Here is a 72,089-nt window from a genome sequence, read left to right on the forward strand (position 1 = left end):
TCCTTTCCCATTAAGCTTTGCTAGTCATGATACCCATGGTAATGGGATTGCTGAGTCCTCGTGGCTCACAGATTACTACAACAACAGTTGCAGGTACAGGTTTATGCGATGATCATGACGCGAGAGCGATGGTTACTTGTTTTGGAGTTCTTCTTCTGCTTCTTCTTCGATCAGGGGATAGGTTCCAGGTCGGCAGCCTGGGCTAGCAGGGTGGATGTCGTTTGAGTTTCTGTTTGTGTTTCATCCGTAGTCGGATGATGTTCTTATGTATGATGTATTGTTGTATTCGTGTGGCATTGTATGCCTTATGTATGCATCCCCATCTATTATGTTATGTTGATGTAATGATATCCACCTTGCAAAAGCGTTTCAATATGCGGTTCTATCCTTGGTGGGACCTTCAAGTCTCTTTAGGATAGTATCGCATATTGGGCGTGACATGTTCATAGATAATCTGATCATAAATCCACAATTCACCGGGTCTCAGCAAACACACCGCAAAAGAATATTACATCGAATAGATCTCCAATAACATCGAGGAGAACGTGGTACTAAGAATCAAAGAGAGAGAAGAAGCCATCTAGCTACTAGCTATGGACCCGTAGGTCTGTGATAAACTACTCATGCATCATCGGAGAGGCAATGGTGTTGATGAAGAAGCCCTCCATGATCGAATCCCCCTCTGGCAGGACGCGGGAAAAGGCCCCTAGATGGGATCTCACGGGTACAGAAGGTTGCGGCGGTGGAAAAGTGGTTTTGTGGCCCCCCTGGATGTTTTCAGGGTATAAGATTATATATAGGCGAAGGAGCTAGGTCAGGAAACCCACGAGGGGCCCACAAGATAGGGGGCGCGCCCTACCCTCCTAGGCGCGCCGTCCTGCCTCGTGGCCGCCTCACTGCATCTCCGACTTCATCTCCAAGTCTTCTGGTTTCCTTCTGGTCCAAGAAAGATCAACGCGAAAGTTTCTTTCCATTTGTACTCCGTTTGATATTCCTTTTCTGCGAAACTCTAAAATAGGCAAAAAAGAAGGAACTGGCAATGGGCTCTCGGTTAATAGGTTAGTCCCAAAAATAATATAAAATGGCATATAAATGCCTATTAAACATCCAAACAGATGATATAATAGCATGGAACAATTAAAAATTATAGATACAATGGAGACGTATCAAGCATCCCCAAGCTTAATTCCTGCTCGTCCTTGAGTAGGTGAATGATAAAAACGAAATTTTTGATGTGGAATGCTACCTAACATATTTATCCATGTAAATTTCTTTATTGTGGCATGAATGTTCAGATCCAAAATGTAGCGACCCGACCTCAGACGGTCAAGTCTCTATGCTTAAGTGTCATCCCTAGATCGGTATGCTGACACACACAGTACTTGAGGATTTATAACAGAGGTAAATCACATGTATAAAGTAACGTAAATACTATTACCTCAATCCAGATAGCGGAAGTAACAACAAGGGCAAAGTTGAGCGTAGAAATCGTAACCCTAACGTATCACTTACTCGTCGTAAGATTCCTGCAACATGAGACGTTGCATACATAAAGGGTCAGTACATTGAATGTACTAGCAAATTCACACCATAGAGCAATGATAAATAAAGGCTATCACTACATGCATATTTGGCTGGTGGAGGCTCTATGGTTATAATGTTTTGTGAAAAGTCAATTTTCCCTACTGCAAAGGAATATATTTTATTTAACTACAAGGTTTGTTGAAAACATTGAGAATGGTAAACCCCATCTCAATCCCAATTAAAAGTAATCATTAACAACCCAACAAATTAATTATAGAGTGATGAGATCAACATGATAATCCAAGAACCAGATACACAAGATGTCCATAACCAAGGACACGTCTAACCATGATTAGTTTGTACACTCTGCAACGGTTTGCGCACTTTTCCCACAAGACTCGATCTCCTCCGTTGGATTTCTCGCACTACATGATGTTTGAGAAACAGATGACCGAGACACGATCTTTCAGAAGCATTACCTCTTTACTCTGGGTAGACAGTACCAACCTACATCCCCTACATCTGCTAGCCTACCACTGAAAGAGGTCTTGCAACTTACTCAACTATGCTAGAGCCCATAATAGCTTGGGGCCGCACACGGAAGTTTCTAGCATGAATAATCTTATGATCCCTTTGAGCCTAGGTGGTGGTCCATAGGAGAATCACACGGTACCCTGGGATTTCCAAAAAAATAGGCAACACTGGGTTCCCCAGGTGCCTCAATCCACCCAGATGTGTATTTAAGTAGCCACCTTAAGTTAACCATTAATTAACAATACTCACATCTGTCATGGATACACTCACCCAATCCACGTCTACAAGCATAGCATAGCAATATAAGCAACATAGAAGTAACTCCCAAAGGTTTGATAATAAACAGGATAATAGTTACTACCTCATCTACTTCCCAAAACCCACATATTAATCAGATCCTAACCATGCAATTGTTTGAGGATTGGAACTAATGCATAAAAACTGGGTAATGAAAAGTATGATAAAAGTGTGAACTTGCTTGTACTTTTGATGAAGATGTTTCGCACTCAACTCATGATAGTTCTATTCCTCTCACTCCGTTCAATCTATCATAAGCAAGCAATAGTGACCACACATAAGCAATCACTCAAAAGATCGGAAAGAACGAAGAAGACAATTCAGAAAACATCAAAACCAAGCAAATAACTCTTGCAACATAAAACAATTTCTAACAGTACCAAAATTATGTGAATTTGGCCTTATCAAAAAATTTAGGTCAAGAGCTTTTATTTGCAAAAGGAATCAACTCAAACAGAGTTATAAAACTCAAGTTGCGATCAAACGAAGTTCAAATACTAAACTATTTGAATTCAAATTTTAAACTTTCAAAAATATGTTTAAGTTGTTTTACTGGATAGAGGGGATCATAACGAAGAAGTAAGCGTTGGTTTTGTCTAATTCCGACTAACGAGCAAAACGTAGTGATCGTTTTAAGATTTGGGACTAATCTGTAAAAACTTTAATCACAGACGGGTCCCTGGCAGAAATTAAAAAGAAAAAGGTAAAGACTAAATAACGAACATTCGTTACTGAACGCTAACGAATGAATTCGTTCACTACGAAGGGATAAACAACGCATGTTCACTTAATAAAGACAAAACGAAAGAAAAAAACAGAAAGATCTGGATCGTTGGATCCAGATCCAACGACGAGGGGAGGGGCGGCGATTACCACGGCGGCGGGTCGTCGGCGGCGAGGAAGAACGGCATCGGCGGTTTCATCTTAGATCAAGGCGGCGTCTCTGGTGGTCGCCTGCTCCGGGCGAAGGTACGAGGAGGTGCGGCTTGGCGAGGCGCGTCCGGAGATAGCGTCGGCGTCGGTCGAGGCGGCGGATCAGAGCGGGAGCGGTGCGGCGGATCTCGTCGGAGCTCGCAACTCTGGCGAGTGCGGCGTGACGGCTAAGGAAGAGAGAGGGGCCGGGGTCGGTGGATTTTATAGGAGAGGGGGGTGGGCGGCCTCCGGAGGCGTGGGTCGGAGGCAAGGGGAGGCCGGGGTGGGCATGAACGCCGAGGTAGGCGCAGCGACGCGCCGTGGTGGCGGCGGACTCCCAGCGGAGCTCAGGGACGAGCGGGCGAGCGACATGGGTCGGCTGGGCCGGCCCGGTCCGGTCGGTCCAAAAGAGATTTTTTTTAAAAGACAGACAAAGAAAAATAAATAAGAACAATAAAAACGAAAATATTATATAGGCATATAATATATCAAAAAATTTAGAAAAATATTTGTACGACATGAACATTTTTGTAAGATCAAATAAAATACACACAAATTTAAATAAAACAAAGAGTGCCACTAGTGCAATAAAATCCAATAAAAATCATTTTAAAATACCAAAATTAATTCAAATTTATTTCTCTCCAATTTTCTGATGTAGGGAATCATTTTAACCTAATTTCTGTATATTTTATTTTTGGAGAAAAATAATTTGAATAAAACCCAAATAACTCCAAATTTGAAAATAATTTCAAAGGGACTTTGTATTTGGTCCTTTTAAACTTCCAACTCATATTTCATATGTTTTGAAGAAGTCATTTTATCTTCTCTCATAAAAATCATTGAGTTGCTTAAAGTTTTTTGAATTTAAAAATATTTCCAAATGAAATCCAAATCTTTTCAAAACCCTTTTCATTTTTAAATGGAAGAAGTCATATCATCTTCTCTCTAGGGTTTTGTATTTGAAAATAATTTGAATTCATGGAGATCAGAAAGCAAAATGAAAGTTTTGGGAAAGTCATATTATTCCCTCTCATTTAACTTTCAAAAAGTTTCAAGTTTCACTAAATTTCACACACACAATCATACAATCAATCAAAACTATCTATTTAATATAACATTCGAAAATTTAGAATTTTGGGATGTTACATACCTACCACCCTTAAAATGAATCTTGTCCTCAAGATTCTGAGAGGCTAGCAAGAAATAGCTTAGGTTTGGGGTCTTCTCAAAATCCATCGATCATCTCCGGGGTCTGGGGTGCTACCACCCTTATAAGCATGGTTATGGTTCCATCAAAACTCTTATACTCCATCCTTATTGTAGACAGGGTCGGTCTTCTCAGATTCTCGGGAAAATTCCTTCTGTGGGCTCTTCCGGGAGTGGCATAACCTTTTTCCTCAATCCATGTATCCTTTTCATATTGGTACGGTTTTTCCGAGACTGGTTCTTCTTAGCTGACGGGTCTAGCGCCAATACTAAACAACTATGGATATCTCGTGGTTGTCAACAATTCATGGTTTATCCTGCAAGAAAAGGGTCTGGGCTTCATTTTCAATGTATGACCTTCGATTGGCAACAACTACCTTGTACCAGGGAAGATTGTCATACCATTCTAAGGTGTAAACAAGGTTTTGATCATCGTCTCTATACTATAGGTAAGTCACTCAGATTTTCCATCCCATATAGAAAGGAGAATAATAAGAGTAAGTCGGTATGGTGATCAATCCATCCTGCACCCAAATCATTACCTTGTATATGGTTTAGCGAATCTCGCATTCTAACACTCGGACATCCTCACAAGCATTGCAGAATTTCTCTTGTCGATGAACCAAGTTCGTATAATCCATTGATTCGCAAGCCAGACAAACAACTATCATTTTTTCACATCTCTCTGGTTTTGCGTAAAACTCCTATAAGATCGTAAGGCATATCCTCTTCCAGGGTTTTTCCTTCAGCAAGAGTGTGCTTGCTTCTTGGCAGGTCTCGGGGCATGTGGGTTATGGCCCATCTCATCACTTGTAAACCTTGGACTCATGCTTGGGGTAACTGACCATTATTCCAACCTCCACCTTCCTAGCATACTTAAATTGAAAGGATCGAGAAGAGGTGTCTAAAAGGGGGGTGATTAGACACTAAGTGCCAAAAGTTGCAATTTTTAATTTCTTTAAGTTTAAGTGGAGTTTTGGCACAAGTTTAACAATCATAATACATATCAAGCAAGCATGCAAAGAGTATATGAGCAGCGGAAAGTAAAGCATGCAACTTGCAAGAATGTAAAGGGATGGGATTGGAGAATTCAAACGCATTTGGAGACACATATGTTTTTGTCATGATTCCGATAGGTGGTGCTATCGTACATCCATGTTGATGGAGACTTCAACCCACGAAGGGTAACGGCTGCGCGAGTCCACGGGGGGCTCCACCCAAGAAGGGTCCATGAAGAAGCAACCTTGTCTATCCCACCATGGCCGTCGCCCACGAAGGACTTGCCTCACTAGGTGTAGATCTTCATGAAGTAGGCGATCTCCTTGCCCTTACAAACTACTTGGTTCAACTCCACAATCTTGTAGGAGGCTCCCAAGTGACACCTAGCCAATCTAGGAGACACCACTCTCCAAGAAGTAACAAATGGTGTGTTGATGATGAACTCCTTGCTCTTGTGCTTCAAATGATAGTCTCCCCAACACTCAACTCTCTCTCACAGGATTTGGATTTGGTGGAAAGAAGATTTGAGTGGAAAGCAACTTGGGGAAGGCTAGAGATCAAGATTCATATGGTAGGAATGGAATATCTTGGTCTCAACACATGAGTAGGTGGTTCTCTCTCAGAAAATGTAAGTTGGAAGTGTAGGTTCGTTCTGATGGCTCTCTCCACGAACGAAGAGGAGGTGGAGGGGTATATATAGCCTCCACACAAAATCTAACCGTTACACACAACTTGCCAATCTCGGTGGGACCGAATTAAGAAACTCGAGCGGACCGATTCAGCAAATCTAGTGACCATTAGGATTTTCCGTGGGACTGACATGCAACTCGGTAGGACCTATATGGTTAGGGTTAGGGCATAACGTAATCTCGGTGAGACCGATTACACAAACTCGATGGGACCGATTTTGGTAATAAGCTAACCAGAGAGTTGGTCAGGTAAACTCGGTGGGACCGGTTCGCACATTTCGGTGAGACCGAAATGTTACAAAAGGGAACTAGAGAGTTTAAATTGCAATCTCAGTAGGACCGGTTACACAAACTCGGTGATACCGATTTTGGTAATGGACATACAGAGAGATTGCAATCCCATCTCGGTGAGACCGAGATCCCAATCGGTGAGACCGATTTGCCTAGGGTTTGTGGCACTGGCTATGACATCTAAACTCGGTGGCGCCGGATAGAAAGAATCGGTGGGGCCGAGTTTGACTTTTGGTTTAGGTCATATGTGGATGTGAGAAAGTAGTTGAGGGCTTTGGAGCATATCACTAAGCACTTTGAGCAAGAGCCTCATTAAGCAACACCTCATCCCTTCTTGATAGTATTGGCTTTTCCTATAGACTCAATGTGATCTTGGATCACTAAAATATAAAATGTAGAGTCTTGTGCTTGAAGCTTGAGCCAATCCTTTGTCCTTAGCATCTTGAAGGGGTTCCACATCCTTTAGTCCATGCCACTTCATTGTTGAACTTATCTGAAACATACTAGGTAAAAGTGTTAGTCCAACAAGAGATATGTTGACATTAATTACCAAAACCACCTTGGGAGCACTTGTGCTTTCAATCTCCCCCTTTTTGGTAATTGATGACAACATACATCAAAGCTTTAGATAGAGGATATAAAGTAAATAACAAGTAAAGCTTTGGAAAGACATGTAACATGCATAGGCTCCCCCTACATGTATTCAGTCATGTGAATATGGAAAATAGAAGCATGTGAATGCATAATCATGACAGAGTAGGCAATGTGTTACAGGTATCTTGGCTATATGCATCAGAGCAAAGAATTGTGGGAAATGTACCTTCATGTTCATGAGTCCTTCTTGCAAACAGTATGTACATCAGCAAGAATTCCTCATACACATGACTGTGATGCATATACTTACCTTGTGGTCTTGAGTTGGCTTAGGATGGAATGAACCTATGAAAATAAGGTTAGATAACACAGATGCATCTACTAGCCAGAGCAAACAAGAAGAAACCACAAGAGTACCAAGACTGGGATGACATGTAGAGAGTGAGTACCAAGTACCACATTTGATGTCAACATGTGCCCAAAGGTAAAGATGTGCAATGAATTTAAAGAATTTCTTTCCCTTGAAAGTCTTGCTCCCCCCTGAATCTAGCATGGGATACTGGGAGAAGATAGGGAATAGAAAATCAGAGCTCAAGGAGACAAATGAACAGAGCTAGTGAAAATAAGCACATATGAACATGTCTTTCCCCTCTAGAAGACATGTAACATCTCTCCTCTTGAACATCAAGCATCTGGGATCCTTGAAGATTACTCTCTCCTTGAGTATTCTCTCCCCCTAGAGATATGATTAAGCTTTGATGTGATCTCTCTCTCCCCCTTTGACATCAATTTCTAAGAAGGGTCTTCTGGAATTTGTCGTGAGTGGGTTTGGTCCTTGAGTCACAGAACAAAGCAACTAGGTAAATGTGATGCTGGTAGAGGACAAGATTCATTGAGTGGAGCTGGATCAAAAGTAATGCAGGGACAAGTGGCAAAATGTTTTTCCTCTAGTAAAATCGGTGGCACCGAGTAGTATGCTTTGGTTGTACCGAAAGAATTTGGTTGGACTAAAAACAAAGGACCGGTGTGACCGAATTCATCACAGAGAAAACTCTTGTCACCTCAGCTCACTAGACAAGTAATATCTCACAAGGATTTGCAAGGAATTAACTGAAAGATTTGCAATGAATTGGATGCAGGGAATGCAGAACAAATAGAAAAGAAAAGAAATCTAGATGAAGTTTTTTTGAAAGGGGAAACAAATATGCATGAGATGAATGCAAGAGCACAGAAAAGAACACACGAGAACTTCATCTAGAATTGGTCGGTGACGAAGTCACCTATGTTAGAGTATATTGACTTAGGAGTCAAGTGAGATCACTTGATCATAGGTCATACTCATCGTTTAAGCTCAAAATGGGGTTACCATTTTTCGTTTAAGCATCTTGATGTATTCACATCTTGTTGAGTTGCTTTGACTCATGACGTGGAGTAAAGCTTCTCTAAGATGGAATAACATACCTTGGGTGGTGGTGTTGATCATGATCATGTAGTTGAACTTGTGTGGGTTGCTCAAGGTTGATGTAGCTCATCAGGAGTTGGGAGCACCACTTGGAGTTTGAGTTCATCTTCTTACATGGGTTAGTTTTTTCAAGGAAGAGCACTTGTGTATCCAAAATGACAATCATGAATTTCAACATAGAATTTTCAAAGGATATGTTTGAATGGTTTCGTGCTTCCTTGTCTTCAACCACCATTACGTAGAGACTTGGTGATGTAGAGATTGCTCAAGATGTGAGTAAGTTGCAATCTCATAGAGTTAGATTCATCCAAGTACCTACAAGGGTTAGATAACATGCAAGGTGCAAATATATCCAAGATGTAAAATCATCGTCACAAGAGAAATATCAAGGATTAGTTATAAGCTCATGTCTTGCATGTATCAAATGGAGTTCCTACTCCAAGTTTGAAGCATCAATGATGTTCAATTCACCTCTTAACCTGCAAAACTCTTTCTCATCAAGTGTTTTGGTGAAAATATCCGCTAATTGTTTTTCGGTGCAAACATGCTTAAGATTAATGTCCCCTTTGGGAACATGATCTCGAATGAAATGATGACGAACTTCAATATGCTTAGTTCGAGAGTGTTGCACGGGATTGTGAGCAATCTTGATAGCACTTTCATTGTCACAAAGTAATGGAACATGTTTCACATATATCCCATAATCTTTAAGAGTTTGGGTCATCCAAAGTAATTGAGCACAACATGAACCAGCGGCAATCTATTCCGCTTCGGCGGTGGATAAGGATACCGAGTTTTGTTTCTTGGAAGACCAAGACACAAGAGATCTACCAAGGAATTGACAAGTACCCGAAGTGGACTTTCTATCAACCTTGTCACCGGCATAGTCCGAGTCGGAGTAGCCAACAAGATCGAAAGAGGCCCTCTTAGGATACCAAATGCCAAAATTTGGTGTATGAATTAAGTATCTCACTATCCTTTTCACGGCCTTAAGATGACATTCTTTAGGTGCAGCTTGATATCATGCACACATGCACACACTTAACATAATATCGGGACATGAAGCATATAGATACAACAATGAACCAATCATAGAGCGATAAACCTTTTGATCGACCGGTTCACCATCTTTGGTGAAATCAAGATGTCCACTAGTAGGCATGGGTGTAGTCATACCTTTGCATTCTTGCATATTGAACTTCTTTAATAAGTCCTTGGTGTACTTTGTTTGAGATACAAAAGTACCTTCCTTAGTTTGCTTGATTTGCAACCCAAGAAAGAATTTGAGTTCACTCATCGTCGACATCTCAAACTTCTCCGACATTAGCTTTCCAAACTTCTCACTAAAATGAGGGTTAGTTTATCCAAATATAATATCATCGACATAAATTTGGCATACAAATAATTCGCCATTGACCCTTTTAGTGAAAAGAGTATGATCAATTTTTCCAATTTCAAAGCCTTTTTCAATAAGAAACTTGGTCAAGCATTTATACCAAGCTCTAGGAGCTTGTTTAAGTCGATAAAGAGCTTGGTGGAGTTTGTAAACATGATTAGGTTTCTTAGGATTGACAAATCCGGGAGGTTGTTTAACATAGACTTCCTCCTCTATTTCACCATTTAGAAAAGCACTTTTAATGTCCATTTGGTACAAGGTGATGTCATGGTGATTAGCATAGGCAAGTAAGATGCGAATGGACTCAAGTCTAGCAACGGGAGCATAAGTCTCACCATAGTCCATACCTTCGACTTGTGTGTAGCCTTGGGCGACGAGACGTGCTTTGTTGCGAACTACTTGTCCATCTTCATCTTGCTTGTTGCAAAACACCCATTTGGTACCGATGATGTTGTGGTTGTTGTTGGGCTTCTCAATTAATGTCCAAACTTGATTTCTCTCAAAGTTGTGTAGCTCTTCATGCATAGCATTTATCCAATCCGGATCTTCCAACGCTTCTTCAACCTTCATAGGTTCAATGCTAGAGATGAATGAATAGTTTTCACAAAAGTTAGCTAAACGAGTTTTTGAGCAAGTGATTCTACCGGTTTGAATATCATTGTAGATTTGCTCGACAGGATGGTCTTTAGCAATTCTTGCTTGAACTCGTGAAAGCTTTTGCTTGGGTCTTGGTTGAACATCTTCTTCATCTTGTTCTTCTTCTTGGCCTTCTTCATTATTGGCGTTGTCGTTCTCTTGTCGTGGTGGAGAAGGAGGTTGTTGACGTTCTTGATGTACTTCCTTGTTTTCTTCATCTTGGTGTGTCCTACTTGTGGATGCTTTCGTATCAACTCTTGGTTCACCTTGTCATGAGGTAGAAGCTTCCACTTGTACGGACGAGGTACTCTCCTTCACCTCCGTTGGATGAACCTTGCCAATAGACAAGTCTTGGATTGCTTCCGAGGGGTCTTTGTCTCCTACATCAATTGGCAATTGCTCTACTTGCGAGCCGTTAGATTCATCAAACTTCACATCTACCATTTCTTCAACCTTTCGGGTGAAATTGTTGTAGACACGGTATGTGTGAGAGTTTGAGCCATAACCAAGTAGGAAACCTTCATGAGACTTAGGAGAAAATTTAGAACGACGATGCTTATCAAGAATGTAGCACTTTGAGCCAAATACTCGAAAGTATCCAACTTGGGGTTTGTTACTGGTGAGGAGCTCGTATGTCGTCTTGCCGAGTAGCTTGTGAACATACAAGCGATTTGTTGCATGACAAGCTGTCTCAACCGCTTCTGCCCAAAAGTGCTTCAGCGTCTTGTACTCATCAAACATCGTTCTTGCCATTTTGATGAGCGTCCGGTTCTTCCTCTCAACAACTCCATTTTGTTGAGGTGTGTACGTAGCCAAGAACTCATGTGAAATCCCTTCTTTGAAAGGTGTCCACATTTGTGTTCTTGAACTCCGTTCCATTGTCGCTGCAAACCTTCTTTATCTTCACTTCAAACTGATTTTGGGCCTTCCTAGCGAAGATTTTGAAGATCTTTTGGACCTGCGATTTATCATCGAGAAAGAACACCCACGTAAATCTTGAAAAATCATCAACTATAACTAGACCAAAAGAATTTCCACCAAGACTCTTGTAAGCTTTGGGACCAAAAAGATCCATGTGAAGTAGCTCGAGTGGCCTCCTTGTGGTCATGATGTTCTTCACGGGATGCCTTCCTCCAACCTGTTTACCTGCTTGACAAGCGCTAGAAAGTCTATCCTTATCAAATATGACATCATTAACACCAAGGATATGATTTCCTTTAATAAGCTTGTCAAGATTTCGCATACCAACATGTCCTAATCGTCTATGCCATAACCAACCTTTAGAGGATTTAGCAATAAAGCAAGTTCTAGGTTGAGCCTTTTTAGTGAAATCAACAATGTAAAGATCACATGTACGTATACCGGTAAAGACCATTTTATCATTATCTCTATGAAACACTTGGCAATCCACTTGACATTGAAACCAAAATCAGCAAGTCTAGATACTGAAAGTAAGTTTTAGCCAAGAGATTCAACAAGCATAACATTTTGAATGGAGCTATCATGTGAGATGGCCACCTTACCGAGGCCAACCACCTTACCCTTTGAGTTGTCACCGAAAGTGACATACTTTCAAGGACCATCGTTTTCAGCAAGCTCACGAAACATGTCTTTGTCTCTGGTCATGTGATCGGTACACCCACTATCAAGAACCCATTCCTTTCCTCCTGCCATATATCCACGAAGATTTTCAATAATACCAAAGTGTCTCATTGCATCATCAAGATCAAAGTCACTATCATCATCCTCATCATAGTATCCATGTTCAGCATCGTCATGTGGTGGATCAATTCCTTGAGAGGGTGATTCGTTAGAATGAGTTTGACAATAATCTTCTTTATGAATTTTAATAGCTTCGGAAATAATATCACTAATGATTCCAACATTGGCACGCATAAGATTTGTAAGCTCAAATAGACAATCACCAAACATAGGATCATTGGAATTCATCTTACTCAAGGCAATAGACTTATGGATAATCCGGAAATCATTCCTCAAGAAATTTCCATATAGTGTAGGCACACTCAAGAATAGGCAAGTTTCCAATCAAGTTCCTAAGCAAGCCTCTAGTGATAAGATTAATAGTTCTAAGATTCCTGATCATGTCAATTGACACATCAAGGGTAGGATGCATAGGATCAACATGAGGTGCACAAGGGCTAGCAATGTATTTGTTCAAATGATATTGATTGAAAATCACAAGCATCTCATTTTTCCACTCATGAAAATACTCTCCATCAAGTATAGGCTCTCTATGTCTAAGACTCCCCAAAGTAGACTCATCCATCTTCCTCCAATGGTGATTAAACCAAAGCAATGGAGACCAAAGCTCTGATACCAATTGAAAGGATCGAGAAGAGGTGTCTAGAGGGGGGTGATTAGACACTAAGTGCCAAAACTTGCAGTTTTTAATTTCTTTAAGTTTAAGTGGAGTTTTGGCACAAGTTTAACAATCACAATACATATCAAGCAAGCATGCAAAGAGTATATGAGCAGCGGAAAGTAAAGCATGCAACTTGCAAGAATGTAAAGGGATGGGATTGGAGAATTCAAACGCAATTGGAGACACGGATGTTTTTCTTGTGGTTCCAATAGGTGGTGCTATCGTACATCCATGTTGATGGAGACTTCAACCCAGGAAGGGTAATGGCTGCGCGAGTCCATGGAGGGCTCCACCCAATAAGGGTCCACGAAGAAGCAACCTTGTCTATCCCACCATGCCATCGACCACGAAGGACTTGCCTCACTAGCAGTAGATCTTCACGAAGTAGGTGATCTCCTTGCCCTTACAAACTCCTTGGTTCCACTCCGCAATCTTGTAGGAGGCTCCCAAGTGACACCTAGCAAATCTAGGAGACACCACTCTCCAAGAAGTAACAAATGGTGTGTTGATGATGAACTCCTTGCTCTTGTGCTTCAAATGATAGTCTCCCCAATACTCAACTCTCTCTCACAGGATTTGGATTTGGTGGAAAGAGGATTTGAGTGGAAAGCAACTTGGGAAGGCTAGAGATCAAGATTCATATGGTAGGAATGGAATATCTTGGTCTCAACACATGAGTAGGTGGTTCTCTCTCATAAAATGTAAGTTGGAAGTGTAGGTTCATTCTGATGGCTCTCTCAACGAATGAAGAGGAGGTGGAGGGGTAAATATAGCCTCCACACAAAATCTAACCGTTACACACGACTTGCCTATCTCGGTGGGATCGAATTAAGAAACTCGGTCGGACCGATTCATCAAATCTAGTGACCGTTAGTATTTTCGGTGGGACCGACATGCAACTCAGTAGGACCGATATGGTTAGGGTTAGGGCATAACGTAATCTCGGTGAGACCGATTACACAAACTCGGTGGGACCGATTTTGGTAATAAGCTAACCAGAGAGTTGGTCAGGTAAACTCGGTGGGACCGGTTCGCACATTTCGGTGAGACCGAAATGTTACAAAAGGGAACCAGACAGTTTACATTGCAATCTCGGTAGGACCGGTTACACAAACTCGGTGAGACCGATTTTGGTAATGGACATACAGAGAGATTTCAATCCCATCTCGGTGAGACTGAGATCCCTATCGGTGAGATCGATTTGCCTAGGGTTTGTGGCAGTGGCTATGACATCTGAACTCGGTGGCGCCGGATAGAAAGAATCGGTGGGGCCGAGTTTGACTTTTGGTTTAGGTCATATGTGGATGTGAGAAAGTAGTTGAGGGCTTTGGAGCATATCACTAAGCACTTTGAGAAAGAGCCTCATTAAGCAACACCTCGTCCCTTCTTGATAGTATTGGCTTTTCCTATAGACTCACTGTGATCTTGGATCACTAAAATATAAAATGTAGAGTCTTGTGCTTGAAGCTTGAGCCAATCGTTTGTCCTTAGCATCTTGAAGGGGTTCCACATCCTTTAGTCCATGCCACTTCATTGTTGAACTTATCTGAAACATACTAGGTAAAAGTGTTAGTCCAACAAGAGATATGTTGACATTAATTACCAATACCACCTAGGGAGCACTTGTGCTTTCATAAATCCATCCAATTGTACTGTCTTCCTTCCTTCTATTGGTACCAAACTAAGACGTGATTACTCAGACTCATCCTGGAGTTACAATTGCTCCATATTACCAACATTATATCTCCTTTATATCCAATAGTACTTCATCCCTTCATACTCTTGGGGTATCCCACATATCGAGATAAAACTCGTACTTAGTTTGTCCAAGGTCCGCTCTGCGGAACATCATTATCCTTTTCAGGGGTCAAATCTCCTCATAGGGTACTACCACCCTTAAAATGCTCCACTTCATCCGTAGACCATATTTCTCATATCGTCGAAAATGGTCAAGATCTTTCTTCATAGAGTAACAACTCATAAAGATTTAGCGTATGAAATCATGACACAAGAACTTTATTGATTTCATGAATTCTTTACAATATCTCAAACTTCCATTCCATAAATCACTCCATATCCCCCCAAAAAATTCTTCCTACTACGCTTATTACCAATATTAAATTCTCAACTACTTAGCTCCAGCCTTCATCTTGTCGGGACATTTATTAGCATAGTGTCATGTTTCTCTGTAGCGTAAAAAAATAACTTCCGATAAGTCTTTAGGCTTCTTGGGGATGGTGTCCGCCCTTTGGGCCCTTGGCTTCCTCTTTCGACATTTATCGGCATATTTCTTCTTTCGACATTTATAGGCGTAATGACCTAAATCCTTGCACATGTAACAGGTGATATGACTCAGATCCTTCTCTGCAGAAATTGGGTTTTTCCTGGAATCCAATATATTTCTCTTCCTGGACTTTTACGTTCCAATCAGGGCTTCTATTTCTTGTGGGTCATACTCTACTTCCTTTGTCGGGAATTCTACTAGATCCCCATTCAGACACTTTTGGGAGATGTGTCCTTCTTCTCCACATGAATAACAAGACTTGGTACAGGGTTTAATTGATTCTTCTTTGTATGTGTCCTCCACCTCTTCCTTCATCACAGGCTTTTCTAAAATTTCCATGAGGCTCCTTTCATTGCTTCCTTCTTCTGCTGGATGGTTCTTTGTACCATGGGATAAATGTGATACTGAGCAGGGTAGTGGGTAGTTCCTTCACACAAGGAACAAGTAATCTGCCTAGTTGGGCATTCTTCAGCTGGGTGACTTCCTTCACAATTAGGGCATTCATCCTTGTGTTCTTTAAGGTTGTGTCCTATTTCTCTGCAAAGCTTGCATGCACAGAGTTTCTTCATATCCTTTCTATAAGGCTTCAAATTCGGGGAAACAAACCGAGACTTTGGCAAAGTCAACTTAAATTCTTCCCAAGTGGTTACTCCTTGCCATCCATTGATGTTTTCGTACATCCTCCACCAAGTAGCAGCACCTCTTTTGAAGCACTGAAGAGCATGTTGGGTTATATCCTTTCCAGCTATAAGGTTAGTCTTCATGTGACTCTCCATGTTCTGAATCCGTTGGTCCGTCTCCAATTGACTCATCGGTCCAGAAAATGTGAGTTCATCTCCATTCATCCTCTATTGGTTCCAAGGGTTTTGGGGTGAGATAAGAGAGATAGGGGGATACACACAATACAAACAATAGTTTTTAAAAGGTATTTTATTTTTGTGGCTGTCGGAAAAACATCAAAAAAATGACAACTCACAATCGTCGCATCTAACGTAAATATATAACAGGGGTTTGGTCTTCTAAAGGTCAATAAATCTTCAAAGTTGCCAAACTCTTCTTGTTCATGTCTTCGATGGTTTCTTCCAATCATGCTTGTCCTTCTCAAGTTCCTCTGCCAGATCTCTGTTGACGCAAAGTCTCTAGTGACATCCTTTAATATTTCTGGAGTTGCGTTCCAAACTTCTGGGTTTCAACATCCTTGGCATGAGCCATGGTCCTACTGTCCTTCAGTTCCTGACAAATCTCCGGTATCTCGAGGTTTTAGCTCCCCCAGCTTGGCTACTTTCAGCTTCTGGTTCTTGAGTTCTTCATGAATTGCCTCCTTGTCAAATATGACTTCCTAAAGGTCCACCTAAACTTCTTGATGTAATACTCCAGATCCTGGTGATACACCAACTAAGGTTAAAACTTCATCTTTTGCTAACAGGTGCTCCATCAGCCTTCTACCATCCAATCCTTCCATGCATCTACATGCTTAACTTCGCATGGTGACAATAGCACAAGCGGCAATAACATCATGGTTAGCCGTGTCTATGCCCATGTTACTTCCATGAGCTTTCATTCCATAATTGATATCCCCTGTCTTAGGGTTTTCTTGACAAAAACTTTGAGTTCTAATGCTCCATGTTCCGGTCTTTCTCCAATACACCTTGATCTCGGGTATTGACAGCTTTCCTTAGTCAGCCAAGTTCCATAAGGGGTGCCTTCCTTGGTCATACAAATCTGTAAAATTCTTCAAAGCCTTCAAATTCTCCTAGTCTTCGGAGTCTTCACCATTGTAGTTTCTGTCATTGGAATGCACGGTAAAAATCCTCTTTATTCCAAAGTGGTCTTAGTTGTCTGATATCTTGTACTCCTTGGAGTGGTCTCATCAGCCAAATCTTCGTGGTCAAAAGGGGAAAGGGGTATAGTCTAACTAAAAGGGAATATTTGAATAAGCTCAGAAGAGAATAGAGGTAAAAGATCCTTTTGAAAATGAAGTTGTAGAGAAAATCTTTCCTATGGGCTTGCCAGTTTCTAGGGGTCACGTTCTACAGTCAACATGTGCTCTAATACCATCTTGTAGCAACCCGACCTCAGACGGTCAAGTCTCTGTGCTTAAGTGTCATCCCTGGATCGATATGCTGATATACACAGTACTCGAGGATTTATAACAGAGGTAAATCACATGTATAAAGTAACGTAAATACTATTACCTCAGTCCAGATAGCGGAAGTAACAACAAGGTTGTGAATTCCCATCAACACCAACGGCAAAGTTGAGTGTAGAAATCGTAACCCTAACATATCACTTACTTGTCGTAAGATTCCTACAACATGAGATGTTGCAGCCACAAAGGGCCAGTACATTGAATGTACTGGCAAATTCACACCATAGAGCAATGATGAATAAAGGCTATCACTACATGCATATTTGGCTGGTGGAGGCTCTATGGTTCTAATGTTTTGCGACAAGCACGTTTTTCCCTACTACAAAGGAATATATTTTATTTAACTACAAGGTTTGTTGAAAACATTGAGAATGGTAAACCCCATCTCAATCCCAATTAAAAGTAATCATTAGCAACCCAACAAATTAATTATAGAGTGATGCGATCAACATGATAATCCAAGAACCAGATACTCAAGATGTCCATAAACCGGGACACGGCTAACCATGATTAGTTTGTACACTCTGCAGAGGTTTGCGCACTTTTCCCCACAAGACTCGATCTCCTCCATTGGATTTCTTGCACTACATGACATTTGAGAAATGGATGACCGAGACACGGTCTTTCAGAAGCATTAACTCTTTACTCTAGGTAGATAGTACCAACCTACATCCCCTACATCTGCTAGCCTACCACCGAAAGAGGTCTTGCAACTTACTCAACTATGCTAGAGCCCATAATAGCTTGTGGCTGCACATGGAAGTTTCTAGCATGAATAATCTTATGATCCCTTTGAGCATGGGTGGCGGTCCATAGGAGAATCACACGGTACCCCGGGATTTCCAAAAAAACAGGCAACACTGGGTTCCCCAGGTGCCTCAATCCACCCAAATGTGTATTTAAATAGCCACCTTAAGTTAACCATTAATTAACAAAACTCACATCTGTCATGGATACACTCACCCAATCCACGTCTACAAGTATAGCATAGCAATATAAGCAACATAGAAGTAACTCCCAAAGGTTTGATAATAAATAGGACAATAGGTACTACCTCATCTACTTCCCAAAACACACATATTAATCAGATCCTAACCATGCAATTGTTTGAGGATTGGAACTAATGCATAAAAACTGGGTAATGAAAAGTATGACCAAAGTATGAACTTGCCTGTACTGTTGATGAAGATGTTTCGCACTCAACTCCAGATAGTTCTATTCGTCTCACTCCGTTCAATCTACCGTAAGCAAGCAATAGTGACCACACATAAGCAATCACTCAAAAGATCGGAAAGAACGAAGAAGACAATTCAGAAAACATCAAAACCAAGAAAATAACTCTTGCAACATAAAACAATTTCTAACAGTACCAAAATCATGTGAATTTGGCCTTATCAGAAAGTTTAGGTCAAGAGCTTTGATTTGCAAAAGGAATCAACTCAAACGGAGTTATAAAACTCAAGTCGCGATCAAATGAAGTTCAAATACTAAACTGTTTGAATTCAAATTTTAAACTTTCAAAAATATGTTTAAGTTGTTTTACTGGATAGAGGATATCATAACAAAGAAGTAAGTGTTGGTTTCGTCTAATTTTGACTAACGAGCAAAAAGTAGTGACCGTTTTAAGATTAGGGACTAATCTGTAAAAACTTTAATCACAGACGGGTCCCTGGCAGAAATTAAAAAGAAAAAGGAAAATACTAAATAACGAACGTTCGTTACGGAACGCTAATGAATGAATTTGTTCGCTGGGAAGGGATAAATAGTGAACGTTCACTGAATAAAGACAAATGAAAGAAGAAAAAAATAGAAAGATCTGGATCGTTGGATCCAGATCCAACGGCGAGGGGAGGGGCGGCGGTTACCGCGGCGGTGGGTCGTTGGTGGCGAGGAAGAATGGCGGCGGCGGTTTCGGCTTAGATCAGGGCGGTGTCTCCGGTGGTCGGCTGCTCCGAGCGAAGGTACGGGGAGGTGCGACTCGGCGAGGCATGTCCGAAGATGGCGTCGTCGTCGGTCGAGGCGGCGGATCGGAGCGGGAGCGGTGCGGCGGATCTCGTCGGAGCTCGCAACTCTGGCGAGTGCGGCATGACAGCTAAGGAAGAGAGAGGGGCCAGGGTCGGCGGAATTTATAGGAGAGTGGGGTGGGTGGCCTCGGGAGGCCTGGGGAAGGGGCAAGGGGAGGCTGGGGTGGGCACGAACGCCGTGGTCGATGCGGCGGCGTGCCGTGGTGGCAGCGGACTCCGAGTGGAGCTCAGGGACGAGCAGGCGAGCGACATGGGCCGGTTGGGTCGTGGCCTGGCGAGCTGGGTCGGCCCGGTCCGGTCGGTCCAAAAGAGATTTTTTTAGAAGACAAACAAAGAAAAATAAATAAGAACAATAAAAACGAAAATATTATATAGGCATATAAAATATCAGTTTTTTTAGAAAAAGATTTTGTACGACATGAACATTTTTGCAAGATCAAATAAAATATACACAAATTTAAATAAAACAAAGAGTGCCACTGGTGCAATAAAATCCAATAAAAATCATTTCAAAAATACCAAAATTAATTCAAATTTATTTCTCTCCAATTTTCTAATGTAGGGAATCATTTTACCCTAATTTTTGTATATTTCATTTTTGGAGAAAAATAATTTGAATAAAACCCAAATAACTCCAAATTTTAAAATAATTTCAAAGGGACTTTGAATTTGATCCTTTTAAACTTCCAACTCATATTTCATATGTTTTGAAGAAGTCATTTTAGCTTCTCTCATGAAAATCATTGAGTTGCTTAAAGTTTTTTGAATTTAAAAATATTTCCAAATGAAATTCAAATCTTTTCAAAACCCTTTTCATTTTTAAATGGAAGAAGTCATGTCATCTTCTCTCTAGGGTTTTGTATTTGAAAAGAATTTGAATTCATGGAGATCAGAAAGCAAAATGAAAGTTTTGGGAAAGTCATATTATTCCCTCTCATTTAAATTTCAAAAAGTTTCAAGTTTCACTCAATTTCACACATGCAATCATACAATCAATCAAAACTATCTATTTAATATAACATTCCTAAATTTAGAATTTTGGGATGTTACACAAAAGATTCAAAACAAAAGTTTAATATTGACATAAAAACAATAATACTTCAAGCATACTAACAAGGCAATTATGTCTTCTAAAAATAACATGGCCAAAGAAAGCTTATCCCTACAAAATCATATAGTTTGGCTATGCTCCATATCCGTCACACAAAATACTCTAATCATGCACAACCTCGATGACAAGCCAAGCAACTATTTCATACTTCGATGTTCTCAAACCTTTTTAACTTTGACGTAATACATGAGCGTGAGCCATGGACATAGCACTATGGGTGGAATAGAATGGTGGTTGAGGAGAAGACAAAAAGTGGGAGATGGACTCACATTAACTACGCATATTAACGGGCTATGGATATGCCCATCAATAGATACCAATGTGAGTGAGTAGGGATAGCCATGCAACGAATGCACTAGAGCTATAATTGTATGAAAGCTCAAAAGAAACTAAGTGGGTGTGCATCCAACTTGCTTGCTCATGAAGACCTGGGAATTTGAGGAAGCCCATCGTTGGAATATACAAGCCAAGATCTATAATGAAAAATTCCCACTAGTATATGAAAGGGACAAAATAAGAGACTCTCTATCATGAAGATCATGGTGCTACTTTGAAGCACAAGTGTGGAAAAAAGGATAGTAACATTGTCCCTTCTCTCTTTTTCTCTCATTTTTTTATTTGGATTCTTTGGTCTCTTCTTTTTATTTTGGCTTCTTTGGCCTTTTTTTATTTCCTCACATGGGACAATGCTCTAATAATGATGATCATCACACTTCTATTTACTTACTACTCAAAAAAATTACAACTCAATACTTAGAACAATATATGACTCTATGTGAATGCCTACGGTGGTGTACCGGGATGTGCAATGAATGAAGAGTTACATGTATGAAATAATTATGAAAGGTGGCCTTGCCACAGATACGATGTCAACTACATGATCATGCAAAGCAATATGACCATGATGAAGCGTGTCATAATAAACGGAACGGTGGAAAGTTGCATGGAAATATATCTCGGAATGGCTATGGGAATGCCATAATATGTAGGTATGGTGGATGTTTTGAGGAAGGTATATGGTGGGTGTATGGTACCGACGAAAGTTGCACGGTACAAGAGAGGCTAGCAATGGTGGAAGGGTGAGGGTGCGTATAATCCATGGACTCAACATTAGTCAAAAAGAACTCAGATACTTATTGCAAAAATCTATTAGTCATTGAACGAAGTACTTCGCGCATGCTCCTAGGGGGATAGATTGGTATAAAAATACCATCGCTCGTCCCCGACCGCCACTCATAAGGAATACAATCAATGAATAGCTCATGCTCCAAATTTGTTACACAACGGTTCCATATGTGCATGCTACGAGACTCACAAACCTGAACACAAGTATTTCTCAAATTCACAATTACTCCATTAGCATGAATCTAATATCACCATCTTCATATCTCAAAACAATCATCAATAATCAAACTTCTCATAGTATTCAATGCACTTTATATGAAAGTTTTTATTATATCCCTCTTGGATGCCCATCATATTAGAACTAGTTATATAACCAAAGCAAATTACCATGATGTTCTAAAAGACTCTCAAAATAATATAAGTGAAGCATGAGAGATCAACAATTTCTATAAAATAAAGCCACCGTCGTGCTCTAAAAAGATATAAGTGAAGTACTAAGTGAAACACATAGAGTATTCTAATAAATCACGATTGTGGTAAAATAAAAAGCAAAGACTCAAATCATACAAGATGCTCCAAGCAAAAATATATCATGTGGTGAATAAAAATATAGCCTCAAGTAAAGTTACCGATAGACGAAGACGAAAGAGGGGATGCCTTCCGGGACATCCCCAAGTTTAGGCTTTTGGTTGTCCATGAATTTTACCTTGGGGTGCCTTGGGCATCCCCAAGCTTAGGCTCTTGCCACTCCTTATTCCATAGTCCATCGAATCCTTACCCAAAACTTGAAAACTTCACAACAAAAAACTCGACAGAAAACCTCATGAGCTCTGTTAGTATAAGAAAATAAATCACCACTTTAAGGTACTGTTGCAAACTCATTCATTATTTATATTGGTGTAATATTAAATCATGCATATAAGAATTTAGAGAAGAACCAAATAATATTCATAGATAACCTTATCATAAATTCGCAATTCACCATACCTCGGCAAACACACCGCAAAAGAATATTACATCGAATAGTTCTCCAAGAACATCGAGGAGAACATGGTATTGAGAATCAAAGAGAGAGAAGAAGCCATCTAGCTACCAGCTATGGACCCGTAGGTGAAGGAAATATGCCCTAGAGGCAATAATAAAGTTATTATTTATTTCCTTATATCATGATAAATGTTTATTATTCATGCTAGAATTGTATTAACCGGAAACATAATACATGTGTGAATACATAGACAAACATAGTGTCACTAGTATGCCTCTACTTGACTAGTTCGTGAATCAAAGATGGTTAAGTTTCCTAACCATAGACATGAGTTGTCATTTGATTAACGAGATCACATCATTAGGAGAATGATGTGATTGACTTGACCCATTCTGTTAGCTTAGCAATTGATCGTTTAGTATGTTGCTATTGCTTTCTTCATGACTTATACATGTTCCTATGACTATGAGATTATGTAACTCCTGCTTACCGGAGGAAAACTTTGTGTGCTACCAAACGTCACAACGTAACTGAGTGATTATAAAAGTGCTCGACAGGTGTCTCCAAAGGTACTTGTTGAGTTGACGTATTTCAAGATTAGGAATTGTCACTCCAATTGTCGGAGATGTATCTCTGGGCCCTCTCGGTAATGCACATCACTATAAGCCTTGCAAGCAATGTAGCTAATGAGTTAGTTACGGGATCATGCATTACATAACAAGTAAAGAGACTTGTCGGTAACGAGATTGAACTAGGTATTGAGATACCGACGATCGAATCTCGGGCAAGTAACATACTGATGACAAAGGGAACAACATATGTTGTTATGCGATTTAACTGATAAAGATCTTTGTCGGTGTCAAAACCGGAGGATCTTGGGTAGGGGGTCCCGAACTGTGCGTCTAGGCAGATGGTAACAGGAGACGAGGGACACGATGTTTTACCCAGGTTCGGGCCCTCTTGATGGAGTTAAAACCCTACGTCCTGCTTGATTAATATTGATGATGTGTGTTACAAGAGTGGATCTACCACGAGATCAAGGAGGCTAAACCCTAGAAACTAGCCTATGGTATGATTGTTATTCGTCCTATGGACTACAGCCATCCGGTTTATATAGACACCGGAGAGGGCTAGGGTTACATAGAGTCGGTTACAAAGGTAGGAGATCTACATATCCGTATCGCCAAGCTTGCCTTCCACGCCAAGGAAAGTCCCATCCGGACACGGGACGAAGTCTTCAATCTTGTATCTTCATAGTATTGGAGTCCGGCCGATGATGATAGTTCGGCTATCCGGACACCCCCTAGTCCGGGACTCCCTCAGTAGCCCCTGAACCAGGCTTCAATGACGACGAGTCCGGCGTGCATATTGTCTTCGGCATTGCAAGGCGGGTTCTTCCTCCGAATAGTTTATAGAAGATTGTGAACACCAGGATAGTGTCCGGCTCTGCAAAAATAAATTCCACATACCACCATAGAGAAAATATTACACAAGATCAATCTGCTGACGTATTCTGTGGTGTGACGTCACACCACTTCCAAGCCTTTACTCGAATTGTTTTTATTGTTCCACCTTAGCGCGTTTAGCGAGGTGGTTTCCTTGGCACGTCTTGTCGAAGCAGAGATCGTGTTCCCCTTATTCCGGGATTCCCATCAATACGGATGTGGGTAACCCAACCGCGCCATTGATTGTGACGCTTGGGAGATAAGCGAGTTTTACCAGGCTGGTGGGGACGCGTGTTTCTGTCCGCCCATATAAGGGGATAAAGATCCAACCCTTTTACCTGCGCCTTCTTCCTCCTTTGCTTATCCATCTCCACGAACTCGAGCTCCAGCGCCCAAGTCCGCACTTCTCACCTCAACCTTCTCCAACTATGTCCGGAGCGGGAGGCAAGTGGATGGCCTCCTCCGTCACGGAGGGGCAGATCCAGAAGCTGCGCGACACCGGATACTTGTCCAGTGACATCGCGCACCGGCTCCCCGACGAGGGAGATCTCATCCCCACCCCCAGGCCCCATGAGAGGGTAGTGTTTCTTCCCCATTTCCTCCGCGGACTGGGCTTCCCACTTCATCCCTTCGTCCGGGGGCTCATGTTCTACTACGGCCTGGATTTCCATGATCTGGCCCCAAATTTCATCCTCAACATCTCGGCGTTTATCATCGTGTGCGAGGCCTTCCTCTGCATCCAGCCCCACTTCGGCTTGTGGCTCAACACCTTCAGTGTCAAGCCGAAGGTTGTGAAGGGCAGCCAAGCGGAGTGCGGAGGCGCCATGGTGGGCAGGATGTCCCACGATACGTGGCTGGAAGGCACTTTCGTGGAAACCATCAAGGGGTGGCAATCGGGGTGGTTCTACATCACCGAGCCGCGTGACGCCGATTGGGCAGCGACCCCCGAATTCAGATCCGGCATCCCTACACGGCTCACCTCCTGGAAAGAGAGTGGCCTGATCTGGGGGAATTCGGAGGAGCTGACCGGACTCCAAGCCTGTACCCAGAAGCTGGTGGACAAGAAGCTCAAGCTTGTCAACGTAGTCCAGGTCATGCTCATCCGCCGGATTCTCCTGTGCCAACGACGGGGCTTCAACATGTGGGAGTTCGATCCGGTGTAGCACCAGACCCTAAGCGGGCTCTTCGACACCACGTATGAAGATGTCTGGAAGGTGTTGTTCAAGGGCGCCGAAGCTCCCGCATCCGCTACCGAAGATCGCGGATTCCACTCGCAGCGTCCGGCTGACGAGGTAAGTGATTTTGCCACTTGTTTTCCATAGTTTGACTCTATGCGGGATCTAAACTCCCCTTTTACCTTTGACAGGACTGGCTAGCGAAGGCCGAATGGACTATCTATCTGGCCCCATTGCCAGAGGACCCAGCGGACGTCCGCCTAACGGGGCTGCTGGCTCCGGCACCCCACATGGTTCCGGAGAAGAAGGCCAAGAAGAAGGCCACGGGGACCCGTAAGAGTTCCCGTTTTCAAGTGCTATCGGATGATGAATCCGAGGCCGACTCCTCCCACCAAGGCGAGGAGGAGAAGAAAGCCTCTCCCCCAGCGGGGGGAGGGAAGAAAAGGAAGGCCTCCCCAACAAAGGAGGCCGAAGGGTCCAAGAAGGGAAAAACTCTTCCCCCGGACCGCTCCGCCAATGCCAGTGACGACGACGAGGACTGGCCTCCAAGGGCCAAGCCCCTGGCGAGATCGTAAGTATCCGGACTCCCGAATAACTTCAAGGTTTTTTCTTTTCGCCACACAATGTCTTTCTAATGCCGCATACAACCCTGCAGTCCGCCCAAGGATGATCTTCCTGTTTCGTCGAGCAGGTCCTTGGGTGCGTCGGATATGGATTCCCTTCCGACTGCCTCCACCTCCCGTGCCGCGGACGATGCCGAGGTGGGGTCCCAGGAAGGGACCTACCAGGAGGAGGAGGCCCCGGAGGTGTCGCAGGACAACCTCCCGGACTTTGCTCAGCCCCGGAGGCCACAGTGGCTCCGGAGTCCGGCGGGCGACCCCTTCGTAAGAAGGGCAAGACCGCGACGCCGGCTGCCTCCGTCCAACCAGAGGTGCCGGATAATTTGCTGGAGGCGCTCAACGGCGCCTCCATCGAAGAGGAACACCGCACTGTTATGAGTGCGGTGATTCAGAAGGTTCAGCTCACCAAGAGCGGGCTGACCGAAGCCTGCAGCAGCCTTCTAACAGGCTTTGAGGTAAGAATTTCAATATATGTAAAATGGTACCACATAGACAGTAGCCCCTGATGCTTGGTTCGGTGTTCGGAAAGAAAAGCCGGACTGAGGATCTTTAGAAAGATAAACGCAGGAGTCATGAAAATATGTCAATATGGGATTGCAGGCTGTGCTGCTGACTTCCGCCGCACTGACTGCGGAGGTCAATACTTTGAAGGAAAACCTCGAGCGGTCCAAGAACGAGCTCGGCCATGCCAAGAAGCAGCTCGAGGAAAAAGAAGGTGAGTAATACCTTATGAAAATTGTACCTTACATAAAAGGATTTGGTTGCAAGAAAAATGACAAGGATAACTTGGGTATTGCAGGGGCCACTAACGAGGTGGCGACCTTGAAGGAGGCGGTGGCCGCGGCCAAACGCAATGCGGCCGTGGAGCGCACCGAGCGAGAGAGGCAGGAGGCGCGGGTGGCGGAGGTACAGCAAGAGCTCCAGGATCTCGTGAAAAAACATGAGAGCTTGGAGCGTGACTCGAAGACTCGAGAGTCTGAGCTTGCAACGGCTCTTGAGAGTGCCAAAGCCGCTAAGGCCGAAGCCTACAAGGCCCTCCAGGAGATTGAGGTGGTGAAGAAAATAGCAGCAGGTAAGGCATTTTTCATGCAAAGTAAGCATGTGAGTGTTAATTACCTGTTGCTTACCCGAATTCGGAGCTCTCCAGGAGCGTTAGCAGATCTTCCGCGCAACGTGTCCGATGCTGCCGCATTTTACCGGGCCGAGGAGGGGAGCTCGACGGAGAAGGTCTTCTGGTCTCAGTATGCTGAGGCCGGACATCCGGTGCCCCTTAGCGACCAGCTGAAGCAGCTAGTCGAGCTCCACAAGGCGGCCGAACAGGCCATGAAGGGCCTCATAGTTCGGCTGTGGCCTAAGGAGGCCATGCCTGGGAGCTACTTCGGCCTAGTGCGGCGGCTGGTGGATGCATGCCCGTGGGTTGAAGTCATCAAGCATTCCTGTTGTATTGAAGGTGCCCGCCGGGCCCTTGCCCGCGCAAAGGTGCACTGGGGCAAGATGGATGCCCAGAAGCTCGTGACGGACCCGCCACCAGAGGGCAAGGAGCATCGCACGCCCAAGATGTATTATAAGAGTGTGCTGAAGGGCGCCCGCACTATTGCGGGTGAGTGCTCCAAATATGTAATATTTGAGTAGACTCGCATGTTGTTATCCTGTGCGCTGAAAACTTGGTTCATATGCGCTAAGCAACGCTTGTTAATTTAAAATATTACCTTCTGTGCGGCTGTTTATCAAATCTGAGAGATGGCAAGTCGTCGGCTTCAGCCCCCATGCCACGAGTGCTGGGGTGTTCGGGATAAACTCGAGCGCTCTTGTTCCCATTTTTGGGTCCATCTAGGGAGGCGCTCGACACAGCGAACAAGGCAACCGGACTTATAATGCTTGAACACTCTCACTTAGCCATAGAATTCTATAATTTTAAATTTCGGCGAAGCCCCTAGTCTTCGGAAGGCCGAATTTGGGGCGCTATCCACGCCTTGGCCGGACAGTATGCGGCTCCTCGCTCTAAGCGGCATAAGTCTTTAAGGACTCGCAAAAAACCTCTCGAACAGCGACCGGCTCTCGCCTCATCGTGACGGTCAGTTTTAGCTTTCTCCACTGAGGCGTTAACCCAGCTCAACTGGGGCGCAATCGCAGTGGTTCTCCCAGTGCTACCTTAGCCGGTATAACGAAACGTAAGGTACCAAAACATGGGAGCCGGGCAAACCCAACTATTGACCCAAGACATGATTCGGAGCCGATGCATATAGTGCTATAAGTTCGGGGTGCCGCACTTGTGGAAGTGTTCGGACTCATCACACCATGATGCGGGGGACATAAGCCCCTGGTGTATATTAGCCGTACCAAAGTGTACGGATGCAATATGCCGTGAATGAACATATGTATGAAAAGGAAATGCAATTATAAGCAAAAAGGTGCTGCATTGTTTTATTCAATAAGTGCTGGTACGAATGCGGAACGATACAAATAGTGCGATAAGCAAGGTATGGGATGGTTAAACATGTCCCCCTCCAGGGGTAGGCTGCAGATTGGTGTATAAAAATGCTCGTAACGGAGACCACCTGTATATTCGTTGTAGCCTTTATCCTTCCCTAGCTGTTGCATCGTGAGTTCGGCAGATCTGCTGCCGGACAGGGCCTCTGACAAATGGAGTCCTGTGGGTAAAAAATAAAAGGTAAAAAGAAAAGAAAAAGGAACGACACATTTGAGAGCCCCTGGTGTGGTTAAGCTGCAGTCTGGGTTTATCGTGGTCGTGCCCCTCTCCCCATGCCCATGGTATCTTCAGCGCGTAATGGTGTACGCGAAGGACCCGCTTTAACGTTTCGCGGGAGCTGGGGTTGGGGCCGCACTACTACGCGTGCTCGGAACGTGCCAGGTGGTCCTGTTGTAAGTTACTCCGGGCGCGCTTAGCTGTGTCTGGCCGCTTAAAGGCCGAACCCGAGAATTGCCTTAAGAGGTTGCATTGCACTTCTGCCACGAGAGCCGCTGTATGTTCCTCCGTGCGGAGAGAACGTTCAGTGTTTCCGTTGACCGTGATGACTCCTTGGGGGCCTGGCATTTTGTGCTTGAGGTACGCGTAGTGCGGCACCGCGTTGAACTTTGCAAACGCGGTGCGTCCGAGCAAGGGATGATAGCCGCTGCGGAACGGGACTATGTTGAAGATTAACTCCTCGCTTCGGAAGTTATCCGGGGATCCGAAGACCACTTCCAGTGTAATTGAGCCTATACAATTGGCTTCTACACCTGGTATGACGCCTTTAAAGGTCGTTTTGGTAGGTTTAATCCTTGAGGGGTCTATGCCCATTTTGTGCACTGTATCCTGGTAAAGCAGGTTCAGGCTGCTACCGCCGTCCATCAGGACTCTGGTAAGGTGAAATCCATCGACGATTGGGTCTAAGACCAGTGCGGCGAATCCGCCGTGGCGGATGCTGGTGGGGTGGTCCCTTCGGTCAAAAGTGATCGGGTAGGAGGACCATGGATTGAACTTCGGGGCAACTGGCTCCATCGCGTAGACATCCCTGAGTGCACGCTTCCGCTCCCTTTTGGGTATGTGCGTTGCGTATATCATGTTCACCGTCCGCACCTCTGGGGGAAACCCTTTTGTCCTCTATTGTTCGGCGGTTGGGTCTCGTCCTCATCATCGCTATGCAGCCCCTTGTCATTGTTTTCGGCAATTAACTTGCCTGCCTGCTTGAATACCCAACAGTCCCTGTTGGTGTGGTTAGCTGGCTTTTCGGGGGTGCCGTGTATCTGGCACAAGCGGTCGAGTATTCGGTCCAAATTGGACGGACCCGGAGTAGTTCTTTTGAATGGCTTTTTCCGCTGACCGGGTTTAGAGCCTCTGAATCCGGCATTGACTGCCGTATCCTTAGTATGATCGTCGTTAATGCGGCGTTTGTTTTTGTTGTGACGCGGCCTGCCATTTCGGTCCTTGAAGTCTGGACTGCCAGAATTTTTGCTGAGGTTGTTGCTGCGTGCTAGCCAGCTGTCCTCACCCGCACAGAAGCGGGTCATGAGTGATGTGAGGGCTGCCATGGATTTCAGCTTTTCCTGTCCCAGGTGCCGGGCAAGCCACTCGTCGCGGATGTTATGCTTGAAGGCCGCGAGGGCCTCCGCATCCGGACAACAGACGATTTGGTTTTTCTTGGTTAAGAACCGTGTCCAGAATTGCCTGGCCGATTCGTCTGGCTGCTGAATTATGTGTCTTAGGTCATCAGCGTCTGGTGGTCGCACATAAGTGCCCTGGAAGTTATCGAGGAATGCGGCTTCCAGGTCCTCCCAACTCCCAATTGACTCTGCTGGCAAGCTGTTGAGCCAATGCCGGGCTGGTCCTTTAAGCTTGAGGGGGAGGTATTTGATGGCGTGAAGATCGTCACCGCGGGCCATGTGGATGTGAAGGAGATAGTCTTTGATCCAAACCGCGGGGTCTGTTGTGCCATCGTAGGATTCAATATTGACGGTTTTAAACCCTTCGGGGATTTGATGATCCATTACTTCATCTGTGAAGCATAGTGGGTGTGCGGCGCCTCTGTACTGGGCGATATCACGACGGAGCTCAAGGGAGCTTGGTCTATTTTGTTCGGCCCGGCCGGACTTACTGTGTCCGGCGCGACGATTGTCGTCATGTATCGTGGGATGCCCATGCGATCCATAGATCGATCTTGATTGTCTTGCCTTATCCTCCAATATATCTCGCAAGTCCGGAGTGTTCCCCTATGGCCGTGTGCTTTTCGAGCGATGCCGGGGTACGGGTCTAGTGAAGGGCCTAGAGGCCTCTCTGTCGCGACCATGGGGTGGTCGGTCAGCCGTATTGTCTCCTGGTGATGCGGGTTCGTAAGCTTCCTCCTCTAATCGGGGGAGCAGCTTGCGTTTAGGGTAGCTTTTGGAGGGGCGTTCGAGCTCATGCTCTTCGGCCGCGAGGACTTCAGTCCATCTGTCGGCTAGCAGATCCTGATCAGCTCTAAGCTGTTGCTGCTTTTTCTTGAGGCTGTTCGTCGTGGCCCTAAGCCTGCATTTAAAACGCTCTTGTTCGACGGGATCCTCAGGCACGACGAATTCCTCATCGTCGAGGCTCGCTTCGTCTCCGGAGGGAGGCGTATGATCCTCTGCCTCTTCTTCTGCCGCTCCTTCATAGGGGCTGGCGTCTCCGTCCTCCTGCGCTACATCTTGCTGGAGCGGGTTGTCTTCGGCACTGTCCGGTGTATTATTGTCTCCGGTGCCGGAGTCTTCATTCTTGCCATGGCGGGATTTAGAGCGGCGCCGCTGACGCCGGCGCTTGGGCTACTTTTTGGAGGGGTCATCCTCCTCTGTTCCTTCACCATTCCCATCTTTTGGGATATCCACCATGTATATGTCATATGATGAGGTGGCTGTCCAGTGCCCAGTAGGCGCTGGTTCTTGGTCGTCTCCGGCATCGTCGTCCATACCGTCGATGTCCTCGGAGTCGTAGTCTAGCATGCCGGTTAAATCGTCGACAGCGGCTACCAAGTGGGTGGTGGGCAGGCTTTGAATTTCTTCGTCGTCCGCATCCCAACCGTCATGACCGCAGTCCGGCCAGGGCTCTCCTGATAACGAGAGATATTTTAGCGAACTCAAGATGTTGCCGAAAGGTGAGTGTTGAAAGACGTCCGCTGCGTTGAACTCCGTGATCGGCGCCCAATCGGATTCGATCGGGGCGGGCGCGGGAGGTTCGGAGTCCGGCGAGGAGTCCGACACCTTGGAGTCACGAGCTTTATGAGGGACAAAGTCAGTGTTCGGCTCTATCGCTGTAGAGGTTGCAGCCCCCGAGGCGGTGTCTAGGCATCCATCCTCGATCTGCGGAGCTGGCTCTGAATTGAAGATCGGAGCAGTTTCGAGGGCGGACTCGAAGGTACTGTCCGGCTGCAGAGCTAAATCATGCTCGCCGCGACAGTGCGGCACGCTCGGCTGTGGCTCGAACCTATCAAGGATCAAGTCCCCGTGGATGTCAGCCGTGAAGTTCAAACTTCCAAACCTGACCTGATGGCCAGGGGCGTAGCTTTTGATCTACTCCAGTTGGCCAAGCGAATTGGCCCGTAGTGCAAAGCCACCGAATAAGAAGATTTGTCCGGGGAGGAAGGTCTCACCCTAGACTGCGTCGTTGATGATGATTGAAGAAGCCATCGAGCCTATCGGTGACGACACAGAGGAACTCTCAATGAAAGCACCAATGTCGGTGTCAAAACCGGCGGATCTCGGGTAGGGGGTCCCGAACTGTGCGTCTAGGTGGATGGTAACAGGAGACGAGGGACACGATGTTTTACCCTGGTTCGGGCCCTCTTGATGGAGGTAAAATCCTACATCCTGCTTGATTAATATTGATGATGTGTGTTACAAGAGTGGATCTACCAGGAGATCAAGGAGGCTAAACCCTAGAAGCTAGCCTATGGTATGATTGTTATTCGTCCTATGGACTACAGCCATCCGGTTTATATATACACCGAAGAGGGCTAGGGTTACACAGAGTCGGTTACAAAGGTAGGAGATCTACATATCCGTATCGCCAAGCTTGCCTTCCACGCCACGCAAAGTCCCATTCGGACACGAGACGAAGTCTTCAATCTTGTATCTTCATAGTATTGGAGTCCGGCCGATGATGATAGTTCGGCTATCCGGACACCCCCTAGTCTGGGACTCCCTCAATCTTCGTAGAATATGTGGGAGCCAATATGAGCATCCAGGTTCCGCTATTGGTTATTGACCTGAAATGTGTCTTGGTCATGTCTACATAGTTCTCGAACCTGTAGGGTCCGCACGCTTAAAGTTCGATGACTGTTATATAATGAGTTTATGTGTTTTGATGTACCGAAGGAGTTAGGAGTCCTGTATGAGATCGGGGACATGACGAGGAGTCTCGAAATGGTCGAGACGTAAAGATCGATATATTGGACGACTATATTCGAACATCGGAAATGTTCCGAGTGATTCGGGTATTTTTTGGAGTACCGGAGAGTTACAAGAATTCATATTGGGCCTTAATGGGCCATACGGGAAAGGAGAGAAAGGCCCCAAAGGGTGGCCGCACCCCTCCCCATGGACTAGTCCGAATTGGACTAGGGAGGGGGGGCGCCCCCTTCCTTCCTTCTCCTTCTCCCTTCCCTTCTTCCACTCCAACAAGGAAATGAGGAGTCCTATTCCCGGTGGGAGTAGGACTCCCCCCCTTGGTGCGCCCTCCTCCTAGACCGGCCGCCTCCCCCCTCGCTCCCTTATATACGATGGCAGGGGGGCACCTCTAGACACAACAATTGATCCTTGAGATCTCTTAGCCGTGTGCGGTGCCCCCCTCCACCATAATCCACCTCGATAATATTGTAGTGGTGCTTAGGAGAAGCCTTGCATCGGTAGAACATCATCATCATCACCACGCCGTCGTGCTGATGGAACTCTCCCTCAAAGCTCGGCTGGATCGGAGTTCGAGGGACGTCATTGAGCTGAACGTGTGCTGAACTCGGAGGTGTCGTGCGTTCGGTACTTGGTCGGTCGGATCGTGAAGACATACGACTACATCAACCGCGTTGTGCTAATGCTTCCACTTTCGGTCTACGAGGATACACTACCAAAAAAAGACACATCCGTGACATTTTGGGCCGAACGAAATTTTTTTCTGTCATACATATGACATTTCTATGACGATAATTGTGACAAAACCCGGTATCATCATAGATGTGGTGGGCTCCTACTTCTATGACAAAAAATCATGACAGAAAATGGGCTTTTCATCCTGGGCGGGCCGGGGACGCAGCTGCATGACATTCTTTGGGCCGTCCATGATGGAAAAACCCGTGGTAGAAGCGAGGGCGAGGAAAATTTTGGGGAGTTCCCGGTTATGGTGGGTGGTCGGGAGTCGAGCGATGCGCGTTTCTCTCGTACACGTACGCACGTGTGTTCGAGGCATTGGCTCTAACTGAACCCGAGCAAGGCGTTGGGCTCTAACTGAACCCGAGCGATTGCACTGAAGGGTACGTGTTACTGAACCCGAGCGATCGATTCCTTCGCTACTGCTGCTAACTGAAGCCGATCGATGTTGCCTCTCTGGATGAACAGTGAGTGTTGCGGGGGGGGGGGGGGGGGGGTTGGATGAATAGTGAGTAGTGGGAGTGGATGAACAGGACCCGTGGCGTTGCCTCTGGAACAGGACCCCGATTGATCAAGCCGGTTGGGGCTGGATGTACAGGACCCCGTGGAGGGCTGGATGAACAGGACGACCCCGTGGAGGGCTGGATAAACAGTAGATGGTGGAGGGGTGGATGAACAGTAGCCCGTGGAGGGGTGTTTTAACAGGAGCCCGTGGAGAGGGGTGGTTGAACAGTAGCCGATGGAGTAGCGCATGGTGGAGGCTGGATGAACAGGAGCCCGTGGATGAACAGTCGCAGGTGGAGGCTGGAGGAGGTCGACGGTGGATGAACAGTAGCCCGTGGAGGCTGGAGGAGGTCGACGGTGGAGATGAACAGTATCCCGTGGAGTCCCGTTTTGCAGTACGCCACACCCCTCCCGATGAACAGGACCCCTGTTTTGACCGTAGCGCTCCAACACAAGTCCGTTTCGTCTGTTTTGCGGTACGCCACACCCCTCCCGTTCAACATGACCCCCCTTTCAACCGTAGGAGGTCCGTTTCCTCCGTTTTGCGGTATGCCACACCCCTCCCGATGAACAGGATCCTGTTTCGAACGTGGCCGGTCGAACACAAAGCCGTTTCCTCCGTTCTGCGGTACGCCAGGCCTTGTTTCCATCGCCTGTTCCGTCCAAGCCCTCCTGATGAACACGGCCAGGCATTCCCTTCCGACCCAGCCGGTTGGCTCCCCATGAACACGACGACAATGTTGCTTCTCCGTTCTTACCCAACGATGTACACGAGCCCTGGCCGTACGTATATATGTGCGAGTAGGCGTTCGAGACCCCGCCCATATGTACACATACGTGGCCGTATTTTCTTTATTGCACCCTGGCCGCTGTACGTACGTGTATAGGCTACGTGTGCGCCTCTACTACAACACGTGCGCGCTTGTACATCCACCAGTATGTACGTACACGTTCGCGACCAGAATGACAACGCTACATACGCTTCGACAAGGTGGGTCCCGACTGTCAGGCACTTCCTTGCGTGCGAAGATGTAGCTGGTGGGTCCCAACAGTCAGGGGGCGAGTCGTTTTTTTTACCCGGACGCACTTCCTTGCGTGCGAAGGTGTGGCTGGTGGGTCCCAGCAGTCAGGGGGGCGAATCGTTTTTTTCGGACGCACTTCCTTGCATGCGAAGATGTAGCTAGTGGGTCCCAGCAGTCAGGGGGCAAATCATTTTTTTTCGAACACACTTCCTTGCATGCGAAGATGTAGCTGGTGGGTCCCAGCAGTTAGGGGGCGAATCATTTTTTTCATGAAATACGGTGGCCCGTCCGGTGGGTCCCTGCTGTCAGGTGGAGGAAAATTATTTTGCGCGTAATAAGGAGGCACTTCCGATGGTGTAGCGTACCCAGCTGTCAGCTTCTCCACGTAAAGTCCACGTCCAATGGAAGTCGTTCTTTGACCATGTTGACCATGCCGCGCCGAGAGCACCACGGCGGTGGACGACGGCGAGGCCTAGGAAGGGGACGATGCGGATCCGGGGAAGACGCGGCAGTGGATGCACACGCGGAGAGGAGTACGCGGGTTCACTGGTTCGGCTGTGCTGTCGTCGCCGTAGAATAACAGGGGGTGTGGGTGAGTGGAGGGATGGCCTGGCCAGCGGTGGGAGTAGTAGGGGCGGTGAGGCCTCCGCGACAGCACAGCCGGCCACGGGAGGCAGGAGCAGGCGGCACGACCGGCGCTGCTTTGGGCGGCTAGAGCAAGAAGAACAGAGGTTCAAGAAGCACGATGGCCGTTGGATGGACATCATACGGTCACTGCAGCTAGAATCGTTTATATTGACTAAGTTGACAAAGCCCTTGGTACGTCAACTTAGTAGGCCCACAGGTCAGCTTCCGAAATGGTGCGCCCCAGATGTCAGGGGGAGGAATCATTTTTTGGGCGAGTGAAGCTAGAATATCCGAGATTGAAGAAGAAGCACAGCATCTGTTGGATGGACATCCAACGGCCACTGCTGCTAGAACCGTGTGTTGACTATAAGTTGACAAAGCCTTGCATACACGTCAACTCTGTTTTTTTAGGGGACGCGTCAACTTAGTAAGGCCAGAAGTGTGTGGCAGAGAACTTATAGCCCATTTGAGATTTGTAAGAATGTGCAGCCCATTTTTGAATTCTAATGGAATTTACTACAACCCATTTACAGTTTGTTAAAAGTACAACCCATTTCAACCAACCGTTCAAAACAGAATTCAATAAAATTTCCCACATTTTGATGGGATCCGAAATATTTTTATCCCGAAATTTCTAGTAAGATTAAATACAATTTTAATATAAATTTATATTACGTAAAAATCCAATGAAACATTGCGCTCATAACAATTAATAAAATTAAAATTTTCAATATCCAAGAATAATATTTTATAAAGTAATTACGTGTTTTTTGCATTTTTTATAGTTACTGCCCAGTTTTTATAATTACATCCCATTTATTATTTCTTAAAGCCCATTTTCTTGTTAAGCCTAATGCATCCCTCCTAGGAAAGATTTGCAGCCCAGCGGGGCGGAGAATAACAACTTGACCTTGCCTGGTTATTCCTAAAAAAAGTATAGCTGGGCTAACCATTTTCAGCTTGAAAAAAATTATATCTGGGCTGGATATCTGGCCTGGGCTAGACGGGCCACAGCCCGCCCAGTTAATACCTACAGCGATGTTTTCATTGTTGTTCAGAGGAGAAAAATTAATATCTGGGCTAAACATCAAAAAACTCTGCAGTGCTCACACCTCAAAAACACAAATACTGATCAAGCTGCTTGGTCCCAGTTGTCGGCCACTTCTTGTGCAATTCTCTCGTTTATTGACTAGTACATAGGTTGACAATGGTGTGGGACCGTGATGTCAGAAAACCAGGAGGAAGCAAAATAAATTATAGTTTTATATATCTATATCTATATATATTTCTATACTACTTATTATATATATTTATATTTATTTATTTATTTATTTATTTTATATATAGTGTATCAGTTTTGAGATGGATCTAGAGCTTCAATCATAACCGTTGGTCTCCAAAATCCAAGGGCTAAGATCAGCCGGATTCGCCATGAATAGTAGACTGGTGTTGCCTCTGCTGTGTTCTAGAATATTCACGTGGCCCTTCCAGGAAAAAAAAGGCCCATATGCGATGCCTCATGGGCTATATTTTACGGCTTGAGCGCATGACGACTTGAGCCCAGATAAGAAGGTTTGGGAGGAGAATGGGAAGAAAAAATAATTGAGTAACATACAGTTTTTTTAATGAACCTCTAGTGTTTTAGATGTGAATGTACACTTTTTGTATGAATATTAAAAACAATTTTGGGTGGAATTACATTTATCAAAATCACTCCATTATATTTTTTTGAGTCACACCCCAAAATCACTCCATTCTTTTAAGACGTACATTGCACGTGCATACATACTACTCCCTCCGTCCTAAAATGAGTGACTCAAAAATAACTCAACTTTGTACTAATGTTAGTACAAAGTTGAGTAAGTTTTGAGTCACTTATTTTGGGACGGAGGGAGTAATATATAATAAGGAGGCACTTGCGTACATTAGGCTATGGCCCTGGTGGATCCCCATTGTCATCCTCTCCAAGTAAAGTCGTCTCCTCGCTCGCGCGCGCTTTCCGCCTGAAACAGTCAGCGCCGCCCGCCCCGCTTCCCGGTGTAGGCGATTGCTCCGCCTTCAAATGACACAAGTGCCGTCTGTCCGTCCATCTTCCACCCACATTAATGATACGCGGTTGCTAAGGCGGCTACTCCGGCGCCACATGCCCGTCCCTTCGCCGCCAATCATTGCTATATAAACTGCTGCGCCGGCCATAGCCGCAGTCATCCGCATTCGTTCCCTTTCTCCTGTCCACACCACTACTGCCCACCATGGCTTCCTCGCGCTCCAGCGCTCTTCGGGACGGGCGGACGATGGACAACAAGGAGATGGCAGCCATTGCTGCCGACAGGCAGCTGGAGGACGACGACGTCCCAATGGAGAACAAGGTAGTCGACGATCCGGCGCCAACCTCCTCCTCTGCGCCATCCTCGCCGGTGCATTGCACCATGACCATCAGTGAGGCCCGTGCCCAATATATGGATACGGTGAGGCAGATGCGAGAGGAGCAGTTCCGGGAGGCGCAGGCCGACGCCGCCTACAACCACCATCTCCTCCAGGAGCACCTGTAGGCAGAGGAGCAGATCGCCGCGGAGCGGGCGGAGCAGGAGGCGCTGCTCGACTCGTACCGCTCCGCCCGCAAGGGCTGTCTCGAGTGCGGGCGGTACCGCATGCGGGTGGCAGAGGCTGCGGCCGCCTACAAAGAGGGCGATGAAGCGGGCGAGGCGCTGTTTGGCGAGTCCGAGGATGAGGCAGAGGACAATGCCGGCTCCAACGAGTCACTGCTCCGCTGGCGTCAATGAGGCCCTGCTCCGCCGAGGCCCCGCGGTGCCAACAACGAGGCAGAGGACACCGCCGGCTCCGCCGAGGCCCCGCTCCGCCAACAACGAGGCAGAGGACATTGCCGGCTCAGCCGAGGCCCCACCCTGCCGGCAACGTGGGGGAGGATTTCCACCGCTCCGCCAAGGCGCCGCCCGACGGCAACGAGACAGAGGACATCGCCGGCTCCGATGAGGCCCCGGCCCGCTGCCAATGAGGCCGCACCACACATAAAACGAGGAAGAGTAGAACATGGTAGGTCACCGCCGCTCGGGTCCAAGTAAGGCCACCGATGCTACCCTCTGGTTGAAGCCAAGCTAGGCGGGTTGACCATTGACAGTCGTTTAGCTTCTTGGCGGTGACATGGAGTCGGAGAGCTGCGCTGGAGAAGAACGCTGGTTCTACTTAACTGCTGGTGCAGTTGGCTGACTGACACGTTGGCCCAATAGGCCACATGTCAGTTACGCAACTGCACCTGCAGTTAAGTCACTAAAGCTTCTGTTCGGCTCAGCGGGACACCGGTGGGTAGCTTTGGTTAATTAATTATACCTCCAGCAGACCACTTTTTAGTTGAAGAATGTATGAAATGTATTGAAATCCGGCATGTTTATATGAAATCCGACCATGTATGAATGAATTTATTTCGACTAGTTTGAATTCCTGTATCACTGGCATTGGATGAACATGCAAAACAATACGTACTAGCATTATTCCCAGGGTGATCACCTCGTTTGCAGCAGTTTCACATGTACTCCCTCTGGTCCTTTCTGTACAAGTTTTTTCTGGAGTCAAAGTATCTCTACTTTGACCAATCTTATACAAAAAAGTATGCACTTTCACAATGTGCGAAGTAAAAAGGAACAGAAGGATTACAAAGAGTTTGAGCAGCTTTCTAGAGTTTCTGTACATTGCAATCAAACACACAGGGCTGGCAATTCATAGAGATCATTCAAAACAATCGATGATTATGCATCTCAGCGACTCACATGTCAGAAGCAATATTTACTTCACAACTAAAGAATAGAGAAAAAAATTGATCGACACTGCTGACAGCAAGGGCGTCCCATTCGAAAATATCAAACGCATGTCTTAAAATCAATGAGCAAAATTTGACAAGGTTGTCCCATTCCAAAATATCAAATGCCTACAATTGTGGAATGGGCAGGGTTTGCTATCAGTTTGGACATTGACATGGCACTTCGTGCTAAATAAACCAGCTGTTCTTTTTGTGCAGTTCCACTAAAATCAACCAAATTCGCGCGTAGCTTGTATGATTTCGCCCTTATATGTTGCAACGCCTTGAACTTATCGGCACCTCCTTTCTTTTGGTGGAAATGAATGATTCGATGTATTCATGAACATTTTGTGCAGTTCCCATTGAAATCAAGCTGATCGCCCCTATTTGCACAAATACAAAAAAGTGATTAGTATAAAGCAAACTGTACTATGAATTGACAGTTTAAACAGGCACCTACATGGTCCATGTAGAGCACACTTTTAGAAAAATGGAACTCACCAGAAAGAATCCTAGAACAACATTGTACTCGCGCATCACAGCAAAAAATGGAGATTTGTCAGTCCTTCTGAGCTGAAGTTAGTTTGGTCTTGTGGGGAGTAATGTAACCATCCTTCAACTGCTCCTTCTGATGAGAATCCTAGAACAACATTGTACTCGCGCATCACAGCAAAAAAATGGAGATTTGTCAGTCCTTCTGAGCTAAAGTTAGTTTGGTCTTGTGGGGAGTAATGTAACCGTCCTTCAACTGCTCCTTCTGATGAGAAGATAGACATGGCTTCTTCATCCTGGCATAATCGGAACTAGTCACTTCACGTACTCCATATTCTTCTTCAGAGGAAGATGATCCTGTTGTGCAAAGACAAGAGGACAACTAAATGCTAGCATCCCTATTTTCTCAAAAAAAGGAAAGGAAATATTTAAAACAACACAGATGAAGCACTTCTCAAGGACAATGCCACTTTTTCATGACAGTATCTAAACAGTAGCACAACACCAATAGAGATGACAAAGCTCAATCATATGGATGAATTAGTGGGCGAGTACCAACCTTTGTCAGGAGGCTTATTGTGTAGAGCATACAGATCAAGCACTTCTCTGGAACCATCTGTTGCTATCTACTGTGGTGGCCATGCTTACTATATACTCCTCGATTAGTTTAATGTTTCCAATATCTTTTTGTGCAGTTCCACTAAAATATATGGTATCTTCAAAGAAGATCCCTGTTTGCACAAGTAGAGATAATTACGTATTACATTAAGAGTGTCATCAAATCAGTGGCAAAACAATTGCTCGTTCCAGCCATAGCAATAAATTAAGATGCAAAACTATATCATTACTTGTGTCATCACAGTTCCAGTGCTTCATTACAGCACCGGGAGTTGATTTTTGTTTTTCCGCTTGTTCTTCCCCTTCATCACTTGGTTCAATAACAGACAAGCTTCGCCTTCAATGTAAGATTTGGCATGTCAATTAGGGAGCACAAGTATAGCACTAAACAATGACATTAATTTTCTGATGAAAGCGGCAAAATACAGGCCAACAGTTGTGAAATATCCTTATCTTACCTCAATGGGATATTATGGTGCACATACAGATTGGAAGTCTTGTCTCCATTTGTGCAGTTCACTAAAATCAAGCAACATTATCATACAAGTAGCACAACATATGAAAGCACACTGCAGAATCATGTGAAAGAAGGCTAGTACTGACCTCTCATGATGCGGAATTCAAACAACTCACAAGAAGAAGATCTGAACCAAATTTGCCAACACGGATGGGAAGTAAGATCTCCTCTTGTGTAGTTCCACTAAGATCAAGCAATCAAGCAACGTTGTCGGTGTGACATTTTGGTTGAACTGCACAAAACACTCTTAAAACAAAAGTGTTTTTTGCAGTGCAACAAAAGGTCACAATGGCAACGAGGTGAAGTAGATAACCTTGTTTACACAGAGGTGCAAAGGAAACAACTAGTGGTCAATAACGGTGGATGACACAGAAGCCAACAAAAAGAAGCATCTACCTTATCTAAATGGGAAAGAAAGCGACAGTAGCATTTCTCAAACGGTGGCATTGATTAATATTAACATAGAGATTATATTAACAATAAAATTCGTTGAACATGTAATTTGCATTTAACTGTGGCATTGCATAAATTTTCCAGCGGCATTATTATAGGGTGTTTGTTTACAGGGACATTTTGGTGTAGGGACTAAAAAAACTCCGTGTCAGTCCTATCTAAATCGAACAGGAGGCTCTTTTAGGGACTCAAAGTGGGCATTTGGGACTAAAAAAAGAAGACCCCGAGGGAGTCTTTTTGGGACTTTTTCCAACAGTTTCCCCTGCCACACATCGCACCTTGTCTCCATTAGTTCATTACTAGGGGCAACATGGTCTTTTAGCATGTCATTTAATAACCTCTAGTCCATGTTTAGTCCCTAGAACCAAGCAGGTAGGGACTAGGGAGTTTTTAACCAAACAGAGCCTTAGATTAACAACAACTAATGAGTTGCATGGGACAGTGGACGCACCAGCACCATGTGCATCTACCGATGTACTATGGTCATGCACAGTCTGTTGCAACAAAGAACAAACAACCAAGGAGCATATTTGTGTTGGCCCCAGTTTTTTTATCTTTAGACACCTTTCCCTATGTGAGCGCAGCAAATCTAGTCCTGCTCAAACTCTATAGCCTAGTCCCCCAAAACAAAAGATCAGTTTGTTACAGATGTGCGTACTGTGTTTGTCATTGTTTTCCCTTTTCGACCAACGTAGGTGCTGGATAGCCAGTCTGTACTAGTACTTTCGCCCCTTCCTTTCCTCTTTGAACCACGTCCTAGATTTATGCAATACAACTTTCCCCACTACTTTCCCCCATTCCTTTCCTCTTTGAACCATGTCCTAGATTCATGCTATACAACTTTCCTCCTTCATTTCCTCTTTGAACCACGTCCTAGATTCATGCTATATACAACTTTTCCCACTACTTTCCCCCACTCCTTTCCTCTTTGAACCATGTCCTAGATACATGGTATACATGCAGCTAGAGCAATGCATGTGGAGTAAGTAAATTATACCTTAAGGTTCTTCGGGCGTGGTTCGGTGGGCGACGGGACAACGGCGAAGAAGAAGGGGTCGGAGGCCCTCCCGCGGCACCGCTCGGTGAAAGTGAACAGCTGCGCCGGTAGTGGATTCCCTCCCTCGCCGATGGCGATAGCGTTAAGCCTCCTTCCCTTCCCGGCGGATGGATCCTGCCGGCTCTTTGAGCAGCAGTGAGAGGAGAGAGAGGCCAACAAAGTATTGTTTAGATCTGGAGAGGGCGAGAGAGTTTGAAGAGAGCAACTACAAGCGCTGAGGCTCCAGCGTGTATATATATACTGGAGAGAGAGTGTGAAGCGTGCAAACCCTAGAAAACAAGTGTCGAGGCTACAGCTTATACGTGATGAGGTGATTATACGGTCACTACGGTCACTACAAGATCGTATAGCTCCGTATCCATCCATTTTGACCAGTCAAAGAATCCTCGTGGCACAAATTATGCTCAAGTGTAGTTATCGAACCCGAGACCTGAAGTTTGATGAGCGAACAGGCTAACCAGCTACACAACCTCCCGTTATGTTCAACGAGAGGAAAATAACCTTTTATACATTCCTGCATTCATGTGACAAGCATGCCGTGTTTTTTTTGTGTGTGTGTGGGAGTCATTGGGATTTCAATCATAATCGTGTCATGTGGCTTTGGTGGTAAGACTATCCACAGTGGTGCAGAAATAATGCAGCCTTAGTCACCTTACTTCTCTCCACGTAGTACATTGGGTCCCACCAGTCATAGGGTGAAACAAACAAATTAATAAGAAAAATTAAAAGCACCAGCGGTGTATCTTACCTCACACATCTCGCTACTTCTCGGGAACACTCTCCAATTGATCCCTCTGTTTGCTCACGTACTATTTTAAGTGAATCCTTATTATAACATGCACACAATTTTGGGCACTTGTATTTGACTTAAGTCAGTGTGCCACCGTATCTCGTATACTTACTACTCCCTCTGTCTAGGTGTAATAAGTCACATTAGAAGGTGCAACGGGACCAAGGCGCATGCGTGTGTGTGTGTGTGTGTTTAACAGCATGTGTGTGTTAGAGAGAGCGACTGATCGACCTACTCCTACAGAGAGATGGTGTGTAGTGTACGATTTTAGCCGCGAGAGTCGGTGCATCCTCTCGTTTGCGGGCTTGTCCGGTAGGGATAGGCGGACAGCTGACACGCCCACTCCTAACCAGCTTGGCCCACTCAAAGCCCCTCCATCGCCCGCGCGCGCTTCCCGCCCGGAATGGTCAGCGCCGCTCCAAAGAATTGGTGCCGCATTCATGCCCGGGTAGAGCGGACGCGACCTCTCACTGGCGCAAGAGTGATGGTTGCTTCGTCCGTCCAACTTACTGCTGGGTCTATGTGATTTGACGGCTCATTGGTCTTTATTACTGAGGTGGTAGGACTGCTGGATGTCCCACGCTTTCGGCGAAAGGAGGTACTACTAGATTACAATTTTCTCCATTCTTACAGCGGAGGAGTGCAAGAGCAGTGAAAACACGCAGGCTCAGTGATTACATGGCCCACCTCACACTATCACCATATTTTCTGGACACCGTGCGACACCTAACTCTTTACATAGTACTCCCTCCATTCCTAAATATTACTAGATGAGTACCCACGCGTTGTCGCGGAACAGCCGTATATCTCTCTACACAAAATTATCGATTTCATAGAACTAAAAAAACTCTATAACTACATGAAAAATGTGGTAGCCAAACTAAATAAACTCCCATCATCATTTGGATCATCCCACGTAAGGAAAAAAGATCAGCCAACTCCTACTGCAATGGGATTATATTTTTCTTTTTGACATGTTAATGGGACTTAAAAGCTCACTTACATGCATTCTACCGGTGCATGCTTGCATGCAGACATGTTGATGTGATTTAAAACCCACTCACATGCATGCCACGGTATTTCTGCATGCTTGCATGTGGCTTAGTGCGGAGCCTCTCAACGTCTAGATCAGATGGCTATTATGGACTGATTTAGTTTATCTAATGGCTACATTAATTTTGATGATGTGGCTCAAGGAGAGGATAGAGAATTCCTAGTAGTGGGGGCTAGCTATTACCAGTAGATAAGTCTTTGTAGAGATTCCACTAGGTCATACATACAGAACAAAATGAATGAATCTACACTTAAAATGCATCTATATACATCCGCATGTGGTTCATGGTGAAATCTCTACAAAGACTTATATTTAGGAACGGAGGAAGTACTAGTATAGTACGTACTGTAATTTACTATGAAGCTTCCAGCTTCTGTTACATGTATCTTGTGTCCAAGGTTGCCCGTTGCAACATTTCATCAAATACAAAGGAGACTAACATGCATGCTATTGCATCTCAATGATTGACAAATCATAGCCAATATGTACTCCCTCCGTTCCAAAATAAGTGTCTCAACTTTATGCAAACTTTAGTACAAAGTTGTACTACTACTAAAGTTGACACTTATTTTGGAATAGAGACAGCTAAAGAAAAAAACAATCCATGCAGTCCCTAGCCCTTGAACCGTAAACCCTAACCAGGCTTAAATTTGCTAGCAACATGGAGCTACCCAAGAAATGAAGTTTGCAACCATATGACCATCCGATCATTTTGTGCAGTTTCACCAAAATCGAGATGAGCATCCCTGTGGCAAAGAAATTGAAGAAGCGTGATTAGAATAAGATTACTAGGACTAGTTGATTCACAAATACAGTACGTAGAAGCTAGTAGAGGTATGTGCGGGGTAAAGAAGTAGAGAAATATCCACAGGGAGTGATGTGGGCAGCTGGAGCAGTGGTGCAAGTCGGCTGTAAAGGGAGTTGTACCTGAGGGACGTAGCTCAACCTTGAGGAGGGCGGCGGGAGGCGGCAACTGCCCACGTCGCGGCAGTGAGCAAGGGACGAAGGCAACCTCACCGGCTTTGTGAGAGAGAACGGCAGGGGCCCCTGATCGTGATGTGCCGACAGTGGGTTTTCACCGTCGGAAACAGCGACCGCATCTACACTAAGCATCCACCCCTTCCCCCAGCGGACGTGATCCACCGGGATGTTAGAGATGTGGCCACAGTCGTTTTGTGCGAGAGAGTGTGAAGAGAGCAACCCCAGCAAGCAACCGTGTAGGCTGGCCCGTCCTGACTATGTATATAGTGGAGCGGTTTCCTTTTCTCTCCATATGAACCTATCATATTGCGTACGTGCCACTGAAGAAAAAAAACTTTATTTATAAATTACGCAGCACCTACTACTCGTTCTCCTATAACCTTGCGCTTGGCTCTTCGCCTCTTCGGGAAGTCGAGCAATAATGGTAGTGCAGTATATATCGTTCTGGCTATATGAGACCGAATGAATTGCTGCACGTCCACCACATGGATGAGGGTCAAGGGGCGAGGGAGAGTGCTACATACAAAGCAAAATGAGTGAATCTACACTCTAAAATACGTCTATATACATCAGTGTTTGGAGTATGTACTAGTAGTTCATATTGAAATCTACTAAAGGACATATATATTCCAAAGAATATGATATAATCTGTATAACCAAGGTATTAGTAGGGACGAGTAGTAAACGGAGGGAGTAGTAAATTTTTCTCCTCGTCCTGCGAGCCACCGCGCGCATGGGCGAGGGAGCGGGCATAAGGCTGAGCAAGCTTCACCTCATCCTGCGAGCCACCGCGCCCGTGGGCGGGGGAGACGACGTACTAAGCAAGCTTCTCCTCGTTCTACGAGTTGATGGGACACATCAAAAATACTCCAGTGTATAGAGCCTTGCCTCTAAGGTAGGCCCCACATGGTTTGCCTCTTTTTTTAATTTAACATAATGCGTCAAGTCGCAGTTTGTTTGTTCACCCATGGTAGACGATCCTCCCTCCACCAAGTGGACAACCAGTACACGTGCCAAATTACCACGTGGGCTGCCTTTTTCATATAGAAATGAGCTCCACCGTGTACCCGCGCGGGTGTGGTTGGGAAAGAGATGGGAGTATGTGCGTCGTGCATGCACCTCTTCTCTTCGTGCACGTCCCCCACCTATGTGGGTGTGTGTGAGAGATACAAACCGCGTTCGTGAGTGTTTTTGTTTTGGGGTGGAGGGTGGGGGTGGGGTGGGGGTTGATTTCATGAATTATTTGTGGGAATACGTGTCGATGACATCTCAAACAAAAAATTTCATGCAATGTGTGTGAAATGGAGGCCTATCCATATCATATATAGAGGGTCGGGCAATCCACGAGAAGAGAGGGAGGGGTCATAACTATCGATAGAGTCGAAGAGAGGATCAAGTGGGTGAGTGCGAGATCGATGAAGAGAGCCATCGAAATTGTCTGTGTGTGCAAGTCAAAGATATAGGGCGATTGGCATACCAGAACATTAGAGGGCACATGTCAAGTTTGTGTGTGGCAGGGAGACATGACTAGAGTGCTCTATGTATTGGTGTGTGGGGGGGAGGGGGTTGGGGGAGGGGTAGGCAGAGGCCTAACTATAGAGGTAGAATGACTCGTATATGTGTTGAGAAGGAGAGACCCAGCTATGTCTTGAGGGAGATCGGTCGACATCCATACATAACTGAAGGACGGGAAATATGATGGGACGGAGAGAGAGAGAGAGAGAGGAGAGAGAGGGGGAGGGAGAGGGGTAGAGTGCTGGATGGGTGATGGAGTTGCTTCTCGAAGATGGTGGGAGAGGCCTACTAGACAAACTGAGGGTGGAACTGCAATGTTATCAATAAGAGTGGGGATGTGTTTTTGTGTGTGCATGTGCGTGATAGATCTGTCGGGACGCATCCATGGATGATGAAGGGGAACCATGTGTTTGGTAAGCAAATCTAACTAGATCGGTAGATCAACTGTTGTTTGTCAGAGGAAGGGAGAGACACAACTAATGAGGTAGATCGATCGACGCGTGGGTAAAAATGAGTTATAAGGACCTAGCTAGCTATATGTATAGCGAGAGATCGGTTGGTGTATGTCCATTTGTTAGAGGCAAATAAGGCCCAGCGAGATGGATAGACAGAGAGAATGGAGCTAGGAGGTGGTGCGAGAGGCCCAGCTACTAGCTAGATAGGGGGAGGAGTGTGCGGTTGTGAGATCGATGAAAAGAGGGGCGAGAGTTTACACGTGTGTGTGACCATATGAGAGACACGAGGCAAGGACACATAAAGGAGGAGATTGAAGGTGTGTGTGTATGTTGTAGGCAGGCATCGAGGAGAGGTTTATCGATCGGTGTGTGTCAGAAAGGAGTTGTGGAGACTCTGGGAGAACGACCTAAAGAAAAAAAGGAATGTGCCCGGTGGATAAAATGCCAAGGGAGGGGGAGGGCGAGGATGTCGTGTGCATGCACGAGAGAAAGTTAGTGGTAGCTACAAAGGTTAGAGGATTGTGTGGGTGTAAGAGACTAACAAAGATCATAATTTGATATGAAAGCGGATTCATATATTTGAATAGGAGATCATAGTGTTTTAAACATATGCATGCATGAATATAGCGGTGACACACGTGTTGTGCACCTATTATACCATGATGTGATAATGCATGGCTTTTGCAACTCACAGCTAAATGCCGAACAATCTAAACCATACTATACATCAAACAATCTCACATTTTATTTGAATTTGTGATAATGTGTGGCGTTTGCAGCTTATAACTAAATATCGAACAATCTAAACAATACTATATATCAAACATTCTCACATTTTATTTGAATTTGTGGTAATGTGTGGTGTTTGCAACTCACATCTAAATACTTGTAGGCGTAGGGGGTGGGGCACATAATGTGATAAACACATTATACATATGAGACATGGTTTAGATTATGAAGATCTGGCTAGAGCTAGAAATGTAGTGTGATTTGAAATCAAAATAAAGTGGATTCAAAAAATCGAGTTCGAGTTCATATAGTACACATAGTTCATATGTAACTCGAGACTAATCATGTGGTGTGCTGTGAAGATAATACACAAACGATGGTTTAACTTGACAATAATGATGATTGTAGATCTTACTAAAACAAAGAAACGAATTCAAATGCTTTGACTTCACAACAATCATTACTGTAGATCTTATTCAAATAGAGAAACGAATTCAAATTTAGTTCATATTGAAGCGGTAGTATATACGTTTGGAATGCACTAAAACGTTCATTTGAGTAGTAGGTTGCATGCATTATACAGGTAGCGAAATATTTTAATTGAACATAACATGTATTCAAAGTTTTGAGTGACATTTGTAGTGTGCATAAATTTCGTACAATACACGTTAGGCTTGTCCGGAAATTTCAACCCGTGCCTTGTTAGCCCGAAATATTTAAGATATATCTTTGTCTTGTCGTGCTCCGACAACTCCCTCCATCTCAACCCGCGCCTTGCTATTCCAAAATTACAACGTGCGCGAAAACTCCCACCTCCTGTGAAATCCCGACACACGAAGTGCCCGTGGTACCCTTGAACCGAAAGAAGCGCCTCAAATCGGTGAGGGTACTTTTGTAACTTACCCCACATTTCGGACAAGCGCGTTCCTAAGCCATGGTTCCCCACTGCTATCCCATCCGCCCACCCATTCGTACACCGAGGCCGCGAAAACCCACGACGAAGCCCTACACCCTGCTCCATCCGCCACCCAGGTCGGAGCCTCTTCCCTAATGACATCGTCCACAGCAACACCTCGACGTCCCTCAACCACCGTACCGGATGAGGATCCGTCATCGATCTCATGGTCCCGTCGGTTCAGCTACCCCATCCTCCACCTCCAAGGAGCTGCCCCGACGTTCCTGTCGGATTTCGGGTTCCGGCAGACCCTCTAGATTCGAACACTGGGGTGCGTGCAGAGATTTCGCCCTCCACCTACCTGCACCTCACCGCCTCACTAGGATCTAAGCTATGAAAGGAACAACACAAGAGACACAGGGTTTATACTAGTTCGGTCCACCATTGTGGTGTAATACCCTACTCTAGTTTGTGGTGTGGCGGATTGCCTCTTGGGCTGATGATGAACAATACAAGGAAGAACAGCCTCGCGAGGGTCTATTCTTGGCTGGTGCGATGAACTGCTCGGGGGAGTTCAGTCGCTCTCTCTCTACTGGTTTCTAGATGATGGTCTCGATCTTCCGACCTCTCTCTACCTTGTGGGTGGCTAGTCCTATTTATAGGCAAAGGCCCTGGGCCTCTTCCCAAATATTGAGAGGGAAGGACGCCAACAATCGGCCATTTTGAAGGGGAACATCTAGTACACTTATCCTGACTAAAGTTGGTCCTCGCCTATCAAAGGCTCTGGTGGTGACGCCGGCTTGGGCTCCACAATGACCTCCTTCCTGCCGTTGCGACTGTCTTGGTCTTGTTGCACCGAAATGGATGCCTTTGCTTGATGCTCTCGCCTGCGCTTGCTCCCTTTGCGACAAAGAGGAAAGGAGGACACTGCACGGGCTGGCGCCCGCCTGGCGCCCTTGGTCGTCATGGCTTGCGTCATGGGCATCTCGTGAGGTACCCCGCCTTGATCTCTCCGCCTCCTCGCGAGCCAGCCTGACAAGGCCGTGCCTGAGGAAGCTCCCTGTCATCCACCCCGCGAGGCTTGGGCCCTCGCGAGGGTCTTGAGCTCGTGCTGATGAAGATGGGCCGTGCTGGGCCGCCCCTTGAGCCACGCCGCAGGCCGCAGGCAGGCAAGTCTGGGGACCCCCATTCCCAGAATGCCGACAGTAGCCCCCGGACCCAAGGTGCGCCCGGACTTGGCTGAGCTGAGAAGCGAAGGGGCAAGTGCGAAGCGCCGCGGGCCCTAACAGCCTGCGGCCTCGGGCACCGCGTGGCGGTTGGTCGTGGGTACCTGAGCAACTGCGCGAGTCGTCAAAAGAGCGGCATCTGCCTAGGCTTTGCTTCCCTTGCTTCCTCCAGTCATTGTCCAGATCCCCTTTCTTGCGCCTTCCTTCCTGCCTCCGAAATATTCAGATCTACTCCGACCGCGTGCCCTAGCAAGGCATGGAGCCTCGCCAGACCCCGGCCGGAGCTTGGTACTCACCCGCCTTGGACTCGCCGAACGTGTCGGAGACGAGCCTTGCCCGGGTGCGCCGGATGGTGGCGGCGCAAGGCGTCGACGGGGCAAAGGTGTTCAAGGCCGGCTCCGCCCTTCCCGAGGGCCAAGGGAGCACCTTCTACCCGCTCTTCATAAGCGCCATTGCTGCCGGTCTGGTGCCTCCCTTTTCTGAGTTCTTCCTTTCTGTCCTCTACCATTACAACCTGCAAGCTCTGCACCTCCACCCCAACTCTGTTCTTCTTCTGGCGATCTTCACCTACTATTGTGAGGCTCACGTCGGAGTGCAGCCCTCAGTAGCCTTGATGCGCCACTACTTCTCCCTCCGGACCTCTGATGGTCCCATCTCCGCGTGCGCGAGCTTTGTCACGTATGGCGGCTCCAACGCCATCTCGAAGCCCGGGAAGAGGATTGAGGGCTTCAGGAGAAAGTGGGTCATGGTAGATGCTGGGCGCATCCATCCTCGGCTGATTTTGCCCACGGAGCACCCCACGAGCTCTGATGATTGATCTCGCGCGGAACTCGTGGACCCCCGCGCGAAGCCGGTGCTGGAGAAGATGGACGCGGATCTAAGGCTGGGCAACATGGTAGCGGCGAAGCTAATCGGTGCATCGCTCCTAAGGGAGTTCTTCGAGCACCAGGTGGCCCCACTTCGCAAGTACTCGCTTCCGCTGTGGAGGCCCCGCCCGAGCCCCGCAGTCTTGGCCAACGAAGATCTGGCCGCGGTCCTCCAATCTTTGGTCGGAGGAGACATGGCGAGGCTGGAGGGCGCCCCTGTACCCCTGTTCCTTCGAGATGATTGGGAGGAGGCGGTGGGCTCCATGCCCGTCTTCAATGGGGATGGGCCCGTGCCCGCGGAGGTTCCTGAGGACCTGGCGGCCATGGCGACGATGAACGTGTCCTCCAGCGGCTCCAGCGAAGAGGAGGAAGAAGAGGAGCGGGAAGAACGGCCTGACTCCGAGCCTACCGACGGGGAGTCAAGAGCGACCCTCCCCCGGTGCAGGTCCCGCGCTCTCCGCCTCTTGCCGAGCGACGACGAGGATGGCGATGAGCGGGGCAGCAAGAGCTTGCCCCCGATCTCGAAGAAGGACAGGACTGGGCTGGTCCCCCGTGGGTCCACCCCGGCTCCGAGGCGATCCGCAGACGCGCCTCCTGCCCCCAGCCTCTCGAGGCTGATCCCTGCAGCCGACTCTCGGGCTTCAAGTATGGCCGGAGGTTGCTCGAGCTCGCGAGCGATGACCAGTAAGTGCTTGATTCTTGTTTTATTCCCTATTTTGTCGCTAAGGCTTGATGTCTGTATCTCTTGGCTAGGCTGGCGCCTGCGGCGAAGAAGCTGAAGGGGGCTCCTGAGGTTCCATCTGGGGCAGCGCCTCTGCCTGCAAAAGGAGGTGACTGCAGGCGCGGGCCTCTCCTGCCCGGTCTTCCTCGTGAGGCCTGGTGGAGCTGGCTGGAGCAAGCTTAGCCCCCAAGGCCCAAGCGACTCTTGAGGTATCCTTGCCTGGTGCCACCGCCACAGCTGTTGGGGCGCAGCAGGTCCCGCCTCAGGATACTGTGGTTACGCTGCCGTCCTCTCCTCCTACTCCACCAACTGCTGTCTCTCCGACTCCTCCCATGGTTTTGGATCGTGCTACTGCTGCACTGGACCAGCCGCGGCAAGATCTTCTGGGCGCCGACCCTTGCTTGGTGGCCGGGCGCTTGGAGCTGGCTTCTGGCTGGATTCGAATTGTCGCTTCGATTCGAGCGGCGCTGGTTCAGGCCTCGAGGGCATGCGACGAGGAGAAGCAGGCCGTCCTTGGGGCGAAGGCTGCTCGCGATGCCGCCTTGGGGGAGGCGGACGATGCCCGAGGTCGCTGCAAGGTGCTGGAGAGCGAGCTACAGGGCCTGCGAGACCAGCTTGCCAAGGAGGTCCGCATTCGCCAAGAGAAGGAGGAAGACATGAAGGCTTGCGAGGTGGCCGTCAAGGACCAAGACGCCAAGCTTAACAAGCGCCGTGACCGCCTGGGTGCACTGGAGTAGGAGTTGGAGGCGTGGAAGGTCAAGCTGGACGGCAAGGCGCGGGTCCTCTCCGAGGACCGTGAGGCCTTCACGGAGATGGAGGTGAAGGCTCGCACCTTGCTGAGGTCGCTTTACGATAGCGGCCTGGAAAGCCCGCTGGCCGGTGCCGAGGACGGCCCCACCAAGCTGCTCCCCTTCCTGATCCGTGCTCTTGAAGATGTCACCCTTGGCCTTGGCCCTACGGCTGAGGCCGAGGCGCGTGTCCTGTCTTCTGCAGCGCTGATGCAGGTCCTTACCCACGTCTACCTTCGCGATCCCAACATCGACCTCGACAGCCTACTGGAGCCAGCGAGCAGCGAGCTTGCCGCTGCTGCTGTTGAGGCCGTGAAGGGTCGTGCGGAGGCTCTGCTGGCGAAGTTTCGGGCCTTCAGCACCAAGCCGAAGCGAGGCGCTGCCGGCCCTGCGGCTTCACAAGGCGAACCCGCTCCACGCAGCTCCGTCGCCAACAAATGACTCTGTTGTGGCTCCTGTTTTGCTTTCAGCTCCTGCAACATGCATCACGCATTAGGAGGCGTTTAAACTTGTGTTTGGTGTTGTGATAACAGTTATGGACTATAATATTTGCTTTTGAATTCCTTGAGATTTGCGCTTTTCCTTCCTACTTGCTTATGTTCTACGCCGGCAGAGCCCGGCCCCGCGCATACCTCAGCTGCCGTTAGCCCCGACCAGAAACCAGGACAGGACCAAGGAGTGAGGGGCTACATGACAAGTTAGGCTCCTGAGTCGCGATGCTCAGGAGTCCCCCTTGGTGCACGAACAGCAAGTAGGGAGGTGAGATGTGTGGGTGAATCTACCATTCTACGTCTGCAGAGCCCGTTCCCGCGCATACCTCAACCGTTGTTAGCCTTTCGGAACTAAGGAGTGAGGGGCTACGTGACCAGTTAGGCTCCTGAGTTGCGATGCTCAGGAGTCCCCCTTGACGCTCAAACGGCCTTCGTACCTTGGCTCTGCTCGGGGAGGGACGCGCGACGAACCAGGCCCGAGGGGCCTAGCTGGGTGGCGTGCGTCTGGGTGTGGCGCAGCCCCCGTGCCTAGCCCCCTCGTGCGGCACTCCCGAGGGGAGGCGTTGCGATGAGGCCAGACACTAAGCTCTAGGCTCCCTGAGGTTGATGCGGCCGGGGGCCACCCTCAGTTGTTTATCACCAGCGCGGAGCATAGCGCTTCCGTATGTGTACGGGCATAGCCGCTCCTCGGCAGTGTCGTCACCCAGCGCGGAGCATGGTGCTTCCACTGGTGCGTGGGAGGGGGCTCCCCTCCGGGAGGAGCCCCAGGGGTGTGTACAGCCCCGCCCTAACATGTGGCTGGCACGGTAGGGCCTGACGAGCTGTATCTGGGCACCCGTGAGCCAGCGCGGGACTCACGGGGCCCTACCTCAAGGCGGGTTGCGCCTGGCACTGGGCCTTAATTTGTGATGTGTTCCTGCAAGTTTTGGTTAGATGCCGACGCTCTACGTCCTCGGGTCCCGGCCCTCGAGCGGGTCTCAGCCATCGCTGGTATGCCAGGTCGTGATGACGTGGACAAAACCAGAGGGTGAGGGCTGGAGACCCAGTAGGAGCCTATGAGTCGCGATGCTCAGGTACCCCCCCCCCTTTAACGTGCAAGCGGTTGACATGAAGGAAGAAGAGGTGCCATTGACAGGCATCAAATAACAAGCATGATGGGTCGAACGCATGGCCCGAAAATAAACGCAAGAGGGGTACATGCCGCTGGGTCTGACCCGAGCGACTTGGGGATGATGCAGCCCGAGGAGCGCCCCCAACAAAGTAAGCTAGGAACATAAAGTAAAAGAGGATACATGCCGCAGGGACGGACCCACGCGGCCTGGGAATAATGCAGCCCTGGGGGCGCTCCTAGCTGGAAACGAAACTTGAAGGATGTCACCTGATAGCGTTGAAGACGAAGGGGTGTTGAAGTAGCGGACGTTGTGGGCTGAGGAAGCCGACCCTCACGAGCCCCCAGGCCCAGGGGCCTCGGGAGGTTCCGGAGGCGCTGGTGGCTCCTTGTGGACCATCTCCATCTCCGCCAGGACTGCGGAACGCCTGGCGTCCTGAGCCTCCAAGATCCTCCTCATGAGGCGCTGGTACGCGGCGGCCGTGTTCGGCAAGCCGTGGGGCATGCGAACGTAGCTGTGGGGTGGGCCTTCGCAGCGCCCCGCGCGTGAGGGCCAGAAGCGCACCTGAGAGGCGGTTCGGTTGAGCCCTGGGATGTCGATGCAGACGCGCAGCCCACCATCCTTGCCTGGATGGGGAGCTGCGGTGGGTAAGCGGCGGCTGCCACTCATGACTCTTGACTCCTGCAACTCCTGCGTGATCTGACTGACGAACTCCTGAGGGTTTGGCCCTCCTTTCCATGCTCCTTCCTGAGGGAAACGTGCTTTGAAACACGCCTCCAAGTGGTGCCCAAGTGCCTCCCTAGTGACCTTAGCAAGGTCGGCGGCCCTCCAAGAGGGAGCCCCCGAGCCTTGCTTGAGGAGGGCGCCGGGCGCGCCTTCCTATGCGATAGAAGGAGGTGCCCCCTGAGCAAGCGCAGACCCTGAGGGGCCTGCCTCCTGAGGGGTCGGGCCTGGCGATGTCTTCTTCTTCTTGGGAGTGGTCTCAGGGAGCCTCCCGCTCCCGCAATCTGGGTCTTCAAGTGATGCGGCCTGAAAAGCTCGCTCCAGAGAGCACACTGCGTCTCTTTCTTCACAAGGCACTGTGATGACTCCACCGCTTCCTGGCATCTTGAGGACGTTGTAGCCGTGATGAGTCACGACCATGAACTTGGCGAGAGCTGGGTACCTGAGGATGGCATTGTATGGCAGGCGAATGTGGGCGACATCGAAGTCGATGAGCTCAGTGCGGTAGTTGTTGCGCGCCCCGAAGGTGATAGGGAGGCGGACCTGCCCAATCGGAACCGTGGAGCCATCGGTGACTCCGGAGAAAGGCTTGGTTGGCTGAAGCTGATCGTAAGGCACTTGGAGATTGTTGAATGTCTCTACGGACAGGACGTTGAGCCCTGCCCCACTGTCGATGAGGGTCCTGGTGACTTGCATGTTGCTGATGACTGGGGAGCAAAGCATCGGGTGGACTCCGGCTGTGGCCACACACTTGAGCTGATCCGCTGAGCTGAACGTGATGGCGCACGCCGACCACCTGAGGGGGCGCGTGGCTTCGAGCTTGGGGAGGACTGCATTCACTTCGCGGGCGAACTGCTAGAAGATGCGTTGAGAGGCTGGGGCTTGAGCTCCACCTAGGATGCAGGCGATCGCGCGCGGCTCCTGGAAGCCCCCAGCCCCCTCGTCCTGATGATGGTCCTTGTTTCTCCTTGGCTACGGCAGCAGAGGAAGGAGGCATGTTTCCTTGCGGACGATCCTCGCGAGGCTGGTCCCTCCAGTCTCCCTCGCGAGGCTGATCCTGCCAGCGATCCTCGCGAGGTCGGTTACGCCACCCTTGGCGAGGGCCGCGGTCTTCCCAGCGTCCTGCGTTCGTTCCTCCTCCTCGGCCGTAGCCTCGATCGTTGGGTCGCCGGCCGATACTCCCTTCTCGCATGGCTCGGAGCTCTTGGCATTCGTTGGTGTTGTGGGTGTGCATGTCTTGGTACACACAGTACTGGCTGCCCTTGAAAGACTCGGGCTGATCTCTACCCCACTTGGTGTCTGGTTCTGCCGCGAGCACGGCAGCCCCCTTGCGCTTCATGTCCTTGGCCTTGGATTTCTTCTCTTCTGGGTCTATGGCTGATAGCTCGACGAGGGAAAGGCGCCCTTCCTCAGCCCTGGTGCACTTGTTCACCAAGTTGAACAGCTCCAAGGAAGTGCACAAATCTTCATGCATCGCCAGCTCCTCCTTCATCTTGATGTCGTGCACACCGTCGGAGAAGGCTGAGATGATGGCCTCCTCGGTCACCTTGGGAATCTTGAGGCGTGTGTTGTTGAAGCGCTGGATGTACCTCTGCAGGATCTCCCCTGGTTGCTGCTTGATGCGGCGCATGTCACTCACGACAGGTGGCCGGTCACGAGTACCTTGGAAGTTGGCGATGAAACGGGTGCGCATCTTGTCCCAGGAGGAGATCATGCCAGGAGCCAGGTTCAGGAGCCAGTGCGTGCCCCGTCCTTGAGTGCCATGGGAAACCAGTTCGCCATGACCTTCTTGTCCCCGTTGGCGGCTTCGATGCCCAGCTCATAGAGCTGGAGGAACTCCGCAGGGTCGGTCGTGCCGTCGTAGCGAGGAGGCAGGTCTGGCTTGAACTTGCCGGGCCATGCGATGTTGTGCAGCTCGGTGGTGAAGGCACGACAGCCTGCTGTGGCCACGGGAGGCCTTGGGTGACGAAGAGCTTGGTCTTGCGGGTCCCCATGTGCTGCAGCTGGGAGCAGCGTGGGGTCTTGGCGTGCTGGAACAGGAGCGTGGTCGCGGCGGGCTGGAGCGGGGAGCACTCGTGCAGCTTCTTGGGGACGAGGGACCTCTTGGCAACTCTGCTCTTGCCGCGCTGGCACCGGACGGAGTGGGTTCCGCCCAGGGGCCAAGCACCTTGGGGCCAGGGTGCCTTCTTGAGGAGGAGGCGGCTGAGGTGCCCCCGGAGTTTCATTCCCGCGCAGGGCGGGGCGCGGTGCAGCGAGATGGACGGTGCGGGAGAGCCCCCTGTGGCGTGGACGAGCTCGGCGATGGGGTCAAGCCACTCTTCGTAGACATCGTCGACTGGGCAGTAGCGCAGGAGCTCGTTTGCCGCGATGAGTGCAGCTTGAGCCTCCATGGTCGCGCAGAGTGCGCGGGACAAAGAACCAGCTGGGGTGAGTGAGGGAGTAGCAGTGCAGCCGTCTCGCCTCACTGACGGATGCTGGGACGATGCTTGCTGCTCGTTCCCCGCCGGGCCGGTGGCGGCGCTGATGGTAGGCGACGGGGAACGGCGTGGGCGGCCGCCGACGGGGGCCGTTTGGGCGACGCCGGAAGCGAGAGCAGCTCGGCGCTCGGTGCGGGCCCGACGAGCGTCCGACATGGATGCGATGGTCGGTGAAGAACAGGGCGGCGGGAGACGAATTCCGGCGCACCCCTACCTGGCGCACCAAATGTCGAATTTCGGGTTCCGGTAGACCCTCTAGATTCGAACACTGGGGTGCGCGCAGAGATTTCGCCCTCCACCTACCTGCACCTCACCGCCTCGCTAGGATCTAAGCTATGAAAGGAACAACACAAGAGACACAGGGTTTATACTAGTTTGGGCCACCATTGTGGTGTAATACCCTACTCTAGTTTGTGGTGTGGTGGGTTGCCTCTTGGGCTGATGATGAACAATACAAGGAAGAACAACCTCGCGAGGGTCTGTTCTTGGCTGGTGGGATGAACTGCTCGGGGGAGTTCAGTCGCTCTCTCTCTCTGCTGGTTTCTAGATGATGGTCTCGATCTTCCGACCTCTCTCTACCTTGTGGGTGGCTAGTCCTATTTATAGGCAAAGGCCCTGGGCCTCTTCCCAAATATTGAGCGGGAAGGGCGCCAACAATCGGCCATTTTGAAGGGGAACATCTAGTACACTTATCCTAACTAAAGTTGGTCCTCGCCAATCAAAGGCTCTGGTGGTGACGCCGGCTTGGGCTCCACAATGACCTCCTTCCTGCCGTTGCGACGGTCTTGGTCTTGTTGCACCGAAACGGATGCCTTTGCTTGATGCTCTCGCCTGCGCTTGCTCCCTTTGCACCAAAGAGGAAAGGAGGACACTGCGCGGGCTGGCGCCCGCCTGGCGCCCTTGGTCATCATGGCTTGCGTCATGGGCATCTTGTGAGGTACCCCGCCTTGATCTCTCCGCCTCCTCGCGAGCCAGCCTGACGAGGCCGTGCCTGAGGAACCTCCCTGTCGTCCACCCCGCGCGGCTTGGCCCCTCGCGAGGGTCTTGAGCTCGTGCTGATGAAGATGGGCCGTGCTGGGCCGCCCCTTGAGCCACGCCGCAGGCCGCAGGCAGGCAAGTCTGGGGACCCCTGTTCCCAGAACGCCGACAGTTCCCCTCGTCTTTCGCGCCACCTCCATTCCCACACCACCGTCTTCACCTGCACCACCGGAAGAGCATCATCATGGCCGTTTCCTTGGATGAAGCTGCGGCCTAATCAGCGCCACCAAAGAGGTTGAACACTAATCGCCGCATTTTCTTCTTGATTCGATCTCACGTGCTGCCGGCGCTCGGTCCCGAGCCGACACGACACGGATCCATGCACGGCGGCGTCGGCGGCCACTTCCTCCACGGCGTTGCTCCCTCGGCGACGACGTCCACATCAGTAGGAGCTGCTGCTGCTTTAGCTCTCGCTCCTGCTGCTGCTCTGCTCTTGCTCTCAGTCCCCTGCCTGGTCTGCTCTTGCTATTGCTATTGCTCTTGCTCACGCTATTTCTCTCGCTCTTGCTCTTGCTTACAATGCTGCTCCGATTTAGCTACACTTAAGTTGACTGAATCGACTTTTGGGTCAGTCGATTTTCAAGGGGTGGGTGGGGGGGCTCGCCGGGGTGAAGGAAGAACCAGCCGTAGCGGGGAGGGGGGCTCGCCGGAGAGGTACCCCACTATCTATCTTAGGGTTCAGGGTGGGGGCGGTGGTCGCCGGCGGTGGCGAAGCGGTGGCGTGGGGATCGCCGGAGAAAAAGCTCAGCACGGGGGGGGGGGGGGGCTTAGAGGGATGGACGGGGCGATGGCAGACCGATGGTGGGGAGTGTTTTTGGGGCGGGCGGCGGGGGGATGCTGTTTGGCCGGTGGTGGCTGGTGGCTCGGGGGGGGGGGTGGAGGTTGAAGATGAACCGCATGCCCTAGATTTTGTATCCAACGGCTGCAAAATCGACTGACCAGAGATGAAAAAGTCAGTCGACCAACGTGTAGCCTCACCTTGCTAGTGCGTTCAGTTTCGACAGCAAAATTCAGTTTCGACAGCAAAATTCAATTTCGACAGTTAAGTTCAGTTTCGACAGTTAAGTTCAGTTTCCACAGTTAGATTCAGTTTCGACAGTTAAGTTCAGTTTCCACAGTTAAATTCAGTTTCGACAGTTAAGTTTAGAGATGAGTGGCTGATGTATTTTACATCTAGCACTTTGTGGTTGTGTATTTTACGTCATGTATTGGAGATGCTATTAGAATTCCACTCAGCTTAACGTTGTTCGTTGTCTCTCTTCTCCTGCTTCAGCCTCGTCGTCGTACAACTCACCGGAGCTGCTACAACGACGAAACCCTCCATCACAGTGAAGTAGTACCTTGGGCTCCATCTCCAGACGCCTAAGATCTTCTTCGCCTCCTCCGACAGCAAAGTCAGCCGGAGCATCCTCACCGGACAACCCAATCACGCTGAGATCGACATGGCTTCGCCAAAGAGGTTGTACACTTGTTGCATCTCTTTTTTACTCTACATGTTATATATATTGTCCACTGAGCACATGGATTTGTTCCTTTAGTGTCTCCTTGAAAGAAAAAACGTAGGAATTTTAATTTTCACTTGTCCTCCTTTTCAAATTCCTATTCATGAAGCACAAGACTAAGATATAGTAGCATAATAGCATTATAACCGTACATTTTCTTGTGGTTTGACTTAATCTCACCATGCTTCTTTGCATCCTGTGATCTTCCAATTGTTGTGAATCAAACACCCAGATTGGCAGAAATACTGTATTTTAAATTCTCTATTTTGCACGTGCATTCCTATCCTATTCCTGTCTATTTCCTATCCCTGCATTGTTGGAATCCTCCAGCTCAAACGAGCCCTTACAGAATTACTTCTCTTACAGATAGTTGTCAAAGAAAACCTTGCGTGGTTTGTCCCGCTCCTGCTGCGCTGTCGTCCACCCCAGCTCAGCTGCTCCAACGATAGAAGGGTCCAACACAGCAGGGATCCGGCCTCCAGACTTTCTTTCGCCGCCTCAGATCTTCTTCCCAGCCGCCGACAGCCATGAAAACTGCATTACCATCATCAACCGAGCAGATGACCTCAAGGACTACACGGGTCCGCAAGAGAGGTCGCACTCTTTCGTGTCTTCTTAGGTTATGCATCGCTTAATATTACATGTTACTTTATCGTCCTGTTCACCGATTAGACTCTGAGTAAGCTCCAAACTAATGGTCAAACTTGAGTTTTTAAATGGTTGTGGGGTACATATCGGGGCTGCAATCAATAGTATCTATCTACTACCTGGTTAATCTCTAGTGTCTACTATGAGTTTCATGTTGGGTGGGAAACAAACAGTAAAGAAGCCATTATCTGTATTTTTTAACTGAAGCCATTATATGCCTACTATTATTGGTTTTGGGTCTATCCACAGGCTGCTACCATCACTCTGGATTTCTGCATGAACTCCTTACATAATCTCACTATGTTTTATTCCTATGCATGACAGTTATTGTAAACAATGGAACTAAACATGTAGAGCAAAAGAGACGAGCCTTGCGTAGCAATAAAATTTCATGCATACGTCGCTCCATGGTAGGCGCAAAGGCAGCTCCCCCTCCATGCATTTCGGATTGTAATCGAGAGGAAGATATCTGTTCTGAGGGGGATTCAGAAGGAGAAGACAATTCCTATTTACCCCCTGAGGTCTTCGCTCTAACTTGCATGATGATGTTGGTTATATCATGCATATGGTGTCTTGCATTGCTTACTTTATACATCAAATATGTCATCTGCTTAGTTTAGACATCCTTTGTGCGAATGCCATCTGTTTATTTTATTCATCGTTTATGTGAATTATGCAATGCCATCTTGTTTAGCCAGGCATCATATATGTGAATTTTCCAATGCCATCCCACTTAGCCAGTCATCTTATATGTAAATTATATCAGGCCATCCTTTTTTCGTTACATATTACATTTGTCAACAATGTTAGTACATTCAACTGCTCTTCATGTGCATAGGCCATTTGACACGGTGATGGCAAATTCTGGAGTGAAAACAAGGTCTTCAGAGCAGACTATGCTATCTGACGAAGCGCATATCTCGCTGGTTACGGATAGCTCCTCAGAGGAGGATTCAGAGATAGATGACCAGTCCTATCCCCCCCCCCGAATGGCAGGGTTATGTTGCTTATATTGTGCATATGGTGTCTCGGATTGCTATGTCATTTGATTAGTTTAGACATGCTTTGTGTGAATGCCACCTGTTCAGTGTCTAATTACCATATATGTGAATTATGCATTGCCATCTTGTTGCAAGACATTATATATGTGAATTATACAATGCTATCTTGTTGCAAAGGCATTATATACGTGAATTATGCAATGCCATGCTATTTAGCCAATCATCATGTATGTGAATTATATCATGCTATCTTTTTTTGTATTACGTGTTCCATTTGTCGACAATGTTTGTATATTCAACTACTCTTCCTGTGCATCAGCCATTTGAAGCGGTGATGGAAGTATCTAGAGTGAAAACAAGGTATTCAGAGCAGACAATGCTACCTGCTGAAGCAGACATCTTGCTGGATACAGAGAGCTCCTCAGAGGAGGATTCAGAGACTAATGACCAGTCCTTCTCCCCCCTGAGGTCTATGCTCAAACTTGGCAGGGTTATATTACCCATGTCATGCATGTTGTCTTGCATTGCTTAGTTTTTACATCATATATGGATTGCCATCTGCTTACTTGCTTACTATATAAATCATTTGTTTGAATTATATCATGCCATCATGTTTACATAGTACATACACATCATCTATCTGAATTATGGCATGGCAACCCATTTAATAAAGACATCATATAGTTATATCATCTCATCCTGTTTAGTGTTTACAGTCATCATATTTTGAATTATGGCATTCTATCCGTGAATGTATGTGAATTATGACATGCCAACCTATTTAATAAACACATTATATAGTTATATCATATCATCCTGTTTACATAGTCTCATATTTTGAACTATGTCTTTCCATCTTTTTTAGTTAGCCATCATAATGTGAAATTGTGCCATGCTATCCTGTTTAGTTAGCCATCATATATGTGAAATTGTGTCATGCTATCCTGTTTGGTTAGACAACATAAATATGAATTATTTCATGCCCTCTTTTATTCCCCGCTATCCATTGCACCTGTCTATCATACAATGTCTATACTTTCAATTACTTTTCTTGTTTATCAGCCATTTGAATTGGAGAGGGTGATGGCAGTATCTAAGGGAGTAACAACACGGTCTTCAGAAAAGATAGTTCTACCAGTTGATGCAGATAGAACCACAGTTGTACTTGCCCAAGGACCAGATCCACCACACATAACCCAGACTCTCACAGATTGTACCCCTACCCAGTTGGACAGAGAACCAGCTACACCCCTTCTAACCCCAACCCCGGCAGATAGTAACCCAGTTCCAGTTGACACAGCACCGTCTCCACCACAGAGCACCCAAACACGAGCAGTTAGTAAGGGAACTGCAGTGCCCAAAGCACGAGGACCACCACTCCGAATCCCAACTCAATGCTTAAAGGAGAAGAAGATTTGTTCTCAGGTCAGGTTCTGTAGCTATGGTTCATACTCCTTTGCCCTTGCATTAATGTATTTACTCATACCAACTATTTTCAAATTTGAAGGATGGAATTGAAACTCCAATGGTGCAATAGGTATGTTTTAAACCTGTTTATTTAACTGGTTTGCTATTGTAACCTGCTCTATGTTGATTTCAGTTTCAATTGAATAAACAGTTATGTTCTCATGTCATGCACATTACAAGTGTTGTTATTGCTCTATAGTTTCCCACACTTATATTCTGTCTATTCTGCTTTGTCTTGAACAAATATTATTTGAACTGTGTCTCTATCTTGATTTGGCAACAAAAACTAGAATGATATAGACCATAAAGTGACCATGGTACATAGATATATGTTTGTTTCATGCTGTTATCCTGTCCACTTTACTACTGAACTCATTTACCAAAATGAGTTTCATATACAACATGGTAAACATGTGATGTGTCTACTTGTTTCTCTTTTAGAATGCGGACAAAATATTGGAGAACAGTACCGTGTTATCCAATGGTAAAGGAAATAATGCAAATAAGGTTCAAGATAGTGAGACATCCCTGTTGGTCCCCAAGAAAGCTGATAAAGGGAACCCAAAAGTCCTGTCTTGATGTAGTGTTCGAGTTACTGGCCACTACTGCTGGCACAAGCTCTTCAAACTCGCTGCCTGAATCAATTCGTCTTCTTGAGTCTCAACTTCAAGTTGAAAGACATCGATCAGATGTTCTGCGACAGGAAGCCGAAGGACTGAGGAAGTCCCTGCAGAATTCAGATGTATATTTCCTGGTGCAACAGCAAGCGCTGGAGGATTTAAGCGCCAAACAAGATAAAGTTAATAAGCTTGCTAAGCATCTTGCCAGCATTTTGGATACCCAGGATATTGTTTCTTGAGATCTTCTGAAGTGGTTTCAGTTCTGGATTTGTTTTGTTGCGGCATTTATTTGCACTAGTCGCCAACTTTGACAACCAGTGTATATGATATGTTCCCTATATTTGCACTGGTGGCGAACTTTGATGCCCAGTGGATGTAATATGTGTAATAGCTGTGATAGCCTAGCGTTAGTTGCTTGCTTATATATTTCCTTGTCTTGTTTATTTGTTTGCTTGTAGTCATTGCAGTTCTTTTTCCACGGTTTGCTAGTGGCTGCAATAACCTATTTTTTAATACTAAGCCATAATAACCATGGGATAATATTTACTATAGTGATACTAGGCCTCCTATGGGCCGTAGAAACAGTGGGCCTTCTACGGGCCGTAGAAACAGTAGGCCTTCTACGGGCTGTAGAAACAATGGGCCTTCTACGGGCCATAGAAACAACGGGCCTTCTACGAGCTGTATCATCAATGGGCCTTATATGGGCCATATGATATTTACTGTAGTGACACTGGGCCTCCTACGGGCCGTAGGAATAGTGGGCCTTCTACGGGCCGTAGAAACAATGGGCCTTCTATGAGCCGTAGAAACAATGGGCCTTCTGTGGGCCGTAGCTTCAATGGGCCTTATGCGGGCCGTACGATCAATTAGCCAAACATGGGCCAGACAGACCGCATTATGGTCATAAACGGGCTAGAGTTGGAATCGTCCGTTCATGGGCCGACCATAACAGGCCATCGTTAATAGGCCGAATTTGATGACGCTATGAAAACGGCCCAACGTATTAACGGACCATAAACGGGCCGACTGTAACCACGGGCTGAATTTGGCCCACAAGCAGAAAACGACAGCAACGGGTCGTAAGTAAACGAATGCTGGAAATGAGCCCAAGAATAAATGGGCTGTGAGAAAGCCGAAAGATAAATGGGTTGGAAACGGCCCAACGGAATAATGGGCCGTTAATGGGTATAAGGTGATACACTGTTCATTACGGGCCAGTTTCACAATGGTTCGTTAATGGGTGTAAAGTGATACACTGTTCATTACGGGCCAGTTTCACCATGGGCCGTTAATAGGCCAAGAGTTACAAAGGGCCTCATATAGGCCGAAAGACATCATGGGCCATACATGGGCCAGAAGTGAGAAGGGCTGGAATCATATTGGATGGCCCAGTTGACGCTATTGGGCCTAATTCGGATAGGGCATAAAGGGCCTTGGGTTAGCGGGCTGTAAATGGGCTATATGCGAACAGGTCGTTAACAGGCTTTCAATGGGCCGGCCCGCCACCTTTTGACCAAGTCAAACGGGTCGGCCTTTTCACAGGAATGGGCCTCTGTTGGGCCGTGCAACGTGTCGAAGTATCATAGGCGCTTTCTGTCCAATGAGAGGACATATGTCCCAACAATGAGCCGACACGTGTTTCCGCCAGCCAATGATGATTTTACACATGGAAAATCCCCATTGGTCGGGTTTATTAATGGGTTATCGGATCCAAAACCCGACCCGATAGCTTAACGGTGTTCCATTACGAGGGATGCCACGTGTCGGTCACCCTTGACGAAAGAACTTCTATGACGCGCGATTTATCGTCATGGAAGTGGACACTTCCGTGATGATAATTTTGGTGATGTCATGGAACACTTCTACGACAGCACAGGTATGACTATCTTGATTCTGTCATAAATTTGTCATGGATGTACATGCATGATAAAAAACGCGACCTACTATGACAAACACGTATCATCACGGAAGTGTGTTTGTTTTGTAGTGGTACGTGGACAACACTCTCCCCTCTTGTTGCTATGCATCACCATGATCTTGCGTGTGCGTAGGAAAATTTTGAAATTACTACGTTCCCCAACAGTGGTATCAGAGCCTGGTTTTATGCGTAGATGTTATATGCACGAGTAGAACACAAGTGAGTTGTGGGTGATACAAGTCATATTGCTTACCAACATGTCATGCTTTGGTTCAGCGATATTGTTGGATGAAGCGGCCTAGACCGACATTATGCGTACGCTTATGCGAGACTGGTTCTACCAACGTGCTTTGCACATAGGTGGCTGGCGGGTGTCAGTTTCTCCAACTTTAGTTGAACCGAGTGTGGCTACGCCCGGTCCTTGAGAAGGTTGAAACAGCACTAACTTGATGAACTATCGTTGTTGTTTTGATGCGTAGGTAAGAACAGTTCTTGCTAAGCCCGTAGCAGCCACGTAAAAACTTGCAACAACAAAGTAGAGGACGTCTAACTTGTTTTTGCAGTGCATGTTGTGATGTGACATGGTCAAGACGTGATGCTATATTTTATTGTATGAGATGATCATGTTTTATAACCGAGTTATCGGCAACTGGCAGGAGCCATATGGTTGTCGCTTTATTGTATGCAATGCAATCGCCCTGTAATTGCTTTACTTTATCACTAAGCGGTAGCGATAGTCGTAGAAGCAATAGGTGGCAAAACGACAACGATGCTACGATGGAGATCAAGGTGTCGCGCTGGTGATGATGGTGATCATGACGGTGCTTCGGAGATGGAGATCACAAGCACAAGATGATGATGGCCATATCATATCACTTATATTGATTGCATGTGATGTTTATCCTTTATGCATCTTATTTTGCTTTGATTGACGGTAGCATTATAAGATGATCTCTCACTAAATTTCAAGGTATAAGTGTTCTCCATGAGTATGCACCGTTGCGAAAGTTCTTCGTGCTGAGACACCACGTGATGATCGGGTGTGATAGGCTCTACGTTCAAATACAACGGGCGCAAAATAGTTGCACACGCGGAATACTCAGGTTAAACTTGACGAGCCTAGCATATATAGATATGGCCTCGGAACACTGAGACCAAAAGGTCGAGCGTGAATCATATAGTAGATATGATCAACATAGTGATGTTCACCATTGAAAACTACTCCATCTCACGTGATGATCGGACATGGTTTAGTTGATTTGGATCACGTGATCGCTTAGATGATTACAGGGATGTCTATCTAAGTGTGATTTCTTAAGTAATATGATTAATTGAACTTTAATTTATCATGAACTTAGTCCTGATAGTATTTTGCAAATTATGTTGTAGATCAATAGCTCGCATTGTTGCTTCCCTATGTTTTATATGTGTTCCTAAAGAAAACTAAGTTGAAATATGATAGTAGCAATGATGCAGACTGGGTCCGTGATCTGAGGTTTATCCTCATTGCTGCATAGAATAATTATGTCCTTGATGCACCGCTAGGTGACAGACCTATTGCAGGAGCAGATGTAGACATTATGAATGTTTGGCTAACTCAATATGATGACTACTTGATAGTTTTGTGCACCATGCTTTATGGCTTAGAACCGGGACTACAAAAACATTTTTGAAACGTCACGGAACATATGAGATGTACCATGACATGAAATTGATATTTCAGACTCATGCCTGTGTCAAGAGGTATGAGACCTCTGACAAATACTTCGCCTAAAAGATGGAGGAGAATTGCTCAACTAGTGAGCAAGTGCTTAGATTGTCTGGGTACTACAATCAGTTGAATCAAGTGGGAGTTAATCTTCCAAATCAGATAGTGATTGGCAAAGTTCTCTAGTCACCATCACCAAGTTAGTAGAACTTCGTGATGAACTATAAAGGGATGACAAAATCAGTTCCCGAGCTCTTCGTGATGCTGAAATCGACGAAGGTAGAAATCAAGAAAGAGCATCAAGTGTTGTTGATTGACAAGACCACTAGTTTCAAGAAAAGGGCAAAGGGAAAGAAAGGGAACTTCAAGTAGAATGACAAGCAAGTTATCACTCCCGCGAAGAAGCCCAAAGCTGGACCAAAGCCCGAAACTGAGTGCTTACACTACAAAGGAAATGGTCACTGGAAGCGGAAATGCCCTGAATATTTGGTGGATAAGAAGGATGGCAAAGTGAACAAGGGTATATTTGATATACCGGTTATTTATCTGTACCTTACTAGGGTTTATAGTAGCCCCTGAGTATTTGATACTTGTTCGGTTGCTAAAAATTAGTAACTCGAAACAGGAGTTACAGAATAAACAGAGACTAGTTGAGGGTGAAGTGATGATGTGTGTTGGAAGTGGTTCCAGGATTGATATGATCATCATCGCACACTCCCTATACTTTTGAGATTAGTGTAAACCTAAATAAATGTTATTTGGCGTTTGCGTTGAGCATGAATATGATGATTTGATCATGTTTATTGCAAAACGGTTATTCATTTAAACTCAGAGAATAATTGTTGTTCTGTTTACATGAATAAAACCTTCAATGGTCATACAGCCAATGAAAATAGTTTGTTGGATCTCGATCGTAGTGGTACACATATTCATAATATTGATGCCAAAAGATGCAAAGTTGATAATGATAGTGCAACATATTTGTGGCACTGCCGTTTGGGTCATATCGGTGTAAAGCGCATGAAGAAACTCCATAAAAATGGACTTTTGGAATCACTTGATTATGAATCATTTGTTGCTTGCGAATCGTGCCTTATGGGCAAGATGACTAAAACTCCGTTCTACGAAACAATGGAACGAGCTACTGACTTATTGGAAATAATACATACCGATGTATGCGATCCAATGAGTGTTGATGCTCGTGGCAAGTATCGTTATTTTCTGACCTTCACATATGATTTGAGCAGATATGGGTATATCTACCTAATGAAACACAAGTCTGAAACATTTGATAAGTTCAAAGAATTTCAGAGTGAAGTGGAGAATCATTGTAACAAGAAAATAAAGTTTCTACGATCTGATCGTGGAGGAGAATATTTGAGTTACGAGTTTCGCCTTCATATAAAACAATGTGGAATAGTTTCACAGCTCACGCCACATGGAACACCACAGCGTAATGGTGTGTCCGAACGTCATAACCGCACTTTATTGGATATGGTGCTATCTATGATGTATCTTACCGATTTACCATTATCGTTTTGGGGTTATGCATTAGAGGTTGTTGCATTCACTTTAAATAGGGCACCATCAAAATCCGTTTGAGATGACGCCTTATGAATTGTGGTTTGGCAAGAAACCAAAGTTGTCATTTCTTAAAGTTTGGGACTGTAATGCTTATGTGAAAAAGTTTCAACCTGATAAGCTCGAACCCAAATCGGAGAAGTGCGTCTTCATAGAATACCCAAAGGAAACTATTGGGTACACCTTCTATCACAGATCCGAAAGCAAGATATTCGTTGCTAAGATGGATCATTTCTAGAGAAGGAGTTTCTCTCGAAAGAAGTGAGTGGGAGAAAAGTAGAACTTGATAAGGTAATAGTACCTTCTCCTGAATTGGAAAATAGTTCATCACCGAAATCATTTCCAGTGATTACTACACCAATTAGTGAGGAAGCTAATAATGATGATCATGAAACTTCAGATCAAGTTACTACAGGACCTCGTAGGTCTTCAAGAGTACGGTCCGCACCAGAGTGGTACGGTAATCCTGTTTTGGAAGTCATGTTACTAGAACATGATGAACTTACAAACTATGAGGAAGCGATGATGAGCCCAGATTCCGCGAAATGGCTTGAAGGCCATTAAATCTGAGATAGGATCCATGTATGAGAACAAAGTGTGGACTTTGGTGGACTTGCCCAATGATCGGCAAGACATAGAAAATAAATGGATCTTCAAGAGGAAGACGGACGTTGATAGTAGTGTTACTATCTACAAAGCTCGACTTGTCGCAAAAAAAAGGTTTTCAACAAGTTCAAGGTGTTGACTACAATGAGATTTTCCCAACTGTAGTGACGCTTAAGTCTATCTGAATCATGTTAGCAATTGCCACATTTTATGAAATCTGGCAAATGGATGTCAAAACTGCATTCCTTAATGGTTTTCTTAAAGAAGAGTTGTATATGATGCAACCAGAAGGTTTTGACAATCCTAAAGGTGCTAACAAAATGTGCAAGCTCCAGCGATCCATCTATGGACTGGTGCAAGCATCTCGGAGTTGGAATATACGCTTTGATAAGTTGATCAAAGCATATAGTTTTATACGGACTTGCAGTGAAGCCTGTATTTACAATAAAGTGAGTGGGAGCACTACAACCTTTCTGATAAGTATATGTGAGTGACATATTGTTGATCAGAAATGATGTAGAATTTTTCTGGAAAGCATAAAGAAGTGTTTGAAAGGAGTTCTTTAAAAGAAAGACATCAGTAAAGCTACTTACATATTGAGCATCAAGATCTATTGAGATAGATCAAGACGCTTGATAAGATTTTCAATGAGTACATACCTTGACAATATTGTGAAGTAGTTCAAAATGGAACAGTCAAAGAAAGAGTTCTTGCCTATGTTGCAAAGGTATGAAATTGAGTAAGACTCAAATCCCAACCACGGCAGAAAATAGAAAGAGAATGAAAGTCATTCCCTATGCATCAGTCATAGGTTCTATAAAAGTATTCCATGCTATGGACCAGACCTATTGTATACTCTGCCCTGGTTTGGCAAGGGAGTACAATAGTGATCTAGGAGTAGATCACTGGACATTGGTCAAAATTATCCTTAGTGGAATAAGGATATGTTTCTTGATTATGGAGGTGACAAAAGGTTCGTCGTAAAGGGTTACGTCGATACAAGTTTTGGCACTGATTCAGATGACTCTAAGTCTTAATCTGGATACATATTGAAAGTGGGAGCAATTAGCTAGAGTAGCTCCATGCAGAGCATTGTAGACATAGAATATTTGCAAAATACATACGGCTCTGAATGTGACGGACCCGTTGACTAAAATTCTCTCACAAGCAAAATATGATCATACCTTAGTACTCTTTGGGTGTTAATCACATAGCGACGTGAACTAGATTATTGACTCTAGTAAACCCTTTGGGTGTTGGTCACATGACGATGTGAACTATGGGTATTAATCACATACAGATGTGAATATTGGTGTTAAATCACATGGCGATGTGAACTAGATTATTGACTCTAGTGCAAGTGAGAGAGTGAAGGAAATATGACCTAGAGGCAATAATAAAGTTATTATTTATTTCCTTATATCATGATAAATGTTTATTACTCATGCTAGAATTGTATTAACCGGAAACATAATACATGTGTGAATACATAGACAAACATAGTGTCACTAGTATGCCTCTACTTGACTAGCTCGTGAATCAAAGATGGTTAAGTTTCCTAACCATAGACATGAGTTGTCATTTGATTAACGAGATCACATCATTAGGAGAATGATGTCGTTGACTTGACCCATTCCGTTAGCTTAGCACTTGATCGTTTAGTATGTTGCTATTGCTTTCTTCATGACTTATACATGTTCCTTTGACTATGATATTATGTAACTCCCGCTTACCGGAGGAACACTTTGTGTGCTACCAAACGTCACAACATAACTGAGTGATTATAAAGGTTCTCTATAGGTGTCTCCAAATGTACTTGTTGAGTTGAGGTATTTCGAGATTAGGATTTGTCACTCTGATTGTCGGAGAGGTATCTCTGGGCCCTCTCGGTAATGCACATCACTATAAGCCTTGCAAGCAATGTAGCTAATGAGTTAGTTACGGGATGATGCATTACATAACGAGTAAAGAGACTTGCCGGTAACGAGATTGAACTAGTTATTGAGATACCGACGATCGAATCTCGGGCAAGTAACATACCGATGACAAAGGGAACAACATATGTTATTATGCGGTTTGACCGATAAAGATCTTCGTAGAATATGTGGGAGCCAATATGAGCATCCAGGTTCCGCTATTGGTTATTGACCGGAAATGTGTCTCGGTCATGTCTACATAGTTCTCGAACCCATAGGGACCGCACGCTTAAAGTTCGATGACGGTTATATTATGAGTTTATCTGTTTTGATGTACCGAAGGAGTTCAGAGTCCCGGATGAGATTGGGGACATGACAAGGAGTCCCGAAATGGTTGAGACATAAATATCGATATATTGGACGACTATATTCGGACATCGGAAATGTTCCGAGTGATTCGGGTATTTTTTGGAGTACCGGAGAGTTACGGGAATTCGTATTGGGCCTTAATCGGCCATACGGGAAAGGAGAGAAAGGCCCCAAAGGGTGGCCGCACCCCTCCCCGTGGACTAGTCCGAATTGGACTAGGGAGGGGAGCACCCCTTCCTTCCTTCTCCTTCTCCCTTCCCTTCTTCCACTCCAACAAGGAAAGGAGGAGTCCTACTCCCGGTGGGAGTAGGACTCCGCCCCTTGGCGCGCCCTCCTCCTAGGTCAGCCGCCTCC

The sequence above is a fragment of the Triticum aestivum genome, chromosome 1B (genome assembly GCF_018294505.1).
Source record: "Triticum aestivum cultivar Chinese Spring chromosome 1B, IWGSC CS RefSeq v2.1, whole genome shotgun sequence".
Taxonomy (NCBI): Eukaryota; Viridiplantae; Streptophyta; class Magnoliopsida; order Poales; family Poaceae; genus Triticum; species Triticum aestivum.